Consider the following 72,089-nt stretch of genomic DNA (forward strand, 5'->3'; position numbering starts at 1 on the left):
AATATCTATTTGGTGTTTGCGCCCTAGGAATAAAACATATGAGACCAACCATTGTAGACGTTGTATCTTTCGATAAAGAGGTACTCATGTTAATTATCGGTGGTATTAGGCCTCAAACTGCTTTCTCGTTCGTTTCAGCTGTGATCATCATGGCTCCTAATGAAGCCCTTGGCCTTGCCGGAGGTGTCGGAGGCACCGGCGGTATTGGTCATGTGGCCTAGAAGTGAAGTATCGATGATCCTCATTCCAACCTTTGCTCTGTTCTTCTCGGATAGACCGGCGTGAATGCAATAAAGAGCTAAGGGCAAAAACATTGTAAGTGTTTTTATATTTGGAGCTGGTCAGATTCGGCAGAAGCTATCACGCACTTTGTTCTGTGGGCAATCACAACCCGATTATCACATGGTCATTGTGCGCGTTTCTGGAACTCAATTTGTGAATACTAAACTAGCCAGAAATCTGACAAAGGACGAGGAAGATTAGAATTCTTTCCACTCACTCCTCTTTCCCATTTCCCTGTTATTAGAACTTTTAATTAAAATTGCAGCTGTTTCCCCCTTTGATTCCTTGTCTTCACAGCTTCTAGGCTTAACCTTGTGGTAAGTCATGGTTAAAGAATGGGAGAGGCGGCCAATCTGAAAAAGTTTCGCCAGTGCTCCCACCGCTTCGTCACTGTTGTTGAGTTGCGGGCGCTTTGCGAAACCTTCCAGCGATGGTGTCCAGGCACATGGCACCGCGGCCGTTGCGAGCATTGCAGCCTGTACTTTTACCACTCGGGCATATTAGAAGGGGCGTCACGTAGTAGTATCACATGCTAGATAGGTGATAAATGACGCTCTTTAGTTTCTATTGCCTAATACATAGAGCTTGGAAGGATTTGCTCTTGCAGCGTGTCTGCAAACCGGTTGCTCGTGCCTTAGTGCTTGTGGGCTTAGTGTAGTTGATTTGTTTACCTGGATGGAGAGTAGGGGCAAAGTTATACGTAAAATTTAAGAGGGCCGATGGTATAAATGAACAATTTTTATACCTTCATGACTAAGCACCTCTTTGATGTCAATGATAAACAATCCTCTACGGTGTACCAGAAACTTCAGTATTAATGTCTGTTAACCATAATAGTATTATTATTCATAATATTAGTAATATTATTAGTAAGAATTTCATTATTGTTACGTCTTTATTGAAGTTGCTGTTTCCGTTCCAGAAAGAGCGATCGAAAGTGCTAGAAAATATAAAGTACACTGTAATTGCAACGCTGAATGTTATTGACTACGGTTGCATTCATGCTCAGAAGGTTTCCTTTCAAGCAGGGGTCTTATGACTAGCTAGCTAGAAAATATTTCAGGATTATATAACAAACATGGATATGAAATGGAAGGACTTTGCGGCATATTGATGGCTGTTGTTTATATGCGGCAACAAGCAAGGAAAATTCTCTTCTACATTAACCGTGTTAGCCACACATGTATCAAAAACTCCAAGGGGGCGATCATATATGTATAGCTAACTTCATCAACGATCAACTGCCCGTAAGAATGCGCAGGTATGGAAAAACGAAATCGAAAAGCGGAGCACAAGACCAAACTAGAAGAAATGACACAAGTAAGCGGTCAAAACTTGCATTTTGCTTCCGCAGCAAAAGCCATAGCAGCATTTATGTTCATTTACTTTCGCGCGCTTAGTCGCAGCTTCCTTATATCCACACGAGCGTTTTTATTTCATATTGTAACGCTGAACAGTTATTCACTTTAGAGCTTATTCTAAGTACTCTCGCAAGATAGAAACCATGTCGTCAATAAAATGGTTGGGTTCCTATTTTTCAGAACGTTCTTTTTCAGCGCAGTAGGACGCTTAAATATAATGAGGCAAAGCTCACCGTCCACGGATCAATTAGCTATCCCTTCCTGCTTAAAGTATCTTAATTTCTTTGTTAATAAGCTCAATACTATGCACAATACTACTTATGAGCAAAATGTTTTTTCTGCTGTAAACCAGAAAGCAGGAATTTTCACGCTTGGGAATAATGGACGTTCGTCCATCACAATTGGAGACCTGTGGCGGAACAGTGGTAAGATCGCCCACCCATTTCTTCCTTTTTTAATTCCAAGCTTTACACAGCCCAGTACAGTCATTTTCATGCACACCTGTAAACGTAAGAAAGTTTTCCGAAATATACCGACCTTTACGAGTGCAGCGAAAGCCTGCCAAACGCTTATCTGGGCCTTTAAGGCAACCTCCTCACATGGAGAGATTGTCTTACGCAACGCTTTCTTAAAAAAAGGAAAACGTAGTCCACGTAGTCTAAACACTTTTTCTCGCGCGAGATTTCCTTACAAAAGAAAAACATTGCCTCTCAACACAAGAACGAGTGATTTATTTTCTGCTTGATGCTATGCAAGCATATGGCGATACTTTACAAGGCGCACCCACAACGTAATTTTCGTGCGACACGGGTACAAAAAAGCCATTCATTCATCATTGCCTTTAGCTCCCTCATGACATTTTTTTTCGGCGGAACTGCCACACGTGCACATTTCATGACATTTTCTGGGGCGATGCTGATAGCAGTTTCGCGAGTGATCAATTTTAAGGTACTAAATAAGAAATATCTATTTACAAGTTCACCTTGTGCCTTCAATAACAGTGAATCCTAAAAGCAAGCTGGCTACAGTGCTGTGATTTTTATTTTGTTGCCCTCTTTGAGAACGCTGGAACCGACCGTAGAAACTTCGGCTATTCCAAGTCAAATGCAAAGCCCAAATGACATTAGGGCGAATGGTATTGTGTTTATCTGTGTGGCATTACGCAAAAAGCATTAAAATTTGAGGTATAAACAAAGTAAAGACATTTTCTGTGGCCGTGTGACATAGGTATATGTTACAATTTGCTTTTAGGGGAGGCATGACCAGTAAAAATAAAATATTGTATTGCAGGATAGGCTGGTGCGAAGAGTGTTTGTGGTGGTGCGAATTATCCTGGATTTTTTATTAATTCACTGTATCACAGCATTCTTTTTCGCGTATGGGTGTAATGCCATCCTGCTGCCTGTGACTGTAACCAGGCTGTCATTTCTACCTGAACCGCGGCATCAATGACAAAATGTTTCATTTCTAGAAACAATTTCAGGGTGGCTGGAGACGTAGCAGGGCAATGCTTTGTCAACACTGCTGTGTTTCTCGAAGAAGTGCAATCCTTATTTAAATAAATGGGGGCACCTTCGCGTGACATTACCGCATAATACATATCTTGTTTTATTTACAAAGATAACAAAGACAATCCTCGTCTAAATGCACTAGAGAAAACGTCGGTCTTGCCTTCCCAGTACTCTACCAGGTTTTTTTAGCTCCAGGTCTCTTCGTTGCGGTTCAGTGAAGTCCTCTGTGCTCATTGTTCCTAGGAAGGCGTCGTCTTCCGCGTCATTTTGCGACGGTTGGTCATTGGGGTTGAGTCATAGGTAGTTGGTATCAATGCTTCAATTCCCGATTTATAGACGACGGTGATGTCAAATTTCTTAAGCCTCAGACTGCACCGTGCAAGGCATGATGGGTCCTTAATATTGGCCAGCCAACGCAAGGCATGGTGGCCGCTTGCGACTTTGAAGAGCCTGCCGCATAGGTAAGGGCGGAATTTTTTTAGTAGCCCAGACAATAGCAAGCTATACTTTTTCCATTGTAGAATATTCGGATTACCCTTTGGACAGCTACCGGCTAGCGTAATAATGACCGCTTAAACTCCACCTTTCCTTTTGACTAGGACGGCGCCAAGACCTAGGTTACTTGCGGCAGTGTGGATTTTGGTGTTGGTGTCTTCGCCGGAGTAGGCTAGCACGGGTGGTGACTACAGGTGCCGTTTAAGGCCTTCGAAGGATTCGGCTTGCGGCACTTGCCCCCTAATATCGACGTCTGATTTCGTGATAAAGGTCCTGGTGAAGCGCGGAAAGTTCTTGATGAAGCGCCTGTAATAATTGCACAAGCCAACAAATGGGCGCATTCCCTTCTTGTCAGTGGGCTGCGAAAAGTTAGCGATGGCTGATGGCTACTGCTGATTACGGCAGACTCCAGATTCGCTAATGACGTGGCCCAAAAAGAGGACCTTATTGCAATAAAGTCGCACTTTTCTGGCTTCAAAGGAATCCCTGATGTCATTATGGCCTCTATTATATCCCAAGCCACCTAAGAGGATCGCTGAAATTCCTCGAACTAGACGATACATGTCTGCCACTTCAACCCTGCTAACACCATGTCCATCACACGCCGGAACCTTGGAGGCGCTCAGCGCGGTCCGAGTGGCATGACTTTGAACTCACACAGGCCGTCCCGCATGATGAAAGCGGTCATTTTGGGATCGTTCTCGTCGACTTTTACTTGCCAGTCTTGAGATCCACCGACGAAAAGATTTTCGCGTTCCATAGCCGGTCCAATGCCTCGTTTATCTGTAGGAAGGGGTATACATCCTGCTTCGGCATCTTCTTCACTCAACGACAACCGACGCAGGAACGTAGGGTTATGTCCTTTCTCTCCAACAAAACTACGAGATGCCCACGGGCTTCTGCACGGCTGGATGACGTCGTCGTGCAGCATTTTATAAAATTATTGCCTTGTAGTTTCATGTTCTCGCGTCAAAACTTAGTGAGGGCTCTGACGGAGTGGTCGAGCGCACTCTTCGGTTATTTGCGTTGCTTTGTACTTGGTGTGGTGTTTTTTTTTATCCCCGATGACGTTGAAAAGCAGTCTTATTATCGTCGGGAAAATGTTTGAGCTGTTGCTGCTTACTCATAGGGAGACCTGCATTTGTTATGAAGTCTGTTTCTGGAAATATGGCCGCTGACAAAGGTGTGGCAGAGTCTGAGAGGACAAACGCATTGCTAGTTTCCATTATTTTCTTGATGTATGCGATCTTCATCTCCTTGTAAATGTGTTCGAACTCCTGGCTGAAATTTGTTAGCACCAATTCCGTTTTTTCTCCGTGATGTCGAGAAATTTCTCCTGTGACGCAACTTTGACGGTCCAGCAGTGGAGGATCTCTAGCAGTAGCCAATCTCTTGCATAGAACTTCCTATGTTTAGATGTTCATAAAGTAACTCCTTGTCGTTCTTTGAATGAAAAAGCATGTCTTTTATTTTGGAAGTATCAATACTTAGTCCATTTAATTATCTCCACTTCCTTATTTACTCTAGCGTAGCATTACAAATGATATATAAGTATCCTGTCTTAATTATTCAGTTAAAAAAGTAACTATGGTTCCCTGTGCGGAAGTTCACAGTATCGTTCGCCCAAATTCGGACAGCCAAGAAGCAATTGAAAAAGTAAAGAGTCATCAAATGATTCATTTCTTATTGCCATGGCGTTTAGGCCATTTCAGGGAAATATCTCTATAATATTGAACCAGACTGCTTGGGAAACTTACGCCTATCGTTTTTCATGTGATGTTCTGTAAATCAACGAGATGCTTCCACCAGCTCATACTAGCTACATCCACGGGTAATGTATTTTTTTTATTAATTATCAAATGTTCACGCCATTATACGAATATATAGATCCACACTGAAATAAGCTTTTTCCTTGCACCTCCTACACCATGCAAAATTATATTACCCTAACGATAAATTTCCATTACTTTTTTTTTCTTTTGTTCCCTGCCTCTCAGTGATCATCCAGTTTTTATCTAGCATTTTCAAAAATTCTTGAAAATTGCCTGTGGCAGCTAGCACAATTCTAGTCCATGAGCAAGTCTACTCGAAGAGCCGGACATTACTTGCACAATCGAGAAATTAACGGAAATTCACTACTTACATTTTACATAATTGCATTAAGACCCACATTCGAGTTTACGTATTTTAGGGGACGCGACTGCAAGGCATATACACAAAAAACGAATTGTGTGGATGACACCATTTACGAGATATTCGCCGTCAAACTTGCCGTAAAATGCGTTGTAGCCCTACTTACTTTAAAAAAAAACGCCTTTTGATGCATTAGTGCACAAAAGTAACCGAAACGCCAATGCATGTCTCCGCAAACTTCTGAATTTACTATTTTGAAGTTGGTGTCTTTCGGGAAAGTAGTTCCCAGTGGATCCGCCTTGCGAACTTCACGGATTCAATTTGTAAATTCCAATAGTCTAGAAAACATGGTAATGTATGAGCAACGCAATTATGTTTACACAGATGGCATGTCCAAACAATTTGCTCCTTTACGGCTTTCATGGGGTCATGTGCCAGAGACAGTAAGTATATGGTCCACCACCCTGCACGTAGAGCATCGTCTCTTGAACATGGCTATCCACGAGTGCAATCTTCGCAGCCGTATCTCCTGCGAAAAATGTGATACGGTGTTAGTGTTCTTGCAGTCCCCTTAGCAGTTCCTGTAATTTAGGTGTAGTGAAGCATGTTAGAACTACACTCTAATTGTTTTTTTTTTATTTTTGCGACATGTGAGTTTAGGTAGACTAGTTCGTTTGTTAATATGGCTGTAAGCATAGACGCAGAAAACTACAGTCAAGGAAAACTAGGGAAAGCAGCTGTAGGCCAAATTTTAACTAAATATATATAATGCCAGCCTTTAACCTTCACTGCATGCTTGCGCCAGCAATGCAGGCCTGTAGCAGCATTGTAATCAAGAATAAATAAAACCTTTCCATGCAAGACACTGCACTATACGATGTTACAAGAGAACGCAAACGCGTACATTGGAAACACAAGAAATAAATTGCTCAATGCACAGAAGAAGAAACACAAATACAAAATAACCGCGGTAGTACTAAAAACAAGAAACGAAAATCTAATAAACATATACTAATTACAATCACTTGGCGGAGCTAAGCCCATTTGTATACCATAGAAGGATAGCATGCACACTATTTTTTAACATTATTCGAAGATTTCCGCATAAATGGTGACGAATAAGTACATCGTCATGCGAAAACTGCGGTGAATAGGCATATTAAGTTTGTAATGCTACACTAGTATTCTTATGCAGAAGCGGTTTAGAACATTACTTTAAAACCACGTAAACACATAAACAACATTCTGCCATGGAGACCATAGCCTGATATTGTTTGAATACTCAAAGGACGACTCCAACAGTATTGTTCAATCTTGCCGACTCTCTCTTTCAACTCGTTTTAAATGCATTCCTACATGCATGATGAAAAATAAAGAGATTCCTTGAAATACCAGGACTAAGTAGTGCCTGCCGACTGCGACATCGACAGGGCTGTGGCGCGATATGGTGCCGAGAAATTATACGAGTACGCCGATGCTTCGAGATCTGGTTGTGGGACAGATCTTTCGCCGCGCAATCGTGAGGCGAAACAATGCGGAAGCTCATTGCGATAGTAGGCGGATCGTAGGCAATATCATTCTCATCGACGGGCTGGCACCACTTTATATGCAGCGGGACATATGCAAAACATGGCGCTGATGACGTATATCCCGTTACAACAATCGCTTCTTGAGCTTGCACCGCACAAATGTTTGGCCACAGAAATTTCCTTTTATTACTCCGCCATTGCCAACGCTAAATGTGCGAGCTCGACATCACGTGCTGGAAATTCTTGCAGGTAAAGAAGGCTGAGAGGACGCGTTGCCTGGCAGCATATCATTGCAGATAAATCCATTCATCAAAGGAGCGTACGAAAACATATTTGCAAGGAGAACGCGTTTACTTCAGCGCTTTTGAAAACGTTTTCCCAGTACTCCGTAACGAAACTGAACTTTACCAGCGATAAACTATGCGAATACAGCTGATGTTAATGTCGTGACGCTTAAGCGAATTGAAGTGCATTATAAAAAAAGTTGAGGTGTGACTTTCCAGTAAAACTTCTACAAGCAGTGGTACTCTGCGATTCGCGAAGCAGTAAGAAAATTTTACCTCCGCATTCATTATTCACTGTGAAAAAATTTTGAAATGCTAAAAGCCTAATGGCTGTGAACGAGAAAAGACATGAAGGCAGTTGTGTATTTACTGGCGGAAAGGCATCTGGCAGATTCGTTTGTTCATTTCTCAGGTGATAGGGAACATTTTAGAAACTGTCCTTGTAACTGCTGCCGCTAAATTTCTTTATCACTAAACCTGCAGCTAAAAAGATTATCTATAAGAACATATCTTGCATTACATTGCGACGAGGATGCGTTAGTAAATACTATTATGAATTAAAACACCATTTTGAAAATTTAATCTAATACGACCTTAAAGTGCAATTTCAAGGTTTAGGGCAAGTTGGTTATGTCCAGTAGCATATTAATCCTGAAATAAAAGGCATATCTCTTCATATTCGATTGCTAACGCGCCGGTCTCCCCTAGCAGCAAATCCTTAGATCTCCACCACCGCCTGAGTTTTAATAATGATTTTATTGCTTAAAAAATACCACATCATGGAAAAATTATCTACGTTTCTAATCGGCCGTCAGATAGCAAATCCTAAAAATCACAACACGACATCACTATGGCAGTCGCAGCGCTAGCACATAAGCATGGCACTTTATAGCCAATTAATGTGAGCGATGAATTTATCAAGCTGTCTTTTCCTCAAAATGTCAGCTTCGTGGCCCCAATAAAAACGTCCTCAAAATACAATGTGTATGGTCAAAATGAAGCAAGGTGTGTGATTCAACAAAATCCTCACCGAAATATTCTCTAAGGGCATATTCTCCGGCGCTTCGAGGCCCGACTGCAAAGAAAATAGGCGTAGTATTATGACGGACTTGTGAAGTATGCCATTAGAATGCGCTAGAATTAAAAGGTAAGTTATGCAATTCACACCTTTTGCGCTGAATGGTTTAGAATAACTACATCGTGGGAATTTCTGCAAACTACATTGGCTTTTACAACGGTAAGCCCTGAGTGAGCTCCAGATATTGGCAATGTAGTGTTGCTGTATACTGGAAAACATTGAGGTTCATTTCTTACAATTATTTGGCAGTGTTACACAAACAATTAGGATTCTTGCCTCCCTGGTAAACTACAGGTAGCTGCCAAGCACCATTCGCTCTCAATCTTGGTAATTTTAAATCCAGCACTAAGAACCTCACCCGCGCTCTCGCTCTCGGAAACCTGTTTTATCCACCCGTTACATGTTGGGTCAAGCTCTCACCTACGTTGTAAGTTCGCCTCGGTAATCGCTTTACAGAAATTAATTTATAAAAATACAATAAATTTAAAAAAAGGAAAACGTTGGCGGTAGTGCGTTTTGAAACTACAACCCCAAGCTCAACGGCCCAGTACCTTAACCACTGGGCTTAACCAGTGCCTCCTAGATGGCAGGCCTGAGCGCTCTGCATTATGACATCGTGTTACATGGGCTCAAATTCCTAGTGGCAAGCCCGGCGTGACGAAAGCGGAGCCATCAAAAACACTGCGGCTTATTGGGGAATGTCCCAGTTAGGCTCTATGGCAAACGAACGAGGTAGCACGATGTCTCAGATCGCACCGCCTTGCGCTATACTGGAGACGTTGGCCAAGCATCTCAATGCGTTCACTTGCCCGCGAGGAGTTCATAACTCAAAGAACTGCTCAGCGGCATTATATTGGACATTGATGCTTTTGAAGGCACAACTCATGAGATGTGCTTAGGTGTCCTCGGATTTTTCAGGCCATTGTACTACGTCGCAGGTGGATTGCACCGGGAGCCGGGCTTCGTGGTGCTGCGCGTGTAATCAGGCAAATTAAACAAAAGATTTGACGCCAGCTCTTTTGGTTTGCGGTGCCATTGTGAAAGGTGAAAACAGAGCTAAACTAATATTACGATCCAAGAGAGCGCTCGGATGTAGCGATGAGCAGTAAGGTCCAGCTAAGAAGTAAATAATGTCCATATGCTATTTAGTGGCTGGCTTGCGTTGTTTTTTCATGCAAATTATGTCCGCCTGCGCGGGCAGTTATACTGCAGTGCCGTGATTCGAGTAAACATTGTGGGCCTTGTTTTTATTTTTCGAAGTAAAAAAAAGAAAGACAGAGTATATCAAGCAAGGTCAGACTCACTCGTGTCAGCAATATTGGGCGTATCATAAACAACCGTCCACATGCCGTACGAGAAATCTGGGGCCAGCAGATTCTTGATTACTGCAGCATATCTGTTGAGAAGCATAGGTTATTAAACTGTGCACTTAACCCTCCATTCTGGACAATGTAACGTAATGGAGTTATAGAAACAGGCACCAGATGACACCACTGTCTTCTCCAGTATTACTTAATTCTTACAAACACTGAAGTCTGCTTACGAGTACATGTGACAATGCGAAAGCACTATAGCGCTTGTCAACTTCAGAATCTTATTGACGCGCTAATTTTATACAGGCATGACGTAGCACCACCCCCACACCATTAGCTACACCATCACACGTCCAATGACCCAAGCACTATGCAGCCACCACACTGAGCCAGATGGCTGCGAGGTCGTGTGTGCGATGACGCACGCATCAGGCACACCTTTACTCTAAACGATAGATCAACTTGACGTCGCGGACGCGTGCTCTTCTCGCACCATGAAGGCCGGGGTTTCATTCCCACCAACCGCAAGCACCAAATTTGTGCTCACAGCAAATAATTTACTTCGTTTACTTAACCTCACCTGAAAAAATTCGCCTCAATGCGAGCGTTTTCTCGAAGGTGCTCCCGTTTGACGCCGTCTGTCGTTTTTGAGACCATGTTCCGACGCCGACGACCTCACGCCGACAGCTTTTTGCGTAATTCAGCATTTATTACTTGCGCATTCAGATAATTGAATACTACAAAATATTTCTCCTACCTCCAGAGAGAAACTCCAAAGGCAATTATTTTCAAGCAGCATTCTGACTGATAATGTAAACTTCAACAGAGTTGCATTCGCGCTTGCGTAAAACGTTTGCACAAGTGAAGAATATGCGGATTCCACAGTCGAGCAGGGATCACATTGAGCGAAATTTCTAAAGGTTTATTTTTATGTAAAAGATATTTCGTCTTAGGGATATTTCGCAAGTAGACGCCACACGACCCAGTTGGACATATTTTAACTTAACTTTATCTCGCTTAACTTAACTCGCTCCACATAAACCAGTGACGCTCGATCATGCACTTGCCACGCATGACATCAAGGAAAGACAGCGATGGTATGAAGGTCAACGTATGATTAAGACGCAACGAAAATAATAGAACGGTGACGGCGGCATGGCGACAACAATGGCATGACCACACTAGAATCAATACGGGAGAATGACGACGATGGAATAACCCGACAAAGACAACTATGGAAGGATGACGATGACATGGCGATGACAGAATGACGATGAAGTTGGTGTAACAACATTGGCATCACGACCACAGGATGAGGATGGTATAATAGCGATGATGGTGGGACACTGACGGCGTGAAGACAACGAGATGTGGTTGCTAGAATTATACCAATGGTATGACGACGACGGAATGACAGGGACAGCGTGACAAAATGTATTATGGAGCCGAAATGGGACAAATGGTTCGACATTAATGTGATAACACCGCTAAAATAATTACAAGGAGATCACGACCACAGCGTGACAACAATGGTGTGACAATGCTGGAATGAAAATAACTATATGATGGGTATGCCCTGACAACAATACGAGTAGCTACCCCGAAGTTACATTGCAAAGACTACGGTAGCATGGCGACGATTGCATATCGATAATCACACTGGCATTACGACGATTAAAATGCGCCGACGATGACTACGGCATGATGACCATGACCACGTTGGACGGACGACGTAGGTAAGACGATGGCAGCATTGCGAAAAAGAGATCTTTATAGATCTTTACGACGACGAGAGCATGAGGACAATAATATGAATATTCCAAAAGAGTTTCGATGGTATAACATCGATGGCATGATGACAACGGTATGGCGGTGCTGGAAAGACGATGAACATGCAAGGATGATGGCGTGTCAACAATGGCATGAGATAATTGAACGAGAAAGGTGGAATGACGTGGAGAAAACGAAGGTGAAGGCCTGACGATAAAGATGAAACAACAATGGGGTTTGGCTAGAATAGCAGCATGGGCTTGTTGGTTTTTCCATCATGGTGTTAACATCACAAAACATAGACGAGACACGAGACGAGACGATGACACCACAAGCGCTTACTTTCAGCAACGTTAATTTGAAAGAAACACATCTTCTTATACCATTGCCCACACGTGTCGCAATCACCTGATGGCACATCGTGTGAAATACGCACTTTTCTTTTTTTTGCACTAAAGATAGTAGTTGTACTTGCAAAAGTTCATGTTCTTTTTTGTCAGTAACAAGGATGGCATGTTGACGCATTGGTCACGAAGTCTAGTAATCTCGGCTCCCTCAATTACCTCCCGGAATACAGACGCTCTGAAGTGCTTAACAAACACAATGACCAGCTGGTCCGTGAGATAATTGAGGCAGTCGAGATTACCAGGCTTTGTGACCAATGCGTTGAGCACGCCGTCCTTCTTACTGACAAAAAAGAACTTGAGCTTTTTCATGTACAACCACTATCTTTAGGACAAAAAAAGAAAAAGTGTCTGTTTTACGTGATGTGGGACCACGTGACTGCGACACATGCGGGCAATGGTATAAGAAGCTGTGTTTGTTTCAAATAAACGTTGTTGAAAGTCAGCGCTTAAGGTGTCGTCTTCTCGTCTCTTGGGACTTGTCTACGCTTTGCGCTGTTAAGACCAGTAACAATAGGATGGGACCTGTGGAGGGACTAGAATCACTACAATTGCATGCCAATATTAAGATGGCCACGAGGGACTAATTACGATTGAATAACGGCGACTACTTGTTGGTGTTCCAGCTTGCATCAGCGCCTATGTGCACGCCTGTTGCCGCGCGCCGCCTCGATTCGCACTATATGCCGTGTTTCTCTCGTACCGACATGTCATCGACGACAACGGTGACAACGGTGACAACGGCATAACGGTGATTCTCTGGCGATGACGCAATAACAAAAATAGTATGATGGCGAAGGAAGGACGACTATCAAATCGCAATGATGACGTGACAGTGTAGGAGCGCCCGTCCGCATTTATTCGCACCCCCTGCCGCCGCTGGCTGCCTTGATTCTACTGCATATTGCATTTATTGGCACTATATTCGGTTTAGGCCAATTCTCCGAGACAGCAGGCAAGAGTCAGCATTGACAGCTTTGGTACAACAAGAACTGCGTGATCAGGATATTATTTTTGGTACGACTCATGTGGTCGGTTACAGCTATTCGGCATGACAGCGGCCAGCAGCAGCAGCAACAGTAATATCGTAGGAAACGGTAAAAGCTCCGCCTAAAAGATAAGGCCTCTATCCTATACATTTTACATAAGCAAATGCTACCTTCTATGCCAATTCTTCTTTTCTTAATGCGTAACTTTCTTTTTAGCATAGCACCTTTGACCGAACGTACAGGGTTTAGGATTAGTTGAAGAAAGTAAACTTCGAGCTGTGCAACCTATGCCATTGCGGGTAATCTCTCAAGCCACCTCCACTCCCTTACCGCAATTAGGCTTCTCGGCGCACAGTAGCAAACGTTTCAGAAACGTTGTGCTCCTATTTTCCTAGCAAAATGAAGCAGAAACAAACTCACAACGTTAGAATAGAGCCGACACGGTGTTTCAAAAACATAGCATCGAAAATTTCTAAATGATTTCAAGGTGCCAAATATTAATTTTTCCTTGATACACCCACATTACATTAGGCACCTAGACCATAATAATTTGAGGCAATATTTAGATGCCTAAATAGTGAAATTACTGTATTCACATTTTCAAGTAAAGCGCCCAGGAGAATAATCCTAATTCTGATAACGGGCTTGAAATTTTGACTTATGATCCATCGTCTTTTTTTGTAGTGCATTTTATGTATTTTTCTTTTGTGAGATTATCAGCATAGTTATGACTGCAGGATCCCTTCCTGAGTTTCATACAAGCGTGATAGGCTGGCAAAAAGAAATATGCGATAACGCTGTAACACTACTTTTTGTGGTCTCTAAAGGATCGCTCAAGCACTTTCCCGAAGAATCATAGAATGGCCTCGCTATTTCTTAAACGAAGTCGTCTCAGATTTGTCATTCCTAAAAACTTTTCCAAGCCTTCAACTGTAAATGGAGTTATCGCACCAATGTCTAGCTTTCTCTCTTTTCTTGCGCATCTGCTAGCGCTGAATGATGTTCAGCGGAGAAGCCAAAAAGGCAAAGCGCAGGCCAATACTTGAATGTCGCGCTGGTGAAAGGTCTCATCGTGATACCCTCTGGCTCCGCGGCTGAATACGCTATGCAGCACGCCACTGCCATCTGGGAGGACACGCGCAGCTATCACAGATATGTGCAGTGCAAATATGACATGGCTCTGCGGTGTTTTGAGATCACAGAGCTTTATATTATTCTTTTATTTAACTCATAATTGGAAATTATGCATTACTGAGAATGCACGCGTGATCGCAGTATCAGCCAACACCGTTTGTGGGTCTAGCTGCTTTAGCTGACGCTGCATAATGGCTTCGCAGAAGCGAGAGCAAGATACTTTTTGCTGTACTTGGCACAACAGTGTAAAACCCCGAAGCACGCAGTGCAGTGTTATTTGACTCACGTCTTCATAGCAGCCTTTATGACAGATAGGCTACGTTTCTTACTACGTTTCTCACACCGCTATTGCAAGAATAACGATTTCCATAACGTTCAAGGCTTGCATCTGACCGGCTGTTAGCACGCCTTCAATAAAACGTTCGAACACTAGATACTTCATAGGAACTGGTAACTACAACGTGACAAAAAACGTTGGCATTTCAACAATGTATATTTATAGCTTCTGTTGTGTTTGAAAGAATCCCTTCGTGTATTCGTAACCTCCTCCAAAACGAATAACTTGAAGATGCTGCAAAATATTTTTACTGTTGTCGCAAAGTTTTTTAGTTTGTAGGAGTGTAATAAAAGTATTTTTTTACCTGGCACGGTTCTCGACTCTCATGGCTGTAAATCCAGATCTATCCCAAACAATGTCCACAGTTCCAGCGCACTCCCTGCAACAAAAAATTCAGACATAGAACGTTGAACAAAAAAACAGAAGCTTGAGAGCCTGCTTTTATAGAAGAATGTTCATGAGACAGTTATTGCTAGCTTTATTATTTGAATTTACGTAGGGAATATTTACCCGCAGTTTAATTATTTAAATTGTAATAGCGCGTATGTACGTAAGAAGCACAAGCGAAGGAGAGTTGGAAGAGAAAGAGGAAGAGGGGGACTGTAGCTGGTCTGGCAACGTTGTCCCATCCAGTGCTTTTGCGCCGAGCCATCTGAATAAACGCCTCAGGCCTTCTAACATTTCCGGTGGTAGTCATGTTTATCATGTCTGCCAAAAGAACCTTTTCTCTTTAAGTCGTCGCCTTGCCGGTCGTTTGCCATCGCCACCCGACAATCCCACTGAGACAGGTGTTTCGACGTCCTCACGTCTTGGCCTTTACCATCGCATAGCGAGCCACGCTCTTGCAGAGGGAAAGCTGGAGAAGTCGTCAATGAATCGCTGACACATTACGAAAGCGTGAACAAGAGCAACAAACGGGACTCGAAGTCACAATTTACAAATGTGTTCTCGCTAACTGACACCGCGTCTTCCTGGTACCAGCATCATAAGGACACCCTCACAAACTGGAATGTTTCGTTGAAGAAATGACACCACTGCCAAGAAAAAAGCGTTCCCAGCTGACTGTCGCCCCAAAGGCTCAACTTGCTGGTGAGACTTACACCACGTATGTTGAAGAGATCGTTAGCTTGTGTAAACAGGTAAACGAACATATGTCCAAAAAAGACAAAGTTGGTCATCGAATCAAGGGGATCCGAGAGAGTTTCTACAGTATCCTTATCGGCAAGGATAATTTGAACGCGTTTTCTGGCGTGATACGACATTGCCGCACCTTTGAAACTTAGAAGATGCGTCGAATAACGACAATGTTCCACCGGTTCACCAACGTAATTACGGTTGCAACCGAAGACGGGATTTCGTTGTCGGACCTGATCTCAAGGATACGCCATGTCGCTCGTGAAGGGAAACTCTGACGCGAAGTTCCGCAAGTTCCTGCCCATCATCAGACGCTGCGTTCTCACGGACGGCTCCTACCTGGCAGTCGGTGAACTCCACGAACGACCTCAATTAAGCGGTAACTCCACGTGCAATGAAATCAACGTCGCCTCCGCCTGGCTACCATCCCACTCTCGTCACACCCGTCAATATCGACAACCCACAAGTGTTTTAGAGACAGAGACTGGTGACAGTTATTCTCCGTATTCCCATGTGCCTGCCTATTTTGAAGATCCATGCGTGAATCGACCTCCACGTTTCTGTGTGTTATTGCTGCGGTCCAACCGGCTACATCGCACGGCTCTTCGGACCCCGACAGTGACCTCGGTACGAGCAGCCGCTGTGCGCCCTCAGCGCTATGACGGACTCCCCAGTACTCCGTTGCCGACCTGCGCAACATCAGGCAGTGGTTTCTGGCAATGAAGCTTCGTGAATTTCTAACCGGCATCTGACTGGAGCTTGACACCACCACTGGCGCCTTGGACGCGCTGTTCGCAATCACCACTGTGGCGCTCGCCACCGCTCCCCTGGAAAACTAGCCAGGTTGCTGAAAATTCGCTGTAGAGAGATATACCTCCTTCCACTTTTATTTCAGGAACAAGGTGCACATACCTTTAAGTGAGCTGCCGGCAATGTCATTGTTGGAAGTGGGTACAAGTATTTCAGTAATGCGTCTTGTCTTTAAAAGAGAGCTACCCTACAAGGCGATGTTTAGGTTGGATCAAGCAAGAATGTTCTTTCAAGTGGGGGGCGAAACCTTGTGTCCTGTTGGTGTGTGAACTCGCGACGTATCCTTAGGTGATCGACATTTTACTACCGAATTTGTAATTATATCCCGGTGAACGCATGATGTAGTTTTAGGCCTTGACTTTTTGAAGCATTATGCCGCTACTGTGGAACTGGGGAGTTTTTAGAGCACGGCAACATTCCATTTGGACTTCAGGACAGCAGCCTCTGCCACGAAAGTGCGTTTTCCTTCTCTGGAGATACCACAGTGCCAGCCTTGTTAGTTGTCTCTGTTCCAGTGGCTTGCGTCAGCACTACACACGCTATGTTTGAAGCCACTGTACAGCCCATTCTTTCAGATTGCTCAAAAAAGAACATTGTGATCCCCCACATCCTAGTGCAAGTGGATCATGGAAATGCTGGTTTGGACTGCGAATTACTCAGTTGAGCCTGCGATACTTCTTGACGCCTTGAAAAACTCGCCGCCTTCGAAAAAAATGCGCATTTGACAGTGGCTCCACTGAGGGATGTAGATTCGCCAGGCGAAGTGAGAAAGCTTGGATGAACAGACTCCTGTATTCTTCGCATGCTCAACAAGTGACTCAATGCCAGTGAGCACCATTCCTTGACCAATGTCAAGACAACTGCGCGTTTTCGACTTTTCACAGTATGCCAAAGCTTCCTTGACCTCCGCACCTCGTACGCGTAAGAGGAGCAAGACATGTACGGCACATCCAATAAGACAAACGTCTTACCGAGTCTCCCCAGCAGAATGCAAGATAACATAAGCGATCATAACATAAGCGAGTGACCATGTTCACGAAATGTTTTAAAAATGAATGTCGTTTCAGGAGTCGTGGCGGCCTTGGCCAGCTCCAGCGACACTCGTTAAATGGAAAGAGGGAACATGGCGATTCTTCGTGGCTTATCGACGCCGAAATACAGTCACTAAAAAGGACGTCTATCTTCACGACGATATTGACGACGTTCCATTCAGCCTAATACTTTGGTTCAGTTGACTTGCGCTCAGGCTATTAGTAGATACCTATGGACCGGCGGACGGAAAGAAAATGACATTTGTGACACAGGCTGGGCCATAATAGTTCAATGGAATGCCTTTCGGGCTTTGCAACGCACCCGCAACTTTTGAGCGCATTAGGGATACAATTGTGCGTAGCCTAAAGTGGCAGATTTTAGCAGACGTTGCACTTTTTTCATCGCACTCTAAGTTAACACCATAAACGCATCGATACTGTTCTCGGCTGTATAGAGAAATCTGGGCTCATTCTGAACTCAAGGAAGGGTCATTTCGGTGAGCGACAAGCATTGGTGTTACGTTATCTTTCGGATAAACACGGCATCCGATCTGATCAACAGAACACTTAAGTCGTAGAAGAGTTTCAAGATCTATGGTCTGTGAGGAGCTCCGCACTTTTTTGGGACTGTGGTTTACTTTTTCGCCGCTTTATTCGTCGGTTTGCTGATGTTGCCTTAAGATTGACATGTATTCTACGAAACGATGCACACTTCGATGGAACTGCCAAGTGTGATGACTCTTTTGGAGAGCGTAAGCTCGTTTTGACGTGACAACCTATTCTCCGACATTTTGAGCCTTCCGCACCAACCGAAATTAATACAGCTTCTAGCGATCTGGCATTGCTGCTGTTTTCTGCCAACGCTTCTATGCCATAGAACACGTCATTTCTTACGCCAGCCGCTCTCTAAGCAAGCCAGAGCGTAATTACACCATGATCGAACAGGAATTTGTTATCGTAATCTTCGCAGTCCAGAGGCTTCGTTTATACTTGCAAGGACGGCCCTTCACAGTCGTCACGGCCCACCAATCGTTCTGTTGGCTCGTGAATTCGCGTGATCCATCTGGTCGACTTGCGCACTGGGTCCTTAGACTTGAAAGGTATGAGTTCACTGTATAGCATAAGACCAGCCGGCGTGACGCTACGCTTACTGCCTTTCAAGGATGCCACTTAGTTCCACCGACTGCGACACTCACAACGTCAACCATTACTTTGCTTCCCTGGCATCTGCCTTTCCCAACAGCAATGTATTCAAGACTGAACAGATGAACGACCCGAGTTTACTGCCGGGCTTTTCCACCACGCGAAATTCTACACTAGCACATCATTTTTGTGTTCGGGATGGCTTACTATGCAAGGGGAACAACTCTACACGTGGTGCACCTGCTGTTAGTGGTTACGGAGAGCCGCCGATAATCTATTTTGCTTATCACGCACGATCACAATTTAGGTGCACGTTAAAGAACCACAAATGGTCCAAATTTCCGGAGTTCTCCACTACGGCGTGCCTCATAATCAAAAAATGGGTTTGGCACGTTAAACCCCATATTTTATTTCATTTACTTAGCATGCACAATGCCGACCACCTCAGGCCACTTGAGATCGGTGCAGATTCGGTACATGGATAAACAACGCTTTTATTAGCCTAAAATGCGTCATACTACCGAACAATACGTTGCCAGGTACACGACGTGTCAACATCATAAATGCGCGAGCAAGGCGCCCGCCGGTCAGCTTCAGTTTCTGCTGCCTCCAAGCTCCCCTTTTGAGCAGGTTGGCATTGATCTACTGGGCCCTTTTCCCCTATCCTCCTTGCGCCACGGCTGTATAGCCGTGTGCGTCGACTAACATAACCGTTACGGTGAGACGGTAGCCATACCCTCCGCCACTTCTGGAGCGGTCCCTCTTGCTCCACTCCATCATCCTTCGGCAAGGACCGCGTCCAGTGATAATCAGCCAGCGTGGCCGCAAGTTCACCGTGGATGTTGTTGAACAACTACAAGGCTTGTGTACTTCTACCCTCCGTGATTCAATGTGATGCCATCCCCAAGCCAATGGCCAATGTAGGCAAGCGTTCGGGAGTTCCACCCGAACGCTTGCCTACATGATTGCAAAGTATGTCACGTCAGATCAAAGGAATTGGTACGACATTTCGTCATTTATGACGTACGCTTTTAACACTGCGAGACACGAGACGACTTCCTACAGCCGTTTTTTCTTCTGTATGCATGTCCGCCTCGTGGAACTCTAGTCACTATCATCCCGTTGTCGACTTCTGAAACCAATTGTATAGCTAAGACACTCTGTCGGGCCGAAGAGGCTTGTAGGCTTGGTCGTCTACTGCCGTATCTTACCTTTGATGTAACCTTCTCAGGTTACATCAAAGGTAAGATATGGCAGCCACCGCCGGCCCATTACCTATAGCGCTGGCAACATAAATCTAGTTGGGGAGCCCAGTACAAAAGCGCGGTCTGTGCACAAAGCTTTTGTCACACTATGATGCCCCCATTGTGATACTCGACCGTATCAGCGAGGCGAACTATAACATAGCGCGCCTCATCATCAAAGGCCGACGTTCTTCCCGGATTCAAGTCAAGCATGCCGCCAGGCTCAAGCCATGCACCAAGTGCAAAGAAGCCCGACTCTTCATCTGCGCTAGGATCAGTGTAACGGCGCGTTAGTACGGAACGGAGGGAGAGGTGGAAGAGAAAGAAGAGGAAGACTGTTTTTCGGTGTTGCGGCCTCTTCCTATCCAGTGCTTTCGCATCGAGCCTTCTGAATGAATGTCTCACGCTTTGTAACAATATTATTTCCCAAACGATCATCTTACACTAACTGTTATTTCTATGGCGTTTTCTTTTATTTTTCTGGATGTTTGCGAGACCTGTATGGGGGCATAAGGTTACATTGGTGTAAGTAGATATCGGGATTGGCAATTTTCAGCTACAGTAATAGCTTTAGTATTGATTCGGCGTCAGAAATAAGGGGACTTTCGCCACTCTTCAAAATCTTCTTCTATGTATTAATTGTGAAAAAAATGTTGATCCATGTTGCAGCAGAATATGTGCATTCATGTGGCTGTTAAATAAGCAACTGATGAGGAAGCTGTGAAGGTGTTTTGACTGACGGTACCTTTCTGCCAAATGTTGCGATTTGTGCGCACCTATGTGTGTAAAACCTATTGTACGGATTTCCCAAGGCAAAGCTGATTCTCAACTTCTTAGTTTGTGCAGATAAGGACCTTCGGTCCAATTTTTCTATTGTACCGGTACTCTGTGAAACTCGTCGAATCATTATCCAGCCCAACATTGGTACCTTTAAAGAGACTTCTTTTGTCTCCCCTGCAAAGTGTGAACTATCGTGGGCAGGAGCCTAATGTAACTGGCTCAGTAGTTGGCCACAAATCTCAGGCCGCCAAACAAAATAATATGCAAACCATAGTTCCCGCAAGTAAGAGTACTGTTCTTTAGGTTCATCGAACTTGAAAACACAGGACCACAGAGCTGTCAGCTCTGAAGTGCAATAAATTTTCGACTATGTGATGAAAATTTTCTATATCATCATGGACGTATCTTTCTATAAACTGGCTCTCCAAGATGCCGATGCCGACAATGGGCACGTCAAATGTAGAACGTCACTCGGTTAAGTCTTGGATCAGGAGTAATCGAAATACCTAGAAGGAAATAAATATAAATGATGTATTTGTGGCACCTAAATGATACGTATACATCATCCCGGTGTGAAAAACACAGATCTATAAAAGGCAATAAAACTTTTTGATAAAAATACACTTTCCAAACAGAAAGGAACTAGTTGATTTATTAAACTCCCAAATTGTACAGCGCAAAAGTACGGGAAGTTCCTTCGACCTCCCCCCCCACTTCCCCGCGGTTTACGTGCCATCAATGACGAGGGTATTTTGGTGCAGACGGTTTCATAAACGTTGAGTAAGCGGAACAAGATTACTGTTCTGCCAATGAAATAAGTGTTTGCAGAACATTTACCATATTTTTTCCGCATGCGCCAAATTAGACAATTTATTGAGAAGCGATAAAACCCCCAAGCCTGCAGATGCACTACATCTGCAGGTTTGGAGTGACGCCTGACACCCGCGAATGACGCCGAGAGCAAGTCGGGCAATACTACTCCAGGTAAAACCAAATTAGGGAGGCCCACTAAGCTTGAACAAAAACCCTCTCGCACCAGAAAAGGAATTGGCCTCCTTGGTGCAGTGTTCGGCCACAACCTTCCTGATGATATGACAATTACACCAATGACCTTCAGTCCCCAGCAGCTACGGAGCACCTGACCAAAGCGGCAGTCAGACCTGTAACGCAGCAGGGGGTGCTTAGAATCTCTGGGTCCGGACAGGCCGCCATTGTAAACTTACCCTGTCAACTTGTAACGCCCGAACTCTGTCGAGTAAGGCTAGCCTAGCAGGACTCTTTCAGGAACTATCAGACGTTCTGGCCTTAGTAAGATTAGAAGAACTGGTGAGTTTTATGCATTGGTAAATAACAGTCATGTCCTCTGCTATGGAGGTCTCCCTGATCAGAAGCAATACGGGGTGGGATTCCGAATTCCTAAGAACATAGCGGGCAACATTTACCAATTTTACAGCATTATTCAAAGGGTAGCAGAAGTCGTAATCAAATTTAGTAGCAGGTATAGATTAAAAGTAGTACAACCCTACGCTCCAACATTCAGTCACGACAATGAGGAAGTAGATCCGCTTTATGAAGATGTTCAATTATGGATGAGAAAAGTGCAAACTCGGTATTCAGTAGTAATACGTGACTTCAATGCAAAAGTGTGGGAAAACAGCCGGGTGAACAGGAGTTTGGCAACTGCGGCGTCGATTCTAGAAACGCTAGGGGAGAGGTGCTGGTAGAATTCGCAGAATGGAATAAGCTTAAAAATAATGAACGCCTTTTTTCAGGAAACCTATCTACAGAAAATGGACCTGGAAAAGCCCAAATAATAAAACAAGAAATGAAATTCATTTCATACTTTTTGCTGATCTCAGCATAGTGCAAGATGTAGAAGCGATAGGTAGGGTAAAGTGCAGTGATTATAGGTTAGTGAGGGCTGTAGGATTCGCCTCAACTTGAACAGAGAAAATGCAAAATTGGTCAGGAAGATAGAGGTCAAATTAAAGACGGTAAGGATAAAAATCAGGCAAATTCAGGCTAGTACTGGGAAAGAAATGTACAGCCTTAGAACAGAGACGAAGATGACATAGAGGCAATGAATGAAGCTGTAGCAAGGCTCGCTTCAGAGGCAGCAAGTGAAGTGGGAGGTAAGGCACCAAGGCAACCAGTAGGCAACGTCTCCCAAGTAACAGAGGACCCAATAAATAAACAACAAAGAATGAATATATCCAACTGAAGCGATAAGATAGAATTCAGATAACTGTCACAACTGGTCTACAAGGCGAAAATAGGTGATATTAGAAATTAAAACGCTGAAGAAGCCGTAAAAAATGGACACCGCCTGAAATGAATGAGAAGGAAACTTGGCATAGGACAAACCCAGATGTCTGCACTCAAAGATGAGAAGGGTAATATCATGAGCAATTTCGGAGGTATAATAAAAGCAGCGGAAGAATTCTATACTGACCTGTACAGTACCCAGAAGACTCCGGAGTACTCCATTCAAAACAATAATGAACAGGATACAGAAACTCCTCCTATATTTATGGATGAGGTCAGAAAAGCCTTGCAAGAGAAGAAACAGGGAAAAGCGGCAGGAGAAGACCGATAACATTCGATTCAATCAAACGTGGAGAAGACATAATGCTAGAAAAACTGGCCGCTATTTATACAAAGTGTCTAGCGACTGCAAGGGTCCCAGATGACTGGATGAATGCAAATCTTAATCTAATCCACAAAAAGGGAGACGTTAAAGAACTGAAAACTTATAGGCTCATGAGCTTACTCCTAGTAATACATAATATATTTACCAAAATAAGTTCCAATAGAATAAGGGCAACACTGGACTTCAGTCAACCAAGAGAACAGGCTTGCTTCATGAAGGCATACTCTACAATGGATCACATCCATGCCATTATTCAGGTAATCAACAAATCCGCAGCGTAGAAGAAACCTCTCTATATGGCTTTCATAGATTACGAAATGGCATTTGATTTAGTAGAGTTACCTGCAGTCATAGAGTCATTACGTAATCAAAGAGTGCATACCGCTTCCATAAATACCTCGGCATATATCTAGAGACTCCACCGCCACCTTAGTTCTACACAAAGAATGTAGGAAGATATTATGAAGAATGGGTCAGACAAGGAGACACACTCTCTCCAATGTTATTCACCGCGTGCGTGGATGAAGTATTCAAGGTATTAAACAGGTAAGGTGTAGAAGTAGAGATTGACGGTGAATATTTCACCAACCTTCGGTTTGGCGATAACAGCGTCCTATTCATCAACACTGCAGACGAGTTACGACAAATGATTGAGGACCTTAACATGGAAAGTGTAAGAGTGGGGTTGAACATTATTATGTAGAAGACAAAGGTAAGGATGAACAACCGGGTAAGGGAACAAGAGTTCAGAATCGCAAGTCAGCCTCTAAAGTCTGTGAAGGAGTACGTTAAGCTAGGTCAACTAATCACAGGAGACCCTAAACACGAGAAGAAAATTGACAGAAGAATAAAAATGGGTTGGATCGAATACAGCACACATCGTGAGCTACAGACTGGAAGCTTACCGTTATAATTGAAAATGAAGTTATACAAAGAGTGCATTTTATCTGTGCTGACATAAGGGGAAGAGACTTGGAGACTGACAAAGAAGCTTGAGAACAAGTTAAGGACCCCGCAAAGAGCGATGGAATGAAGAATGCTAGGCATAACTTTAAGAGACAGAATGAGAGCGGTTTGGATCAGAGAGCAAACGGGTATAGACGATATTGTAATTGACATATAAAACAAATAAATGGCGCTGGAAAGCTACTCGAATGCTCAGATTAGATAACCATTCGACCATTAGGGTGATAGAACGGGTACCAAAAGAAGGGAAGCGTAGTAGAGGACGGCAGAGGACTAGGTGGTGCGACGAAATTAGCAAATTTGAGGGTGCTAGTTGGATTGGTTGACTCAGGACAGGGGTAATTGGAGATCGCAGTGTGAGGCCTTCGTCCTGCAGTGGACATAAAATAGGCGCTGATGATGACGAAAACCCTTTTCATGAAAGCTTTTCTAAGAAAGTTCAGAAAAAATTCTGAGCTATGTTGAAAGGTAACATAGCCGGAGCATTGTGACTGTCGAGCATAGTTTCTCATTTTTTAGAAAAATATTGAATGACCGGAAAGGTACTACTTTCTTGTTGTAATAATTGTTCTTTACAACAGTTTATGTATGGGAAGTCGTGCATGATCGCTCTGTGGTAACAAGTGGTCACTCTGAGCATCCATAGAAGGGGTCTATCGCTGTCGCCATTAATTCGTGTTTGTTACTAGTATGAGTATAGGATGCCGTTTTTTACGCGGATATTTAACCATCGTTAGGGTATTACACCTTTCTTGGGTCTTTCAGCACTTAAATATTTGACTGTGCAGAAGAAAGTCAAAATCACCTGCGCTGCTTTGTCACTTAGTTGGAGAGCAGCAATGATTAGTCATATGGCCATAAACATATTCCCATTTGCTGCTCCTTACAGTCTCTTATGTCAACTCCTAACAAAATTCTTCCAGACAAATTTACATTTTGTTAATCGCGCAATTACTTTTTTGCCTCAGGAATGAGAAAACAAGAGAATGTTGGCGCCTAGTGCTTTCATCGTCGACGTTTAAAAAGTGTAACGACGTTCTACATAATTTGAAATAATGTTATTTCATACACCACATTAAATTTCTCAAGGCGCCTGCTTATGATTAGATTAATATATAGCCGCACTTCTCCATCTGAATTGACAAAAGCTATTCAAAACGTTTTCTGTCAACCCCGACATAATGTTGTGTGCTGAAGACCGACAGACACAGAAAATGTCATCCCATGCCTGCCAACGCTAATAATTTTCAATGTTACAGAATGCACAAGCCTAAGAAAGAATACCACTAACTTTTGGTTAAAGTAATACCAGTGACATTAGGCCGCGTGACTTCAGACTAGTAGGTGTTAGGAAAAGCTAAACCGTCTTCAACAGTGATAGGAATTCTGATAAAATGAAGGTTGAATATCGTCACACTGTCTTTTATCTCCAACAGTTTGTCTAGGAAAAGACATACAGAAAGCAACGCAAACGATTGACTACAGGGCGCAGAACAGCTTTTAGTTATCTAAAATACACTTGTTCATTTTATTGCTTGAAAACGTAAGTTACCGACATTTATTCCATCCCTTTTGTCCGCAAATTCAATGTGACCCTGCCTAAACTGTCATTTCGATGACAATATGGTTTGAAGTGTACCTGTGCTTTTCCTGCGAAGATAAATACGGAAAGGTATTTACTTTCGTCTCTCGATAAACTTCGAACATATTTTTTTCATTAAACTAAAGGAACAAATCGTAAGGGCGATATGTTTTTGTATTTCATAAAGAGCATAAATTATTAACGTTTCCGACGTATTCAAAAGAAGCTATTAATAAGAAATTCAAGCTGTTCTTACTTGTGAAAGTTGAATATGTTGCAGATAAACACTTGCAGCCGATGGTCAGTTGTCTACGCATGAAAGGAAGGAAAGAAACGTTTAGAAAGTTACGTCATTCCACAGCATAATACTGACATGGCTATTAAAATTACCCTGAATAGGTCCCTAACAAACAAATTCACCAATATTGCTTTTATTTCCACGGAAACAGTACCTCTCACATCAGGCCACGTGTACTCTGGATCATTACCAAAAAAGCAATTTCAACGTTTCTTTATTTATTCAATTAATTTATTTTGGTTTATAGATTATTATTCAATTGATTATTCGATTTATTCAATTTTTCAATTGAAAAGACTGCTGAGTGAGTTTTACGATAAGGCTGTACGACATGAATATTCAAGTTTTATTGCTGAAACGACATGCTTATGCGTAAACTCGTAGCATACCGCACTTGGCCTTTCGTTCGCAATTAGGGGCTTATTTCTTTGACAGACAGTACTTCGCATTAACAAGTCCATTTAGGTTCCAACTTTCCTTTATGGCATTTATGATGTCTGTACCATACGTCATTCACAAAAGGCGAACTGCCTCATCGTGCCATTTTGGTTCTACATTGGCAATAGTTATGATGTTCCGCTATTGAATGTCCGCACGTTCTAATATTGCATAATCAACTGTCACCTTCTGATTCATTACTCTTCCCTTCCTTTTCCTTAAAGCCCCGTGAGGGAAATTATCAAACGAAGATGTAAGCATGCAGGCAATGTTGCCGCCTCCTCTCAGACAATGGCTCCGCCGAGGTAGCATTCCTGCTGCTTTTATATATTGAGACCTAAAACTGCAACCGTGACAGTTTTGTGACTCAATTTATTGTGCTTTACTTAAACTTTAAATGTTTGCAATTTGCTCGTCAGAAGAGTGCGCGGGAGAAATAGGAAAGTCAAGAAGGTTAACGAAATACAAGATTCTGGTTCGCTATCTAAAGTAGGTATTTGGGAACGTTTGGTTTGAAAAAGCGAAGGAAGAATAAAAAGAAATTAACTACTCAAGGCGCTTAGTCTATCAATTGAAGAACAATAAACACAATAATTATTTCATCCTCGTCCGATGGAATGTTCTCACGCCGGTGTATTATGATTACCTCTGCCGACAAAGGTCCGTCATCAAACTTGCTGAGCACATTGGTAATCCTTGAGACCTTTCTAATAGCCTGTCCAAACACTAAGTCAAACAATTCCATTCAACCTTTCCACATAACTTATCTACTAAAATCAGTTACGTTTATTTACCATGGAACTTTGTGATTGGTCTAACAATGAGGTGCAAAGAAGTTACGAAGTGATGACCTATCAATTGACGCTCGACGTTAACCAACAATCGCCCAGCATGTGAAGAAGCCATTTAACCGACACATGTGGTGTATCGTCTAGCGTGCTATGGCACATATCGTGCTAATTCACCACGACGTAGAACATAGCTTCGCGAAGCTTCATGCAATTGTCAAATGGCGCTAGGCAAAGAGTGGAGTGAACCGTCTCTGAGAGCGTTGCGTATCAGTCTACTATTTCACGAAATTATTAAAAAAAACAACTGGAGATAAAACTGTCCTGTATGTACAGTGTGCCCCTCCCCCCCTCTCTCTCCGTTTTCTTTAGAGGAGAGGTTGTGGGGTTAGGAACTGACGACTTCGAGGCGACAGCCAGCGGCTGAGTAAGTGCCTCTGAGCAGCAACTTCAGCATGTAGTGAGCGGGAGCGAGGAGACCAACAGTCAGGTCCAGGCTTCCGATGACGGCCGTGACGAAAGCTAGTTCGGCAATACTATCGGCAGTGGCAGCAGCGGGAAATGTGGCAGTAGCGGAAATGTAGTCATGCCCAGTGCTTGGGCCATGGCTGATACAAAGCGGCCTTGGTTTGGGTCGCCGTCCGGGAGCAGTCCTATATGCTTGAGTAGTTTACCGCACTCGGACGGATAAGTATTTTCATCAAATACGGGCCGTATACCACGAGATGTCGAACATAACCCCCGTGGGAAGGAGGCGCAGGTCGCTTTGGGCAGGCACGGCGCTCCAATTCAGGATGCCGCTGTCGCTGTCTTGAACTCTATCCAAGCGCACTCACGTCCTTTCACAGTGCGGAGGATTTTCAAAACTAGATCATCGATGTCCTGTGAGATTTCAAGTGCAAAGTTGCAAACAATCACCATCCCTAGATTTTAGACCTTTTGAGGCAGTTATTGCGGGAGTATTCGGACAAGCATGCGTTCGCGGCAAGACAGTGTTGCAGCACTGACGAGCTTCGAGGCCAGCTGGCACTGGTACGTGAAGCACCCGGCGCCGTGCACTGCTCGGGTGCTGCTCATTCAGTAGCGCCTGTGGCGTGCTAGGCTACTGAGGCCCGCGTGGGCACGCCTCCGGGCGCTGTGTTGGTGCCTGGTGTCGGAGCTTCCGACGCTCCGCCGGCCTTGGTGCCTGCCTTCAATGAAGACGCCCGCAATACCCCGATTATGCAAGACCATGCCATCTTCAGTTTCCTAACGCCAATAGTACCGACGATAACAACTGCCATCGGCCTTAATGAAATGAAGGGCCTTATAACGTAAAACTATTCCAACATAATTTTATTTCAATCTCCTGACGTCAAATTTGCGTAACCATCGACGCAAGCACCGGGTGGTCACTTACAGGGTTGTCAGAACACACCAATCAAACACTCTCCTCGTTCGTAGGAGGTCACTTTTGTTTGCTTGAAAAATGAATAACATTGCCTACACTGAGCGGCTCCCTCAAGCAGAGAGTGATTTGATAGGGCAGAGCCAGTCCACTGAAAATCAATAACACGATGAAGAGGGTGGTGCCCTGGCGTCTACGATTGGTCTGCTTTCCCTTACTTTGCTTGCGGCGGCTGGTCGAAATTCGCGGTGGCATGCAACGGATGCTTGAGAACGACGCTAAAACGGATCCTCAGCGAAGATGAGTTAGCCGAATACGGTCATAAACGTGCCGAAAGTGCTGAAAAACGTTACACGGCCGCACAAGATGTTTTATTATACGCATATAAATCCATGCTCTCCAGCAGGTGCGAGTAGCCAGCGCCTGAGCGATCGGCGTCGGCGGCAGCCATCTTTTATTGCTTTCCGAATGGGGCAGCCTGCTGCTATTCAGAAGAAAATTCAGTTTTGTTCGGCACATTAATGTATCTTTAATGCGTACACATCACTTTGACGAGGTGAGTTTTCGCGGTTTTACTTTGTCGCGTGACAGGCAGGTGAAGTGGGTGCAGCCCGAAATTTTGACCAATAGCCGGGGGCTAATGGCGAATAGGCGTCAAATCAGAAATAACTGTTTTCCTTTTTGCGTTCAAATCATGCATAATGAGTGTATACCCATCATATCAGATGGGGAGGTATCGCGGTTATCGTGACGTCGCGTGACAGACAGGTGAAGGGGGGCTGGCCCAAATTTGACCTATCGCGGAGGGCTGATAGCAGCAATGGAATATAAACATTTGGAATAGTTTTACGTTATAGATCCCCAAACGTCGATCTTGTAACAGAACAGGGGCCCTATAACGTAAAACTATTCCAATATGTTTCTATTCCAATATCCTGACGTCAAATTTACGTAACCACCGACGCAAGCACCAGGCGGTCACCCGCAGGGTTGTTTGTACAGACCAATCAAACACTCTCCTCGTTCATAGGAGGTCACGTTTGTTTTCTTGGAAAACGAATAACATTGCCTACACTGAGCGGCATGTCGTATCTAATTGGCTGACAAGAGGCGAGGAGAACGCTCAAGTGGAGAGGGATCCGCTGGGGCAGAGCCAGTGCACTGAAAATCGATAACCGATGAAGAGGGTGGTGCCGGCGCCTACGATTGGTCGGCTTTCCCTTACTTAGCTTGTGGTGGCTGGTCGAAACTCGCGGTGGCATGCAACGGAAGCTTAAGAATGACGCTAAAGCAGACCCTCAGCAAAGAAGAGTTGGCAGAATGAGGCGGTAAACGTGCCTAAAGTGCTCGAAAACGTTACACGGCTACGCAAGAAGCTTTATTATGCGCAAATACACCCATGCTCTCCGGCAGGTGCGAGTAGCCAGCGTCTCAGCGATCGGCGGCAGCCATCTTCTATTCCTTTCGGAAAGGGGCAGTCTGCGGCTGTTCCGCAAAAAATTCAGCTTTGTTCGGCATATTAATGCATCTTTATCGCGTAAACGTCACTTTGACGCAGTGAGTTTGTGCGGTTTTGTGACGTCGCGTGACAGGCAGGTGCAGTGGGTGCAGCCCGAAGACTTTTTACCAATAGCCGAGGGCTAGTGGCGAAAAAGTGTCGAATCAGAAATAACTGTTTTTCTTTTTTCTGTCAAATCATGCATAATCAGTGTGTACACATCATATAAGATGGGGAGCTATCACGGTTTTCGTGACGTCGCGTGACAGACAGGTGAAGTGGGGGTGGTCGAAAAAGTTTTTGACCAATCGTGGAGGGCTGATAGCGGAATTGGAATAGAAAAGTTTGGAATAGTTTTACGTTATAGCGCCCCAGCTGGCTGGGGCGCTATCTTGGCTCACAAGAAGCCACAGTTACCAAGCAACCATGGACTTGTTAAAGGCGGCACTCGAACGCAACCTGGGGACAAACACGTCCATGTCCATCGATGTAGCTAAGAATGCCACACACAAAACATGCGAGCGTTGACTCCGTCGTCTCTGCTCTAATTTATAAGCACATATAAATGCGCACAACTCTGTCTTAGCACTCGACCCCTCACTGTGTGCCACTCGCGTGTCTTTCGAAGAAGGTTCCGGTAACATCTCGGGAAATATTGTAAGTAAACCCTACAGCATACCGCGCGTTCATAAAGAGCGGACGCATTATGGAAGACTGAACATCAGCCGCTGCAATTGATTACTTGCACGTGCATACGTGCACATTCCGTGCTTCGTACGCACGTCACAGCCGCGTCGGTCCGGTGCGACAACAGGCCGATAAGACCGTCTGCAGACGTGGCACGGGCCAACATCTGGGTGCGGGCTGGATTGCCCCCACGGGCCATCCAGCGGTCTGCTCTAACGAATGTCGTAAAGCGGGCAGACCATGCTCGCATCCAAAGGACGAGAAACTCTGCTCTATCCTGGTTAGTAGAATTGCCCACATGAGGGCAAGAATGGACTACGGATAACTGGTAAAACATTGTTTGTAGGGCATCGTGTGGCGGTCTCGGCACGTCTGCGACTATCGGCTGAGATCGCGTACACGCGTGTCATGCCAGTCTAGCGATATCGAACGCGTGCTCCTGATACCGCGAGCTTCCTTCTATCCCACTCCAGCCATTCTGCCAATTTAATTTGCTGTCCCCATGAGGGGAGGACGCTAGGGGGCGCGATGTAGAGATGTCGCGTTCACATTGAGCTCAAACGTAAATGTTCATATCTTCGGGAGTTTGAATCCTACATTGCGAATTCAAGAACGACAAGAAGCGCGAACACCCGGGAATCACGGGAACAACCACCATCAGCACGGTAACACCACTTGCCTAATCTCTGCAGAGTTTCAATTTGGTTAAACAGGCAGGAGAGGAGGACGGAGAAAAGATGGACGCCGGCGCTTTCTCCGATAAAGAAGAAACCGAAGAGGGCTAGTGCCACTCCATAGGCGGCAGATACGCGCCGGAGGAGAAGGTAGAAGAAATATTATCGAGAGAAAGGGCACGAAAACCATTAAACCAGAAGAAAAACAAGGCCATGGGAGACCGGATGGCAGACAAGCTTCAAGTTTGCCTGCCATCGGGCACAGAGAAGATTATCCTCGGACCAGCAGGAGGAACCGACAGCATGAAAAAGAAGCTGGGTGTTCTCGCCGGAAACGCCATGCTTAAGGCGGCGGGCCATCCCCATAGCAGAAGACGACATTGTCTTCAACAAAACAACGAATAACAACCGAGCAATCCTTATATAAACCCAGAATAAAGAAAGGGCAGAAGCTTTCGCCTAGATCAAAAACATCCGAGCCGGAGAAGAAGACATCGAAATGACTGACCACCTGTCGATTCCCGAAGGGGACAAAGGCGTCATCTACGGGTTTAACATAGAGCTGACGGAAGAAAAAACACAATACGTTGGACAGCCCGCGGAACCATATACATACGGCAGTAAGGACATGAAGGACATGCGCATGAAGGACATGCGAATCGGTCATCGTTAACTTCAATGAGCTGGAAGTACCGAAGGCCGCAAAATTTTTCAGTCAATGGATTCCATGATCCTATAAAAGAAGAAGTACAACGGGACCTACGGATGCGGCAATATTCAACTCACGCAAGGCGTCGGCCCAGACCCAATAAGCACCCGCTGCAGACGCTGTGGGCTGAGAAATCATCCGGAGGATCACGCCTGTGAGCCGAAGTGTCTCCTTCGCGGGAAGGAGCATTGGTTAGGCGACCCGACATGCAGGAAGCCCCACTGGGTTACAGCTAGCTCCACTGGGTTACAGGTAGCTCCACTGTGTTAAACAACGCGACTAGGCCTGGAGTGAGGCCAGGGCCGATCAAAACAAGGGAGGAGTGACCGCGGGTAGAAGCAGGCCGACAACACGGGTCACGCTACGGCCTACGGACAAAAGGCAACGATCCAAGTCCAGGGACAGAAGAGCATCCAGGCCGCCACCCAAGGACAACCAGACCTACTGGCCGGGCCTTCAGAAACCAGGGGACACGAGGACCCACTCTGGTATGCCTGTCAGTTTCGCTAACGAGGTCTCCCAAGGTAAGATGCCAGAATTAGAGGCACAGGCCAATTTACTTAAGAAAGACATGGAAAAGGAGAGATGAGGAAAATCTCCAACTAAAAGACAAAATCACAACAACAACTGAAGCAGTAAATCAACTCGAAGAGCAAGTTGGGCACCTAACCAACCCAACCGTGCGATCTACACAGGCGGCATCAACAAGGCCGCTTACCTCAGTCCATGGAATAGCCCTCACCTCCTGCCCCCTCCCCCCCACACGCAGGATGAGGGCAGCATGGTGGTAGATACGGTAGGCACCGCGAACAGGAAGGTAGAGGAGCACGAAACGGCTCCACCCGAAGAAGAAAAAAGATGAACAGAAAGATTAACGAGGACAAACTAGAGGCACGCCTCAAGGAACACGAATACAGCATGCTAACCAAACTAAAGCGCTATCATATACAAGAAAGTCCACGCTACATCAAACCATAGAACGGTCTTCTGACCGGCTAGGAGGCGAAGAATGAGCTCATCCCGATCCGGAGCCTTCCTTGATCCCGGAAGCCCTGTTCTCTCCCTCATCATGGCCAGGACAGGAATTATAATTTGGCAGTGGAACTGCATGATGTTCCAGAAGAAAAAGGCGTTGCTGCAACAGCACATTCTAAATCAAGGAGAGCCTCCGCTTGCCGTGGCGTTACAAGAAACAGGAAAACCCCCAGTTAAAGTTTCAGTGTACCGAACATTCGACAGTGGGAGGGGGGATAAATATAGAGTAGCCATCTAGAGTTGGAAATGTTCTAGTTCTCGAAGTTTCTTAGAGTACAGAAAAATTCCGCGATAAAGACGAGCTCATGTGACAATTACATGACCTTTACGCCGTTCAAATACTATGTTTTCGCCCTTTCGTTACGTGAAGGCTCTTTCCGGTACCGGTTGGTCTAAAACCTATGCGAGAAGAAAGTACTGCTATCGGACTTCTGTAAACGAGCCCAACCTCAACCAAGTATACGCCTTTGAATATTCCATTCATCCTATTACCCAGGCGACTAAGTCTCACATGGTATTTTGCAAATGCGAACTAATCTAACGTATTTAGTGAAAGCGCAGGGCCGGAAAAATCTGCATTTTGCGACGCAGTGCTGCACTTGCACAGTGCGCTCGTGGCTGAGGACCGAAGCGATTTCGCAGGCGCATGGCCTCTACCATCTCCTTCGAGTGAGTCGAGTCCGGCCATGGCAGGCGTTCCGCTTGTCAGTTGAATAGGGCGCAAGTCGTTTCTCTTAGACTGTTGAAGACCGCCAAATATCCGTGTCCGGTCGTTCCGTACGATCTTTACACCGGCGTATATCGCGACGACGCCTGCCCGTCCTGCGGGCAGACTTCCATTCTAGCACACATGCTCTGGGAGTTCGAGGTACCCCAAGTTCAGCAAGGAGGAGTGGGACTTGCTTCTGTGTAGCCCCGCTCTAGACAAGCAAATCCTGGCTGTGCGATGTGCCCGCGACCGGGGCAATCGGCTAGAGCTACCGGTCCCGACTTGAGACTAGCCGGGTGCGCGACGAGTTCGCGTCCTTGCCAGACCTCCAATAAAGTTCACTCACTCACGTGTGAGCGTCGCCCTTCTGGCTGATACGCGCACGGAATGCCTTTTGAACATTCATCATCATCATCATCAGCCTGGTTACGCCCACTGCAGGGCAAAGGCCTCTCCCATATTTCTCCAACAGCCCCGGTCATGTACTAATTGTGGCCATGCCGTCCCTGCAAACTTCTTAATCTCATCCGCCCACCTAACTTTCTGCCGCCCCCTGCTACGCTTCCCTTCCCTTGGAATCCAGTCCGTAACCCTTAATGGCCATCGGTTATCTTCCCTCCTCATTACATGTCCTGCCCATGCCCATTTCTTTTTCTTGATTTCAACTAAGATGTCATTAACTCGCGTTTGTTCCCTCACCCAATCTGCTCTTTTCTTATCCCTTAACGTTACACCTATCATTCTTCTTTCCATAGCTCGTTGCGTCGTCCTCAATTTGAGTAGAACCCTTTTCGTAAGCCTCTATATTTCTACCCCGTAGGTGAGTACTGGTTAGACACAGCTATTACACACTCTTCTCTTGAGGGATAATGGCAACCTGCTGTTCATGATCTGAGAATGCCTGCCAAACGCAGCCCAGCCCATTCTTATTCTTCTGATTATTTCCGTCTCATGATCCGGATCCGCAGTCACTACCTGCCCTAAGTAGATGTATTCCCTTGCGACTTCCAGTGCCTCGCTGCCTATTGTAAATTGCTGTTCTCTTCCGAGACTGTTAAACATTACTTTAGTTTTCTGCAGATTAATTTTAGACCCACTCTTCTGCTTTGCCTCTCCAGGTCAGTGAGCATGCATTGCAGTTGGTCCCCTGAGTTACTAAGTAAGGCAATATCATCAGCGAATCGCAAGTTACTAAGGTAATCTCCATTAACTTTTATCCCCATTTCTTCCCAATCCAGGTCTCTGAATACCTCCTGTAAACATGCTGTGAATAGCATTGGAGAGATCGTATCTCCCTGCCTGACGCCTTTCTTTATTGGGATTTTGTTGCTTTCTTTATCGAGGACTATGGTGGCTGTGGATCCGCTATAGATATCTTTCAGTATTTTTACATACGGCTCGTCTACACTCTGATTCCGTAATGCCTCCATGACTGCTGAGGTTTCGACAGAATCAAAAGCTTTCTCGTAATCAATGGAAGCTATATATAAGGGTTGGTTATATTCCGCACATTTCTCTAGCACCTGATTGCTAGTGTGCATATGATCTATTGTTGAGTAGCCTTTACGGAATCCTGCCTGGTCCTTTGCTTGGCAGAAGTCTAAGGTGTTCCTGATTCTATTTGCGATTACCTTAGTAAATAGTTTGTAGGCAACGGACAGTAAGCTGATCGGTCTATAATTTTCCAAGTCTTTGGCATCCCCTTTCCTATGGATTAGGATTATGTTAGCGTTTTTCCAAGATTGCGGTAAGCTCGACGTCATGATGCATTGCGTATACAGGGTGGTCAGTTTCTCTAGAACAATCTGCCCACCCTCCTTCAACAAATATGCTGTTGCCTGATCTTCCCCAGCTGCCTTCCCCCTTTGCATATCTCCCAAGGCTTTCTTTACTTCTTCCGGCGTTACCTGTGGGATTTCGAGTTCCTCTAGACTATTTTCTCTTCCATTATCGGTGTGGGTGCCATTGGTACTGTATAAATCTCTATAAAACTCCTCAGCCACTGGAACTATCTCATCCATATTAGTAATGATATTGCCGGTTTTGTCTCTTAACGCATACATCTGATTCTTGCCAATTCCTAGTTTCTTCTTCACTGTTTTTAGGCTTCCTCCATTCCTGAGAGCATGTTCAATTCTATCCATATTATACTTCCTTATGTCTGCTATCTTACGCTTGTTGATTAACTTCGAAAGTTCTGCCAGTTCTATTCTAGCTGTAGGGTTAGAGGCTTTCATACATTGGCGTTTCTTGATCAGATCTTTCGTCTCCTGCGATAGTTTACTGGTATCCTGCCTAACGGAGTTACCACCGACCTCCATTGCACACTCCTTAATGATGCCCACACGACTGTCATTCATTGCTTCAACACTAAGGTCCTCTTCCTGAGTTAAAGCCGAATACCTGTTCTGTAGCTTGATCTGGAATTCCTCTATTTTCCCTCTTACCACTAACTCATTGATCGGCTTCTTATGTATCAGTTTCTTCCATTCCCTTCTCAGGTCTAGGCTAATTCGAGTTCTTACCATCCTGTGGTCACTGCAGCGCACCTCGCCGAGCACGTCCACATCTTGTATGATGCCAGGGTTAGCGCAGAGTATGAAGTCTATTTCATTTCTAGTCTCGCCGTTCGGGCTCCTCCACGTCCACTTTCGGCTATCCCGCTTGCGGAAGAAGGTATTCGTTATCCTCATATTATTCTGTTCAGCAAACTCTACTAATAACTCTCCCCTGATATTCCTAGTGCCTATGCCATATTCCCCCACTGCCTTGTCTCCAGCCTGCTTCTTGCCTACCTTGGCATTAAAGTCGCCCATTAGTATGGTGTATTTAGTTTTCACTCTACCCATCGCCGATTCCACGTCTTCATAGAATCTTTCGTCTTCCTGGTCATCATGACTGGATGTAGGGGCGTTGACCTGTACAATCTTCATTTTGTACCTCTTATTAAGTTTCACAACAAGACCTGCCACCCTCTCGTTAATGCTATAGAATTCTTGTATGTTACCAGCTATATTCTTATTAATCAGGAATCCGACGCCTAGTTCTCTTCTCTCCGCTAAGCCTCGGTAGCACAGGACGTGCCCGCTTTTTAGCACTGTATATGCCTCTTTTGGCCTCCTAACTTCACTGAGCCCTATTATATCCCATTTACTGCCCTCTAATTCCTCCAATAGCACTGCTAGACTCGCCTCACTAGATAACGTTCTAGCGTTAAACGTTGCCAGGTTCATATTCCAATGGCGGCCTGTCCGGAACCAGGGATTTTTAGCACCCCCTGCTGCGTCGCAGGTCTGACCGCTGCCGTGGTCAGTTGCTTCGCAGCTGCTGGGGACTGAGGGCCGGGGTTTGATTGTGTTGTTCATATAGGAGGTTGTGGCCAAGTACTGCACCAGGGTGGCCAATCCTGCTCTGGTGAGGGAGTACGTTACACTAGTGCCATAGAACATTAGTGCCATAGAAATTTGGCGCGACGCCAATGTCATGTGGCACTTACGGCTGCACCTCCCGTAACCATCCCACCAGAACAGTGCGGTTTTTTATTCAATTTCCGTCGCTAAAACGTGATCCACAGCAACCTGAACTCTGGATTAGGGCTGAGAAGTGGCAAGATGCTCAAACACGTCTACGACAGCCGTCAGCAGATTCTCGACCGTGCGAGAACCACTTTGGGACAGGTATGTATTGGCATATGTAGTATACCTCTCTGTTTATGTCGTTGCTGTCCTTGTCGTTGCCTGTGCATGTATGTAGGCCTAGCACTATGGCACACCATAAAGCAAGACATGCAGTGGTGAAACGTAATATTTGCCCTGAGAACTACACCTCACGCCCTATCCGAGTCATGGGTTTTTTTAGCTTGCTCATATTGTATTATTAGTTCTTCATTTTACGCCACGGGTGCAGTGGTGTCAGGCCAAGGAGGCGCTTGTAAAGCCTTGCCGAAGCGCATTTTCCAGCCGTTCTTCACGCCGAAGAAACCTCCGGGTACAAATAATTCACCAGCGGGCTCCATGGATAGCTGACGATGCCAAATATGACGGCGTGTACACGTTGTTTCGTCTGGTCTCACACGCTGCTTGCTTAGTCGCAAGTCTTGCGAGGGCTTGCTATCGGCGGCGCACAGTGGCGCCTGCCAAATTGTTTTACCTGACCACCGCACGATTGCGCCACAATAACAGCAAAAGGGGGATTAAGAAACATTTAAACACGTTTCATAAAGAACAGATGAGTGCTGCAGTTGTGCCGGAAAGGCAAAGCATTGATTTCGATTGCAAATTATTCCACAGCTATCGGACTTAAGGACAGTTGTTTTATCGCCTAGCAAACTTACTATCTAAATCGCTTACTATCTAAATCACAGGCATGGTGCCACGTGCGCACAAGAAAACATGAACACATCTCACTCGATGACCTCACATACTCGTTGTCAAAATTCTGGGCTTAGAACGCGTGGCAGCAGCAGCGATCGAATTCACCTTCACGTTGTCTGTCGCTTCAACGTGAAAAAAGCGTCGTGAACAGAGCGCACATGAAGATATCAGCACTCGGCGCACTCTGTCCCCATCGCAGATCACTTTAAAGACAGGACGCGTGCGGACGCGCCATAAGCAGCAGCCGCCGCAGTAGAACGCCTCCCCCTCCCTCACCTCCCCTCGGTGCCTTGCGACGATGCCTCCGACGTCGGCGGAAATGCGCCGGCTGTGTCCATATAATTGGTATCACAATACAAATATGCATTTTGTGAGCACACTGAATCCTAGGAAAGCAGACATTGCTTAACTATGCACGAAACGCTATAAGCGCCTTACAGCCAATGTCGACGGCTCATAGTTACCTTTTGTATATGGTACGATATAGCAGGCTATATTCGAGGCAAATTTTTCACCCTATTTGCCAACTCATTACCTATTTATCTCTCACGTCACTTTAAAGAAATGGTTCTCGTCGGTAAATTGAAAACGTTCTCCCTAAACTGGCAGGTAAGTCACTAAATTTAGCAACAAAAGTGTGTAAGTGTCAGCACTGCTTGCTGCTTCCGTCGCGTACACATTACTTGACTATCATAATTAGATTTCATTTAGTGCTATACTGACGAATCTACCATACCAACTTAATGAACAAAACATAAACGTACATGGCGCAGGAAAACGACAAATTAAAAGGAAAAAAAGCAAGTGGTGTTGCCTTACAAGCATGGATTGTCACATAGAATAAAATATACAGGCCAAAGCCATGACGTCAAACTACTGTTCTCCACTCCGCAAAAACAAAAAGGCACATGCAAGAGGGTGAACGCAGTATCCAAATAAAAAAAATAAGTGCTACATTCTGTCAGACTAAGCAACTGAGAAAGTACGTGGAATGCGCTAGTTCCGTGGTTTATCAAATCCCACTGGATTGCGGGCAAGTGCACGTTCGGCAAACCAGACGATGTCTAAATGACAGAATATGGCGGCACAAATTTACGTGTCTGCTCCTGTGAGCGCCTACAACCTTGGCTGTGCACTGCAAACAGTGCAAATGCTCTCCGCTTATAGGAAGCACCAAAAGCATTGGCGCATTAAAAAATCAAAAACAAAACAGAGCGAGGAATTTAGAAGCACTTGCGATAGCAAAAGAAAAAGGGAAGTGCGTAAGCACTCCGTCCGTGTTGCTCATCGATGCAGAGGTAGAGTTTGCCAGGGCGAACGGGTGCAAGTGAACGATGTTTTTCCGCCCACCGCATCATCACACGTCGTCACCTTCTCATATGTTTTTATATCCCCCCATCACCTTGTAAATATGAATATTCTTTAAGAATATTAAACAAGATGGTAGTCTGCGCCACGTATGTCCACCTTTTGTTCTTTATGCTCGTCCATTGTTCCCGTCAGCGTAACACTAAGCGTCATACAAGCATGAAAGTCCAGCAACTAGCACCGTTAATTCCTTTACTAAATGTTATTTAACGTTGTCTCCACAAGGCCCAGACAAACACTAAAGTTCCTTCCAATTACAGAGAGGGACCTATATCTTCCGAAAGTTATGCTTTTCGTTGGTCTAGCAGTAATTACTAAAAATTTGACCATTATACAATAATATAGCCCATTTCTGAGCGACAGAAATGTAGGCAAGGAAATGACTAACAGTTTTTAACAATTTATTCGGCACTATTGCAGATGCTCCGAAAAAAATGATTTAAAAAACATTTTGATTCCAAAAAGCCATGTCCACTAAGGTGAACACAAGACCTTGTGGGCTGCCTCACAGCCATTTTCTTTTTTTCAACGGCCACCTCAGCTAACGTATGGCGGTCTGTTTTGAAAGCAGCGTACACTATTATAAGGTACAGAATGCTAAATCGCGCGATCGTAATCGTTCTTAACTTTTCGTGGAGTAGCACCTGGCTTGAGGGAAAGTGTCCACAATTGTGGACACTGGCAGCCAAAACCAAGATTTGCGAAAACGCTTGCAGCAATATTCCTTTTTTTAACGTTTATCTGAGCCAAGATGTGGCGTTTCCCTTTGGAAGCTCAGTAAACTGTTGCACGGCCTAAAAAAGGCGCGTGATTTCAACGCCACACTAGTTTTCCCTGAGGTGCACTTGCCATTATAACAGTAACTCCAAATGTGGAAACTGTTAGCGAAGACCATAGAACGTGAGCAAGATGTACGTAATGTTTCGCCGTCGCTAATCATACTTACAGCTAAAAACATGTACAACATTGCTCGCTTCCGTCTCCAGAAGTCCCAGTTGTTTCATCTATGATACTCTACCCATTAGTTGATCCACTAAGCGATGCTTCTTTACTATTTCACAAGTAAAAGGCAGCACCATTGACCTTTCCACAAAGAGACTCAAGCAATGCTCAAAAATGGAATTGTTCACTTCTTTCGATCCCACATGTAATAACTGTTCAATACCTATACTCCCAGATGCTGAAGTAAAAATCTATATATTGTCCATGTGAATTATTGAGCAGTCGATTGCTATAGATAAATGTTCTGGGAAACATGACATTGCTGCTTAACACCATCAACCACGGTGCCGCTAGCTTGCTGTGCTACCTCTTAAGTATTTTGCAGGCATTCTCCCATAATTTGTTATCGCAAATACCTTTGCTTGTAGGAGAACATTTATATGAAGCTCAGTGTTCTTCCTCAAATAATAAGAGTCATGAGCAATATGAATCATAAATACGAATGTCCTATGCAATTCTTTCTACTTAAAGGTACTGTAAGGTTTACCTATTACTTTTTGTTATCTATCTAGGTTACCGCATTGACGATGTTTTCCAATGTACACTGGCCCACATGGAATGTAGAGGTGGTCTTGGGCCGCAAACTGTGCCCTTCATTTCACTACTTGCTACATCAACTGATCATTCTTTGCGACTTTTGAAATTCAATTTCTGAAGCTTAGCCGACGTAAAACTTTACCTACCCTGAGTATTTTACATTTAGTGATGGGACAACTGGCCTCTTCCACTTGCAGAAAGTTCTCGGCGAAGAAGCTGCGTACGCATTCCTCCACAAACTCCACGCCAATCACGGTGTGTCCGAGGTCATAAAACCTGCATGTAAAACAAGACAAAGTGACAAACAAAGCAAACAAAACTAAAAGGTAAAGTGACGTTCGAAGTACCACCACTCAATTTTAAGCAAACATCTGCATCTTTAGCTGTTGTGACAGCCATTTAGTAAAAGCGTTTGCTAGTTTCTTAGCATCAAAGAGTTACTCTAACACATTATTACTCACCGAGAAAGACTGTCTCGAAATTATGACTTTTAGGCAATATGGACAACCGAGAATAAAGGAAGCCAAAGCCTTGACCTCAGAAATCGGGACATTTTATATTTCTGATGTTAGCAGCTGCTTGGCAGTGTTTTTGACCGTTCCAGTTGAAAGCATGACTACATTCATCATGGCCGTCGTAAAGAAAAAAATGTTCATGGATGTATCTCCCTGACTATCAAACCAAACGAAATTTGCGTGTATTCTAAGAAACAGCGGTTGAAACAAATCAGCCTCTCTTCGTAACCGCTCAAGATATTGAGTCATGCGTTTAGATGATATTTGAGTAAGATATTGTCAATATATAAAAAAATTGCAATGTTTATGGAGGAATTTATCTTTTTCATACAGCCAATCAGTGTTTTCGGAGACTAATGTTCATCATGATGCTTACTCACCACTTCAGTTCATGTGCTTTTCCACAGAGGGGTATGAACACGCGAGCACGTGATTTTCCCGCAAGAATAACATCTTTGTTGTCTGCCAAAAGTCTGAAAGTAAAGAATGTATTAACCTTCACAGGATCACAAAAATTATCAGGGAGCATTTTACTTCGCGTCTATCCTGGACCAAATAAAGTTGTTTCACTCACTCACTCACTACGCACTTGAACTTATATTATTCGTGTCGAAGGTCAAATGACATCATGCGCAGGTGAGTACATTATCAATTTTTTAACGAACAACAACTTAACTGTCAGGTAGTGCCGGCGACAACGGTAAGGATGATGTTGACAATTGGAACAAATACACCATGTTCGCCAGCGATTTCGGAGATAATAAAAGCTTAAATTAGGTGAAGTTTAAATAAAATATTTTATTACTATAATGCAAAATTTGCTCCTGCTGTCGAAACTAATGTTTCATTAGCAAGCATCAATAACGCATACAACCAGTGACCTCCCATCGCATTTTATGCGGCCAATATTTTCTAGCGTGTAGCTCTGGGGCGCGATCAGAGACATTTGTTCGATACACGTTCTGCTCGGCTGCAGCAACGTCACAGAGTGGCAGCGTGCAAAATTTCTGAAAATGGGGCGGAGAGAGCAGCCAGTCGGCAAGCGGTGAACTCGCCGGAAGTTTACTTCCCTCGTTTGTCGTCTCTTTGCAGGCAGTATACTACAAAACGAAACGCTTCTCCTCTTCAAATGAATGAAATCTTTATCTAAAAATGCATTTGTTTTTCTCAAGCTCAGATGCTAGTATAGCAGGCAACGAACTAGCAGACTCACTGGCGAAATCGGCCCATAAAGATGCAGAAATTCCACTCCTCCCTTTATCACCAATGGACATAAAACGGATATTGAGAGTACTAAAGAAAGAGTTGTGTATGTCAACATGATTGAAATAAAACATTAAGGAATCAATCCTTTACGAAGTGGACCCTCAACTGAAATACCAGCGGAATGTGCAACTTTCTAAAAGTACCGAGACACTAATTCATCGACTGCGCCTTGGGACAGCATGCACCAAAAATTTCCTTTGTCGTATTAAACAGGCTCCTCTCCCGGCTTGCTCCTGTGGCCACGACGATGAGGATGTTCGCCATCTACTCCTCGAATGCCCCATATACCATATGCAAAGACGGCAGCTAGAACAGGAGCTACACTCCTATGATCCTCACCGGCCTTTCTCACTCGCAAATTTGCTGGGCCCATGGCCATCTAAAATAGCATAGCGAATAGCATGAAACACGAACATTTTCATGAAGAAACAGGCATCCTTAACAAATGCTAGGTATTGCACTGAATACTCACACTATTTTTATAGAACGTTCTTCTGTTATTTGTAATTATTAGTGCTTGTACATTACGTGTTATACTTTTTGTTTTGTGTCATGCGTGAATTATTTTACCACTCTGTAGTTCCTCATCTGTTTATATGCTCATCGAAGTCTACATCGCGGCCGTTTGTGCGTCTTTGTCATTTTGTTTGCGAAATCATTGTGGTGCAACTGGTATTTGACTTTTATACTGTTGCGTTCATGGGCGTATAAGACTGTGCTTTGAATTTCTGACCGTATGAAGGAATTTTCTTTCATTTTTTACATTGTTGTTTTTTTAAAGAGAAAAGGAGTAGCCGCCACCATTATAAGACGACTACGTCTCTTTCTTTTATTTTCATTTCAATAAAAAAAGAACCTTCGTGCGTCGCAATTTTCAACTTGGACAGGCCTGTTTTACGATATTGTATGCTCGACATGAACAGTCTAGTCTCCAATTTTCTCGAGAATACCAACTGGTGCAATATATACAGGGTGTTTAAGCGCACAGTTTTAATTATTTTAATGGTTGCCTGTGAGAGATAGCATAAATTTAGTTCATGAGCTAGTCTACTCAAAATTAACAAATATGTCTAAGCATGTTTTCCTCTCACCAATGCATAGCATGTGCTATTTTCAACCAGTTTAACAAAATTGAAATACAGCCATTGTCCCTACTTCACTGCCTGTGTGTTTTCTTATCTTCCTCAAGGTTATGCGCTTTCTAAGCATTGTAAACCACGTATTTGAAACAGGGTGCGTTCACTCCAAGTCATCAGAGGCGGCTACAACGAATAAATAAATGTGACGCTATAAGAATGCTTATTTTCCCGGTGGTGACAATAAAAGCTGCAAATAAAGTTTTTTAAGTATGTTTTGGTAATGTGAAAAAATAAAGGCACCTAGTTCAATATATCGTCGTGGAATTGCGGATTTTTTTCAGTTGTGGAATGCGGATGGTACTAAAGCTACGAGGGCGGTGAGTTAATTCAAGCGTCAATCGTTTACCATGCATCGAAAACAGCTCAACTGTACCTACTGTAATATTGTCATAATTTACAAGCAGCAGCAACTGATAAAAAGGGCCAGGACACTTTAATTGCAGGCCAATTGAAAAAGAATCCTGCAGGGACTTCTCTTCTGCAATGCGCGAGATCTACGTGCCGCGTATTGGACGACGCGACGACGTGGGGATCACTGCGCACGTTCACGGCGCCTTGCTTCTCTAACGATTTTTTCCAGAGAGACAGCTTCTTTCTACGCGTGATTTAGGCGCCTGAAACACCCTGGTCTCCCGGCTCGCAGCTTCTGTTCCTCGGCTGGCGGCACAGCTTCATCTGCAAGGACCTTGTCACGTTCCTGGATGACACGGGGCTATCGCGTAACTTTTGAACACGCTGCCTGGCTATCGCTGACAGTGAAGGGCTCTGGAGCCACCTCAATCTTCTCTTTCTGCTTTATGCCCCCCCCTCCTCCTTCACCAAGGTGCTGAGTCGTGCTCCGTAAAGGGCTGCAGAACATAACGCATCTTCCTCTTCAGAATCACACTCTCTCGCGCACGCCATGCACACGCCTGCGGGTAACCCGCATTCACGAAGTGAAACGCCACTGCAACTCTTCATTTTGATTGGCATGATCAGGGTATATAACTCACTTTTCGCTGACCTGTATGAGGATCTTTGTACCCAACAGTTTTTCCGCGAACATGGGTCTGTAGGAACGTGGCATTAGGAATTTGCTGCGGTTCACTGAACATCTATGATCCGAACTAGAACCGCGGGAATGTGGCCCTAGGTCGTTGCCGCTCATAAATGATCCTCACGCAAAGCAGCGCGGCGGGATATGTTCCACTTGGTCGGTGCCAGTGAACCTAAAATCAAGTTAGGTCAATGAGTATGTGCAACCAGGTATGTGGCATTATTCAATTAATCTATTTCAGGCCAATTTGGGCAAATGAGCTTCTGCCGCTGCGTATGTGGCACACTGAAACTTCTGTTACTGGGTGTCTCTCAGTGTTTATGTGCCGTTCTTCGTTGAACCACTTGCACTCTAATTTGAGTTGCTGAGTATGTACAACTAGGTATGTTCCGCCCTTCAAAAAAACTACTCAATGTCAGTTTGAGCCATTGGATATGTCCAGCTGAATATCTACAACTCTTCAGTTAAGCTATGGGATACCACTTGGGTCACTGCGTGTGTTCCAATGGGCATGCACCCCTCTTCGACAAACGTCTTCTACGATGACTTGGGTCTCCAGATAAGCCTAGCTGCAGTTGCCCTGCACTCATAACAACAAATTCCTTTGACGCAAACCTAGGTCTCCGGGCATGAGACACTGGGCGCACACCAAAGAAAACATACATAGAACAGAATTGTTTTACAGTGCTGGGCAGATATATATATATATATATATATATATATATATATATATATATATATATATATATATATATATATATATGTATATTGCCACACGCTTCAATGGTGCTAGTTGGCTCAGCGTGTACGGTAGGGAGTACGAGAGAGCAGCCGACTCTACACATGCCGCGTAAATTACGCGTTTCGTCAATTGCAGCAAGGCGTGTCGATGAAATTCGTCAGTGCTGATCGCACTTCGGTAGACATTTATTAGGAGATGATTTCCGCCAGGTTTAGTTTTCCAGAAAAGAATGTAGAAGAGTAAATAATTATATTATACTGGTGGAAATGCTACTGGTTATATATATATATATATATATATATATATATATGTGCGCAGCCAAATCAAAATATATATTTTCTCTCTCTATTGACGTCTTTTCATATAGTGAGGGCACATTACTAGCTGACAGCAAGCATGTCGAGTAACACATTGGTGATTTCATTAGCAACTCAATCGCGCCTATAATTTTCTTACTTTCAACAACAAAAATGGCCTTGTTTCGATGAAGCTCCTATAAACCTGGTGTCCCACGTAACTTGATCCAACTTTTAGAATATTCGAATAACAGCTATACTACGTTCCATACATAGCAGTCAACGCTGCAGAGGCTAGAGAGCCTTCTTGCAGTGTCCTCGTAAAGACTTGGATATATTTCGATGTTTTTTTACCGCAATTGTGCGCAACTGTTTTTTTACGTAGGCTCAGTATTGAATGAAACAAGCTTTATTCCTTAGAAACGAGCCCACTGTGGTGCACGGCTGCTAATGCGTTGCTTTAGGTTATTTTTTGTTTTCGTTGTTCTTTTCGGGTATTATATCTGCAACCCATCGCAAGGAGACTAACGTGCAGGCTCGCATTAGTGGACGTTGTTGGCGCGATGCGAAACATAGACGGAACGCGTGGAGTACTGTCTTTTCTATACCTAACTTGCGTAGCTTCCACTGCGTTGACTGCTATGTATGGAACGGAGTATAGGTGGACAGAACCAAGATAATGTTGTTTGGTGTAAGTTGGAGGTGTTAAGATTATTTTTTGCATTACGCCTAATTGCATAATTAGTTTTCATTATTTAACCAACTTCTCCAACATTAAAATGAGATTGAAAGCGTCAGTGAGAAAATTATAAAGCCACAGAAAAGACTACTGTTGCAGTTTTCTGTCGCTCAATACCTGCAACATAAAAGTATTTTCGCAAACTTAAAAAAAAAGCCTTTGAATACGCGCAAACTGCCTCGCATGGCCAGTGGTGCGAGAATTCTATGAGTTTCTAATTATCTTGTACAGTCCTTGGGCTAGCTCCTGTAGCGGCAACTTTTATGGCTTAATACTCACAATGCTTTGATCATTCATTACTACAGTGCCTTCTCAACTGTACTGGTTAAAGAGTTTGGCAGAATCACTCACTTCATTACCCCTTGCAGCTGCCATACTGATAGGCCTTCCTTCCACAAACGGCTCCAATATTCTTCGCTGTCTCGTTGCAGTGCGCAGCTCATGGTGCTAGTTGCTAGTCTGGCGTAAAAACTGGAGCAGCAGGCACCTGAACACGTAGCATGCACTGAAGTGACTTATTTCAGTGTCACAGAGGCGACCGTGAACTTCCACCAAAAGCTTGACAGGAAGCTCAATCGTGAATTAACAAACAAGAAACACGGCAAGAGTGTTTGCCCTGCCACTTCCTGTCATATAAAAGTGTAGTAATTTAAAGAATTTGTTTCAAAAAAATTTCAAGAATAGTTCAAAAATAAACGGTGTTTTCAGATCTCTCTATGGCACGGTGATGCACGTTGTCCAGGCCGATATAAGCACGTGGGCAGAGAGATTTCGACTCTCAGATGTCCCCATTCTAAGTAGGCTCCATTTGTTTAACTGAAATCTATAGCTTTAATTATGAAACCTTCTTTCGAAGCTGTTCGGCCAAATGATTTTGCGAGGTTATCTTTAAGGTGGTTTAACATATTATGTTTGTGAATGCATTTGACAGGAAATCCTGTGGCATCACGCATAGTTTTGTTTATCATGTGGGTTAATATGGCCAGTGCAATGAGTTTCGAGAAATTATGAATTCTCAGCTGTAATACCTGTTTCTATCATTATGCGGAAACAGCTGCCCTGGTCTAAATATCACCAGCCTGGATTTTCTAACGAATTTCAAGTATGTTTGTTATACCAGTTTCAAAATTCGTTGCTAGTGTAAACAAATACTTATGTAGGAGATGACGAAGTCGCAAGGTTGAACCGCATCACGGGTTTAATGCTCCGAGAGTTGTTTTAAAGGTACCACCGTGAAAGTAACCAACTCTGAGGCCAAAGTAGGCAACTCTGAGGCCAAAACTTCCATTGAACTGAGGTAGCAATCCAAATGACACAGTGGCACCTTAAATATTTGAGCACCTTTTAACGTGATTAGCATTCTTGGGCTTTCTCACGCATTGTTTTCTGCCACAATCTCGGCAGAAAAGAACCGTTTGACCTAACCTCTTCCAAAGAAATGAAAGCCTTTAATTTATCCCTTGAACGAAGCATCGAACCCACGTAACACGAGTTCACTAATTGCAGCAGCGCTACGCAATTGCGAGGTGCGCCAAGAAGCTGCGTATGTGCCATCCTTTCAGACAGACTTGAGTCACTGGGTACGTCCAACTAGGTGTGCGACCAGTGACAGAACAATTCTCACCGGTGCACAATGCATCTCAAAGGGCGAGCACGTAGTTCTCGGCAGTGATCGCTAGGAGGCGCAGCGTGTGCAGAGGGATGCACACGCTGCGCCCAGCTGCAGTACGCGCCTCCTACATGACACGTATTGCAGCGTTCCCACGCACCTTGGCACCATGCACTTCGGAGGAGAGGTGCGGGCTTCGAAGTGGCAGCGCTAGATGGCGCAGCGTGTACATAGCGAAGCAGGTAAAAGAAGCCTGCTCTACAAGACTCACTTCCACGGTGGCCATACATTGTGTTACTACATTTGTTGAATGCTAACTGCGTAAGCCCCGACAGACTTGCTCCCTCCTCTCCACCCCGTTGACAGGTGGGTTCCGCCGGAATTCTTGCGCGCTCTTGAATTGCACATCCGCACTGTACACCTTGCAGTTGTTCAACGTGTAAGCTACAGTGTAAACTCCATGGCATCATCGCTGCGATTTCATTGTAAGCAATCACACTGTCGATGTTTCCACGTTGTTTTCCTTCAACAGCCTAAATCTTGACGAATCCTCTATTGTGACTATATACTATGCTTGAAACTGATCAGCTTCATTGTCATTTACGGCTCTTTGTGCGACCGACACTCTTAACGCGACCATTAGAATAAAAAATGCGCACCTATACTCCACCATCTTTTCAAGAGCAAATTCGATGTTATGCACAAATCAGCCTGGTAGAGTAATGCATTTTTTTTGCCTTCCAAAATACATAGACAAGATACATTGATCACGCTGGTATAACGACAACTAAAAGACGACATGAGGAAAATTATGTAATGCCCCAGTGTGCATTCTTTAAGGGAGTGAAGAAAGATCGAACGAACGAACGAAATAAAGAAAGTAAGGAAGAAAGAAAGAAAGAAAGAAAAAAGAAAGAAAAAATAATGGCATGACGACGAGTGTATGACGACAACCGCATGCCGAAGGTCCACTGATCATGATGTTAAGACTGTATGACAGTCGTAGTAAGATATCATAATTCATGCATGACAAGTGTTTAACGACGACGGCGTGACACGGATGGTAGGACGAGTCAAATCGCAAAGCTGCAATCACAATGATGCAATGACAACAATGCCAGCGCCACCAAGACCAAATACGTAGTTGCCCAAACTATTAGAAAACTTGTGACTCAGTCTGCGCAGGATGCTGGGTGGTGACGGCATGGACAGTGTAAGATGGCGAAGCTGTAATGACGGTGATGGGGTGAACACGACGGCACGACGAAAATAGTATGCCAACGTATGCCCATCGGCGATTGTTTGGTGACAAAAATTCCGTTATAATGACTAAGAAGGGATTGTGCCGATGAAATGACGGTAGTGGCTTGATGATGATGGGACTACGTTTATGAAGCGATGATGCCGGTGTAAGGACAGCTTAACGATGCCGGCATGATGATGATGTTGTGACGAAAGCTTTATGACGACTACAACGTGATGACAACGGCTTGGCAAGAGCTTCATGATGAAGTTGAAGAAGCTGGAAGACACTCTAACAAACGCGAAAGAGTATGAAGGTGAAAGCTTGAGCGCTCACGAGGCATTTGTGGGAGGTGACGCGAAAAGGTAGCCGCCTCAGCCACGGTTTATTTAGAACAGCCAGCCATCGTGGCGCGTGATCTCGAGAGCTGCAGCTACCGCGGCCTCTCAGGTCAAGCGCGCCTTCACGTGTTCGAATCTCGCGCTACATACGCGTGAGCATTCTTCTTCACCTGCTTTGGAGGCAATTGTCACGCCGCTACACGGCACCACTCCAAGTGCGAAGTGCGATGGAAATATTCTTGCACATTTGAACGAATCAGACTAAACAACCTGGTTTATTACGGTTGAACTTGTGCCCGGAAACTCAAGGCTTGAACACTTTCGCACAGTTTGCAAACAGTTACCTGGAGCCTATTCTACGGTCAACCAGTTCTCTATTCCGAAGACATTCCGAAGCACATATTCCGAAGCAGATCATATGGCCGACGCAGCTGCCTGCCCAGCCGGCCCCAGCGAGTCACACTCGTTGCCCACGGGGACTACAACCACCACCATGGCCACAGGAAGTGCAAACGGTGAAGCCGGCACACCCAGCGGTATTTCACATCAAGCGTTCGTGGACGCACCGCTCTCCGAGGACTCCGACTCCATGGACGAGACCCCAGAACCCGACGCCGCTAACTATGAATCCTTCATCGAACACGGACCCCACCCGTCGGCCGAAGACCCAGGGCCGAGCGACCCAGCATGGGAATACGCCATCAGCAAAACCCCGGCGAAGATGCTCCGTAGAGCGGCCCGCAAACAAGAGAACATCACAGACACCAACCAACCCGTGAGTGGCCAGACTCTTTTCGACAACCCCTCGGAGCAAACCCGTAAACAATGCCCGGCTCGCCGGCCAAGACTCCCTCCTTTGCCTAAAGGAGACATCAAAATCGTTATTCGTCCCACAAGAGGAATAAACCTAAGAGAGTTTCCCAACCACGTCATCGCAGCAGCCGTCACCCACTCCTGCCCACAACCAAACCTCATTGAAGGAAAATACATCATAAGGCCACACCTGCGCTCTAACATTATCGTGGTCAGTACTCAATATGAAGACGTGGCAGCGACACTCCGTCAGTTTACCCACCTAACGCTCGGTAAGAAAATTTATCCATTGCGGGCCTACGTTCCGTTCTCTCCCCAACTGCTACGTGCGGTCATACATGGGCTGGACCCTCGCAACACACGCGAAACGCTGATGCAAGGCCTTTGGACCCGAGATACAAGAATCAAGATCCTTGACGCCAGGATTCTGGGGTCCTCAACGACTGGCCTCCTCACGATGGACGGCCCGAACCTGCCGAAGCTCGTGTACCACGGCGGTTGCGAGTATCCCTGCTACCAGTACAGGCATGCACGACAGTTCTGCCAATACTGCATGCAGGAAGGGCACAGACCGGACGTCTGCCCAAATCCAAATTTGTCAATATGCCGAGGTTGCGGAATGCCGAGCCCCCCGGAAGACCACACGTGCCAGCTCAAGTGTGGATTCTGCGGAGGCCCGCACGTCACCAGCAGCAGGGAATGCCATCAACGCCTCAAGCCGGCCCGTTCAAACAAGCCACAAGAACAGCAAAAGAGACACGTCTCCCGCAAGGACGCGTCACAAACGAAAAACAGACAACGGTGGTTCAGCTCCGAGGACCAAGACGGGTCCGCTCAACATCGCAACGTCGCCTACACCCGAAGCGCCAGCAGAACGCGGGCCGCAAGCACACAACGCAACGAGAGCGCAACGAGGAGTCACGCGCCGAACCAGTCCAAGGCCACGGCCAACGCCGGATCGCGGGAGCAGCAACCCCCGCAGCGTCCGATTACACCGCCGCGGCTGACGCAGCAACATGACACGCAGCTGGCGTCGAAGCAGAAGCAAGCCCCCCCAGGTGCCGGGAGGCGCCAACCACTCAACGTCGAGCCACAGGTCGCCGCAGCAGGGGCCACGGCCAATGGAGCAAGAACAGGACGAACGGGTGAGCAGGTCAGAGAGGCTTAAGCAACATACCCCACTAGCTGACCCCAGAGTTCCACAACTCCAAGCCATGATTGCCAAACAAAACAAACAGCTTGCAGAACAAAGAGCTACAATAGCACGAATGCAAGCACAGCTCGAACAATTCACGCAAAGCCGCAGCACGAACACCCAAAGCGAACAAATCCCAGTGCCACAAGCACCACAGCCAACACAACGGAACGATAACTTTGAGACTACAATCACACCTGAAGTCATTCAACTTCTTCACCATAAGATTGAACACGCAGTGCAGATTCACAAAGTCCAGATCGTAGCAGAAATGCATCAGGCCATCCGGGAATCAGAAGAACGGATGATGTAACACATGAAACAACTCATACAGGAGCTCCACTCCCACCGACACCGTAAAAGATGCGCCAACACGGAAGCAGGATCGTCCAAAATGAGGCATCGCACAGACTCTCTCGGTAGCGAGACCAGCTACGCGAGCACCTCTACATTTGCTTAATATGGCGAGACACCCCCGTACAGCCGTAAACTAAAACCTCGAAATCTGGCAATGGAACTGTAGGGGATACAAACGAAAACAATGCCTACTCAAACAGTTCATAGCCAATACACTAATCAAACCGGACGTAATATGCCTGCAAGGGATAGGCGCCGAGAAGACCCCATCCCTATCAGGATATTACACAATCTGTCAACCTCGCATGCCTACGGTGGCCATCCTCGTAGCAAAGAACATTACAGCCATCGAACATACCCTTCCGGACCCGGACATCGAGCACATCGTTGTTGAGATTGTTCCGAACAAAAGGGGCCGGAAGAGTACATTCATAACGAACATCTATAAACAGCCCAAACCCATGAGGCTAGATTTCACCAACATCATCACAGAAGCCTACAACCTCGCAGAACCAAACCAAATGGTCATTGTAGGCGACTTTAACTCCCCCCACACAGAATGGGGGTACCGTTCAAATTCGCACAGAGGAGATTCCATCCTTAATGCACTCACTCTGCTGGACATGCAACTCCTCACCAATCCGCTATACCCAACAAGGGAGCGAAACAGCGTCACCCGCGACACATGCCCCGACCTCACCATAGTCAAAAATGTCAAAGAAGCTACGTGGTCCAACCTGGGGGAGACCCTTGGGAGCGACCATTGCATCATAAGCACCTGTATCTCAACTACAAAAATCAGAAGAAATCTTGGCATAGCAAGAATCACTGATTGGACCCAATTCCGTGCAATCACCACACGAAGCACACGAAGAGACCACGGAGACTATACAACGTACTCCAGAAACTCCAGAAGTCGACACACACCTCATTCAGCTATGGCAGCAACGTCGCCGGTTAATACGAAGGTGGAAACGTCAAAAACTAAACAGGCAACTACGCCTACGAATCGCAAACATCACGGAAGAGGCGCAAAACTACGCCACTGAATTGGCCCACCAAAATTAGCACCAGTTCTGTGAATCTCTCAAAGGGTCATTAGGAACCTCAAAAACATGGACCGTCTTAAGGAACCTAATTGATCCCGCAAAATCGAAATCTGAAGCAAACAGAACTCTCAAACGCATCGCTCACACCTTCCCAGGCGACGATGGAGCTTTATTAAAAGCACTACAAGACAAATACATTGGTGCAACTGGGACGACTATTCCACCATGCACACAGCGATACGCAGGACGCGCCAACAAAGAGCTGGACGCCCCCATAACCTAATCCGAAGTATACGCAGCCGCACGAGCCTGCACCAAGAACACCGCAGCCGGCGCTGACAAAATTAATAACGCCATGATTCGCAACCTCAGCCAGGAGCAAATCGAAAAGCTAACCCAATATATCAACGACTCTCTGTGGCAAAAGAACATCTTACCACCAGAGTGGAAGCATGCCGAGATCATAGTCATACCCAAACCAGGGAAGCGACCAACAATCGATGCCCTGCGACCCATCTCATTAACATCATGTATGGGCAAACTCTATGAAACAGTAATACAGAAACGCCTCCAAACTTACATTGAAGACAACAACCTCTTTCACCCATCCATGATCGGCTTCAGATCGGGGTTATCCACACAGGACGCCTTCCTATTCATCCGAGAGGAGGTCTTGACCAACATACCAAGAGGCGGGGAACATCTAGTCATGGCACTCGACCTCAAAGGCGCCTTTGATAACGTATCGCACCAAGCCGTACTCGAGGAGCTATCTAAAATCAGCTGCGGCGAGCGCATATATGAATACGTCCGAACGTTCCTGTCAAACCGAACGGCCACCATAGGCATGGGAGAAACACGATCAGACCCACAGGCTATGCCTAACAAAGGCGCACAGCAGGGGTCAATTATATCACCCCTCCTATTTAACATCGCCATGACCAGAGTCGCTAGGGCATTACAGGCCATACCCAACATAGGGTTCACCTTATATGCCGACGACATCATGGTGTGGACAAGGACAGGCTCCCTCGCGGAGCAGGAGCACTATCTCCAACAAGCCGCCACTTGTGTTGAAACAACAGCACACCAGTGTGGCTTGAAATGCTCTCCGGAGAAATCCCAAGTAATTCGTATCAAGGGGTACAATTACAAGACCCAAGACCCCATCCACATTAAACTTCAAGGACAACTCATCCAAGAAGTATCACTCATCCGAATACTCGGCATTTGGCTACAATCTGACCGCAAGGTCACACACGCCATCAAACTACTCAAAATATCGGCCACACAAGTATCGCGCATGATACGGCGCGTGGCAAGAACCCGTAAAGGCATGAAGGAACAAGACACCATGAAATCGGTTCAAGCGCTTATCATCAGCCGACTGTCCTACGGCCTTCCATATCTTCCACTCCTTAAAGCAGTACGAACCACAATTGATGCCATTATTAGGACAGCTGTTAAAACTGCGCTAGGCCTCCCACCATATACCGCCAACCACAAGCTTGAAGCTCTGGGAGCGCATAACACTTTCGACGAAACCCAAGAAGCAGTTCTCCTATCTCAGCGGGAACGCCTACTCAAGACGGAAACGGGTAGACTAATACTTCAGCGAGTCGGCTACCCAGCGGACTTACGCGTCATACACTCTACCACTAACATTCCAACAGAAGACGGAGCACGTAGCTCCCATCCCAAAGAACATGTCGTCCCACTCCTGCGAAGGCAGAAGAACAGCAAGAGTGAACTACATAAGACGGACAATGGGAAGAAGCGGCAGGGCCGTCTACGTAGATGGAGCCTTGTACGGACCTCTCAATGGACATGCAGCGGTAGCAACTGTGGTGGGATCCAATCATCAAGAAATCACAAGTCTAACCATATGAAACTGCTCCGTCCTGGAAGCAGAAGTGGCTGCGATAGCACTCGCCATACAACACGGGAATGCTATCAACCAATCCCTTCATATTATCACCGACTCGCAGGCGGCTTGTCGGCTCCTCCTAGCATGAAGAATCCATTAAAGACTGCTCCACCTTGTTCAAAGCAGGCCAGGATCAAAGACTCACGTTAAACACCAGATCACTTGGACCCCCGCACACTCTGGTTTGGAAGGGAACGAGATAGCTGATGGTCTAGCTCGAGGTTACACTAGCCGAGCGGATCAAAATACAATCTCCCCCAACCACTCACTACTGCAACCAATGTCAACATTTTATAATATTAGGCTCCATCATCAACGCCTCATGCGCCAGTTCCTACCATCCCCACATAGACAACTTACTGCGCAGGAAGCCCGCGACTGGAGACAACTCCAGACGGACACTTTCCCCAACCTGTATAAATGTCACATTCTGTTTCCAGAACGCTACAGACCTACCTGCCCATGGTGCGATGGTCACCCCACCACCTTCCATGTTACGTGGTTGTGCACGGGGGATAAACCCATACACTTACGAACACTTCAACCGAAGGAGCAGTGGGAGGCCTCTCTGTCCAGCTCGGACGTGACCAGTTCTCTATTCCGAAGACATTTTCAGGGGTTCTGATGACCAGGAGCCGCCCCGTAACTTCCCACTGCACGGGACACTCGGGCACTGTCTCGTTACGTGCATGAAATACACGTGTTATCTCGCCATGCGCGAGATGTCTAGACACAAGGTGAATTGTCTTTTGCGTTGATGACGTCGTTTTTCCTTGTTATTAACGCGCCCACTGCTGTGCAACTTGCAAGCAGAGTTCAGGCGTGATAGCCACTCCCTGGCGCGGCTGAGAGTTCAGGCCGGTAAAGAGAACAACACTGAAGATGGTGTCGTTGAAGAGCGTGCAACGGTGGCAACGGTGGTGAACTGCTAGTCCCACTGTATCATGTTGCCCTTGCCGATTGATGCTACATCATCAGTTCAGTTCTGGGTATGGTTGTGTAGGGCGGCGCAAGACCTTGGTCTCGACATGGCATGGCCAGTCCAGCCACTGCACGTTTGTGGCGTAATATGCCAGCGCTTTCGTTTGAGGGGCTGGGGAAAGCAGCTGCTGTCGTCGTTGGTAGTGTCGTGTTCAGCGAACCCGACAGAGGTTTGCCAGGTAGCTCCGGTAGCGAGGGTTTTGGGCAAGACGTCGCCACAGCAATGCCTAGTGCATATTTATCAAATGCCGGAAGCTCTCGCAGATGCCTGGGCCTGGTACAAGTAGGAGATCCGAAAGAAGACTGTCGGGGTGCCACCGTCTTGCGTGCACATTGTTCACGTATTCGTCAATCAGGTTTACAGTGTAGAAATAATTCAAGAGCTGAAGGAACTGGACAGCAAAGCTGCTCCTGCAAAATAACCGTAAAGCAGGAATCCGTGGAATATGTGAGCGCAGAGCATCGGAAGGCTTGCCGGCTGCTACTTGCGGTGAAAGCTTGAATGCCGATAGCATCAGGGTTCGGGTGGTCTCTGATGACATCACAAAGGTTGTGCTTCTGGCGTCACCATGCCTACAGCAGAGAAATTTGCACCTAGTTTTGCCGGTGGGAGATCCTCTGAACCGGCGATGAGTGAGGTGCGCTCAAATGATATTGTCATTGCGTGCGGCAGTTGGTCGAAGTTGATGTGGACTTGGAGAAATTATATATTTAGATTATGTGCAGGAGTAAAACGAAGCAAAATTGCAGTAAAGAGTCATTGATGGCCGGCAGCGAAGCGGACGCCGCGGCCCGTCGCAGGAATCGGTAATCGGAATTATCAATATTTCTCTTTCTTATAACCCCTTCAGTCCGTCTAGGTCGCGTCATTTCCAAACATTCGTGGAGCCCCTACAAATGCCGTCATTTTCATCCAACCATAGAGCCTAACATGCATAAGGCCTAACATACCGCCCCATGCAGGTGTCATCATGTTGATCCTATCGTCGGGCCCGCTTGAAGTTGCTTCATGTTCGGCCAATGGGGACACTCCCTAGGCTCTATTCACCGATGGTTGCATCCGTCCAGCGTTGCCCCCTCGCCTGGTAGGCAATCATTCAGTTCACATACTAGTTCTACAAGCAGTTCTTTCCGTCAGGAACGTCAGGAACCTCGAACCACGCCGACTTGAAGTTGCGATTTCGATCAGCGTCATGCAGAAAGGAGCCAAAAGCTACACGCGCGGCACAAGGATGGGAAAGTCAACCTGTTTGACGTGTCCCCTAACATGGCCTTCGTGCACCTACGCCCCACTGCCATGTCATGGCGAGCGGTTGTGCTGAAAGAACTTGTTCGACGATAGGTAACGGCTCGTATCTTAACGACCCGAACGGAAATCGGACAGCTTGGGATAACGCTCAAGAAAGGAGAGAGGAAGGTTGTACAGTAGCCAATAGCGCTTGCGTTCAGCCCAGTGAAATAATTGGAAATAGTTGTCGCGCAGCTGCTTATGAGGTGGGGAGGAGGCTCACGAACCGACTACAGGTTTGATGGTGTGGCCGGCGCGTGCTGACGACCGGCATGGGTGGACGCAGGCGATGTGAAATGACAAGACACGGAATGACGCGACAGTTCAAATAGCGAAAGCTGTTGTGACTGAGCGCTCGGGGTGCCGTTGTGAGCAAGTACGGCTGTCGGCAAGACCTCGTATAAGTCGGGGCCAGGGAGTGGCGGCCGGAGCCTGGAGCCCAGCCAGAGCCTGGAACATTGTATATACTGAAGTGGTTGTCCAGCTGGATGAACCAGAGGCCCGGCATGTCGATGTAGAATTTCCGGGCAACCTACAACTGCAGCACGTCTGCTGGACCGCTTAAAGCCACGCCACTTCCGCCTTGGTAGAGTCGGTGCATTGACGCTCCCATGGCTGGACTCGGTAGACCAGGTCACCAATTTGTGCGAGGGCGGCGCAAAGAGGTAGTCACTGTTGCCAGAGTTTATTCATACCGTCCTGGACGGGATGAGGCGCGTATGACGCTCCGTCACCATCGGTTACACTCTCCAACGGCTTCGGGAACTCATGCCCACTTTGGCGGCCCAACACATCCCACCTGCACGCAAAAAACACCAGAAGATGCGGAGAATCGTCGTGGTGCCTTGGACACCAAGTTCTACGACGAACAATTCGTAAAACGCCACTTTTCAAGCCATTTCTCGCAACACCATGCCGCTCACGGTATAGGCCTAACACGAGCACGGCGTAGCAATGCCTAATGCCACTAGCCGCCGCCTACACCGGTCTCCCGCTGAGACAAGCCTGTAGTACGCGGTAGAAAGTACGTCAATAACCGAATCGGAAGTATCGGACCGCACAAGGCATGCCTCCGACTTTGACATACAACAAAAAGTTTGACTCAAAGCCCCGGCGACGCCAAGCAATGCTGAAGACCCCACTAGAGGGCAAAAGGGAATCGCTCTCTAACACAGGAGCGCCAAGACGTACCTGTTCGAAGGCCTCGCCCACCATTTCAAAAGAAACGAACTACCATCCCCAGACAACTACAAAATGAAATGAAAATTCTAGTACAAGCGCAAGCCCCAGAAAATGAAATGAAAATCCTAGTACAGCAGCAAGCCTCTATCAATCTTGTCAGCTTTGTAGCAGCCAGCCTCCAATCAGCTACATGCATGGCGGTGGACAAAGAAGGCCAAGAAACAATCCTGGAGAACCACTATTAGAATCACTCGCACAAAAACACCTTCTAAATAAGAACGCCCAACAAGCAGGGCACCAACGCATACCTTAATAAAAAACGTCTCAAAGTAAGAGGCCACTCCTACGAAATCAACACACATGCCCCATCACCGGGCCAATTCATACGAGGCATCATTTTAAACGTTTCCAGCTCTGAAACAGATGCTCAAGCATTGCAAAGTCTTTGTTCACGCAATCCAGAACTCAACGTAGTAGGAGGATGAAGAATAGACAAAACCAAACACATGGTAGCCACCATTGTTGGAAGAATCCTACCAAGATGGATACGATGCGTCTTCACTTTTTGTATATTCCCATTCTACGATAGGGTAGAAACATGCTATAACTACCGCATAACGGGACATTGCACTGATGAATGCCCCAAGGAACGCCAACAAATCAGTCGCTGCTGCGACGGAAACCACCTACTACCAGCCGAAAGCGAATCACCAAAGTGCACTCCCAGGTGCGTAATCTGCAATGGTTACCACAACACAGGACGCATGACTGCAAATTCCGCTTCGCCAGAACACAACCAAGCTAGACACGTGAACCATCAACTAAACGGAGCTATAAACCTCCTCGACGCTTAGCTCCAGAACTATCACGAGGGCCTACCAGACTCGATCACCTTCAACAAGAGCCAGACCTACCTCCTTCGTACCAGTGGGTCAAAACAGACCAAGACAATCTAGTCGGTCTAGACTCTGCTCTACGCAGACAATTATCAAGAACACCACTCCAGACGAACGAAAGGGCTTGATTAGCCGAAGTAAGAAAACCAGTGAGCCCACGAAGAACATCGGCTCGCGAATGGGCACATCCGACCCTCCAGACCACCTCATAAGAGAGACAGCCGCTGTATTTACAAAGCTCCAGTGCCACCTAGAGTTGGCTAACATTCACATCAAACAATTAGAGTGGAAACAGGAGCACCAAGAAAATGGACTATACGCGAAAATGCTCATGGTAAGTGTAGTTGCCAGCAGAACCAACACGCAACTCATCCTCACCCAAACCTCACAGAACATGGAGGTCGACACAAACAGTAGACTCATGAGAAAAGTCGAAATCACAATGGATCACCTGCAAAATGAAACCAGTAACAAGGCAAAGACTGTACTAACCGATAGCAGAATCAGCAGCCTCGCGACACAACATGGCAAACTAGAACAGGCCACCCTACAATTGCAACAGGCCACCACACAAAGCAATTATGCAAACACACATCAAGGACTTCAGGAAGTTTCAAGGAGAAATGGGGGACGCTTGGAAATCCTGCAAAACTTCATCGTTAGTGAAGCCAGAACAGCGCCTTCTACCAGAAAACAACAGCAACTAGAGCAGAAGAAACCACTAGATTAACGAACATTACCGTACACAAGGGACTACACATCTGGCAATGGAACTGCAGGGATTACCGCACTAAAGTGGTGCACCTGCACTTACACATACTAAACCTACAGGACAAACTTGACATCATCGCCCTGCAAGAAAACAGCACCTCAGCAAAATTATCTGGCTACACTTCCTCCAATGAAAAATGAAAGACGGACCGAAAAAGCCTAGCCGCTGCAACACTCAAACAACGGAGCCTCAGGGCCATCCGACATGAAATAGTAGAAACGTTAGTAAATCACACAGTAGTAGAAATTGTAACACGCAAAAGAAGTGAGGAGGTGACAGTAACCTCTATATTTTAAACGTCTACAGTCCCGTCAGCAACAGTGAATCAGAGATACGGGCCTTACCACAGAAAATGGCGTATTTAACTAATGGTGCACAAATCCTCATAGTAGGAGATTTCAGCGCAAAGCACACGGCTTGGGGATACCCTGAGCCCGAACGTAAACGTACGAAACTACAGGGAAGCATGCAAGGCCTAGGCCTCACGATCCTAAACGACCCGTAAATGCCCACAACGATGGAAAACAGCGTTGATACACCACACCTGACCTTACCTTAAGCATGTTGATCAAGATTGCGATGCGGCACAACACTGCCCAAATGGCAGGCAGTGACCACTACACACTCTCTCGAAGTGTACCATGGCAGCATGCAAATATCACGCAGTCAAAGTGCAAACACCAAATTAGTACTTATTCGGGCAACTTAGAGAAAGCACTGCTTCGACTTCTATTGAAATTTTGCAAGAATGAACACAAAGACTGAAAGAGGGCGTCGTCAAGACGACTCAACAAACGGAAACACCCTCCGAGACCATAACAACAGACACAAGACTTTTCCACATGTGGGAAGCGAGAGACAATCTCACACACAGATGGCAAACACAAAGACATAACCAAACACTAAAGCTCAGAATAGCACGCCTGGATAGAGAAAGCGAGGTGCATGCCGTCGCGCCAGAAACACAGCAGTAGGGCCAAATTTGTGGCAGTCTCAGCGGACAACTTGGAGTAAAAAAGCATGGCGCTTGCTGCGACACCGATTTTAATGCTCATAAACAAAATCCCCCACGCACACGGCTCAAACATATCCACCAATACGTAGCGGGGACTCGGAACACGCTACGCTAACACGTAGACTGATTCATGCCTTTATTATGGGCCTCCTTAGAAACGTTCTGCCGTACCTAAATCTACAAAAGAGCGGAAAAGAAAAACTGGATTGCCTATTTCACCGAGCGTACAAAATAGTCCTCGGGCTACCACACAACACCTCCACCAAGAAACTCATCCAACTCGGCCTACCCAACACAATAGATGAGCTTCTTCAAGCATGCATAACGGCTCTAATCCACCGACAAAACATTTGCAAATAAGGGCGATGGATATTGGCAAAAATGGGAATCCATGTCAGCATGACGCAGAGAGATCCCCAAGAATACCGCATAAAATAAGGAAAATGACCTTCAAATCACTACCCAAGAACATTCTCTGGCCACCACGAATGAAAAAGCAGAACAAAAGCAAACGCCCTTCACAGATCTTACGGGGAAAGCCCATCGGTATCTATACAGACGCCGCACAATACCCTGACGCACGGGTAGCATAGGTCATGTGCACCACAATAGGCCCAACCTAGGTCAACAGTGAGAATGTCACCGTGGCCGAGATGATACGAACCAAACGCACAGAATTGACAGAGGAGTCAGGTATAGTTCTAGCCATTGTCTCAACAAGCTCTATAATCATATTAACTGACTCCAAAGAGGCCATAAGCAACTTTGTAAAAGGCCGAATAGTGTCACAAGCAGTGCGAATACTCCAAATACAGCACTAATACATGGACGGAAGCACAATTGAATTCGTTTGGGTTTCGGAACTCACCGTGAACCCCAGACACGAAGCGATACATCAACATGATCTAGAATTCGAAAGCCAAGCATTGGGCCCCTCAGACCTGAACAACACAGCAGAGGCCTATACACCATTCCACGATATCACGCAATATTATTGCTTAAACCGACAAACGAAACTCCTACCACACGAGTCACTCACCAAACACCAAGAAATTACGTGGCGACGACTACAGACCATCTCACCGCCATCATCAGCCTATTCTATGTTGACTGCAGGACGAAGGTTTCTACCTGTATTCTCCAATTACCAATACTCTGCGCCAGTCGATTCCATGCCTGCGATTCCTGCGAATTTCCCAAATTCATCGCCCCACCTAGTCTTCTGCCGTCCTCGACTGCGCTTCCTTTCTCTAAGCACCCATTTTGTAACCCTAATGGCCCACCAGTTACCTAACCTATGCATTATATGACCTGCCAAGCTGCACTTTTTTTCACATAATGTCAACTAGAGTATCGCCTACCCAATTTCCTCTCTTATCCACACCGCTCTCTTCCTGACTCTTAGCGTTACGTCTAACATTTTCCTTTCCCTCGGTCTTTACGTGCTCCGTAACTCGTTCTCAAGATTCTTTGTCAGTCTCCACTTGCTGCTCCATATATCAACAGCGGTAAAATGCACTGACTGTACACCTTTCTTTGCAATGACAATAGTAAGCAGCCACTCAGGAGCTGACAGTGTCTGCGTTATGCGCTACAACCCATTTTTATTCAGTAAATTTCCTTCTCATAATCAGGGTTCCCTGTGATCGAATAACTGGCCTAAGCAAACATCCTTCTTCACAGATTCTATAGGCATACTGGCGATCCTGAACTCTTGTTCCTTTCCTTCGGTTAAAACGTTCGACTAACCCGTTAGCCTGTGGATAATACACTGATGAGACACAATGTTTAATGCCTATTTTTCGAAAAAGTTCTCTAATAGCTCGGACTTGAACCGTGGTCCATTTTCAGTCACGTGGTGTTCCAGGTAGCCGTCTCGTCTAAAAACTGTTATTAAAAATTCTATTGTGACTCGAGATGTAACGACGTTTAAAAAGCAAACACCGGGCCATTTTGTGTACTAGTCCATCAACTTGATGATAAACTTCAGACTCCTGGTTTCAGGCATGTTCAGTGGCCCAACAATGTCCATAGCGAACTTTTTCCAGGGCTCTCTTGGAAAGACAACAGGATTCAGTGGAGCAACTAAAGCTTTTGCCGGCTTATCTGCAGACTTACACAAATAGCAGCTTCGTACTGCCTCTGCCACGTGGATGTCCATATTCGTCCCGCAGGACTTGTCTCACAATCTTTTTTTCGTTCTTGTGATGCCAGGGTGCGCTTCATGGGCCAAAAAGAACCAGATCAGCCGTCAGCCCTTCTGACAGCACAACTAGTCTGTCTTCCCTCAAAAACATGCCGTCAACAACAGACAGTTGTTCTTGTAACTGATAAAATCGCATCAACCTCTGCGGCAGAATTATTTTACCTGTCCATACTGTTTTGATGTAGTTGGCCACCAACTGTAGCCTCTCATCTACGGCTACGGCTGTTGCTGCTTGAACCTGGTCCTTGGAAATGCAAAGGAAACAAATGAAATCACTTCCTCTTCTATATCAGGTGAAGTGGCTGATGCGGCAGATAACCTAGACAATGTGTTTGCCACGACATTCTCACATCATTTTCGATAGACGATACCGAAGTTGTAGTATAGTAGCCTAGCTGACCATATTGCAATACGCAGTGGCTTCCTCTCGTTGCCTCTTGGTGAAAGCTTGGTCACCATTGTTTGGTCTGTCCTTAGAAAAAATCGTCTTCCCCACATGTACACATGCCAGTGTTCGCAGGCAAACAAGAACGCCAGTGCCTCTTTTTCCATGGCAGAGTACTTCCTTTCTGCAGCTGTAAGCGACCTCGAGGCAAAAGCAATCGTCTACTGCTCTCCTCAAGCTGGCTGCTGTAAGACAGTGCCGAGGCATGTGTCAGCAGCATCTGTTGCTACCAGCACTGGAATCTGCAGGTCAAACAGATGGATTACTTCAGATGACAAAAAAGAGCGCTTCACCTGCTCAAAGCTCCTTTTTGCATCATCATTCCAGTTGAATGTTTGCCCTTCACATAGCAATTTCCTGAGGGGTTCCATCACGTCATCCTAACGTGGCGCCAAAACGAGTATAACAACCTGCGAGTCCCAAGAATGAGTGAAGTGCTGTCACATCCTTTGGCACCAGTGCGCATTCAATAGCTTTCACCTTCGAATGATTTGAAGTAAGGCCCTCCTTGCTCACTGCATGGCCTAGGAAAGTAAACTCATCGACGCCAAACACTCACTTGTCATTTAGCTTCAGCCCAGCATAGAGATTCACTGCAGAACCCTTTCTAAATTCTCGTCATGCTCACTCACCATGTTTTCCCACACAGTGATGTCGTCAATGTAGCAAACAACTTTTCTGCATTCCTGCAGAATAGCACACATCATCTTATGGAAGGCTGCTGGCGCTGAGGCAAGTCCAAAACAAACCCGCTTAAACCTGAAGAGACCGGCCTGTGTGATGAACGTCGTGAACTGACAGGTTTCAGTTTTCAGCTCCAGCTGATGGTACGGCGCTTTCAAATCCAGCTTTGTAAATATTGTTGCCCCTGCCAAATGGTTCAAAAGTTCTGCGTATGGGAGTGGAAAAATATCTACAATAATTGTTGCGTTCACCTCTCCTAAATCAACGCATAGGCGCACTGTACTATCTCTTTTTTGCACAACCACGATGGGAGATACCCACTCAGCAGCGTTCACCCATTCAATGATGATGGACTGTTCTAATTGCTTCAACTCCTCCGACACCCTGCTTTGTAACGCAAACTGCGACCTACGTAGCTTTGCAACGACAGGTTTTCTCGACGGGTGAATCCTGATTATTTGTACAAAGCCTGTCACCAGGCCTACTCCTCCGGAGAAGATATGCGCAAACTTCTCGCGTAGTCGGACTGGCAGCAGCGTCGGTGATTGCCTATTGATCTCAAGGCAGCCGAGTGTGTCGCCTTGAATTTGAAGTTAAAGGTTCCGTGTGGCATCAAGTCCGAAAAACAATGGTCCGCGTTCTAACACATAAAACAGAACCAACGTGCATGTCTGCTTGTAGACTGCATCGGCGAGGAAGCAACCTCTCAATAGAATTTACATGCGTGATTAGCCCAATAGCGTTACATCAGCAACGGTGAGTGAACAACCGGCGAAATGCTTCCGAAAAAGTTCGTCGTTGAGAAGCGAGACAGTTGAGCCGATGCCAAGGAGGAAACGCACGCTTACGTGGTGAACGCTGACGTCCACGTCGATTCACTTTCCTGGTGTGTCCTCGGTGCCCAGGGTCACACGGTGACTGGATTCGTCGCTTCGGACAATTCTTTCCGTCATCATCCCGACGATTGCACTTGCTTTTCGGCTGGCACACTGAAGCGAAACGACCTGTTTTCTCGCATTTTCGGCACGTTGCGTTCTTGGCAGGGAAGTCCGGCGCATTGGCGCGATGCGCATTGGAGCCACAGCGACAGCACGCACCGGAAGCCTTAACGGCAGTCGCACTTGCTAGAGACATGGTGCACCGCTCTATCAGCCCTGGACTCTGTCAGTTCGCCTTGCGCCTGCTCTATGTGCCTGCCTATTTCAGCCGTCCGACTGAGCGTGAAACCAGAGCCTTTTATCAAAAGGCGCTCACGTATCTGCTGGGATGCTGCGTCTTCCAAAAGTTGGTCCGCCTTTTCGGTTCCGTCGCCGGAGTTTCAGCTTGCGGTGAGCTCACTTAAGGCAACGAAGTAATTCTCGATGGGCTCCCCTGGCAGTTGTCTATGCTTCCCAAAATGGTGCCACTCCTTCATTTCGTTCACCATTTTGGCGAAACGCTTGTCTAGCACTGCCAGTGCCAATTCGAAAACGTCTGTGCTGTGTTTTACATCCATGCTGTTGTCTGTGTCATCTGACAACAGACGATAGCATACCCGCTGTTACCCGCCGTGGTTGCTCAGTGGCTATGGTGTTGGGCTGCTGAGCGCGAGGTCGCGGGATCAAATCCCGGCCACGGCGGCCGCATTTCGATGGGGGCGAAATGCGAAAACACTCGTGTGCTTAGATTTAGGTGCACGTTTAAGAACCCCAGGTGGTCAAAATTTCCGGAGTCCTCCACTACGGCGTGCCTCATAATCAGAAAGTGGTTTTGGCACGTAAAACCCCAAATATTAATATTATACCCGCTGTTCCTACAGGCCAAGTGCGTTGAGCAGTATCGCTTTCCAGCGTTTCGTCGGAAGCTTTTCTCCGTCGAGGGCTTGCAAGTATTTGAGAGACTCTTGCTTCCATTGCTTCGACGCAAGTATTTGACAAACGCTCGCTTCAATTGCTTCCATGGCACGCTTGCAGGGCCTGGCGTAGCAAGAAACGGTGGAGGTGGGTTGCAGTTGAACATTGTAGCTGATGACCGTCTTAGTTAACCTTCCTCGGAACGCGCTGCTCAGTGGGACATGGCGCACGTGCCAAGGCTCGTAGCGTCCGGGAACAATCTGGTGTCCGCGGCTGCAAAACGCTGCCTAGGAATCTTGAAGGCGCCGTAGTATGTACGGAACGGATCCCATCCTCGCCGCCATTTCATGTTGTACCCCGAAGGCGGCGCCGTGTGGAAGGGGGCGCGAGAGAAGATACGGTGGCTGAACTGCTCCTCCGAACGAGCACGAGGAACTGCTCCTTTAATAATGCAACACACACACACACACACACACATATATATATATATATATATATATATATATATATATATATATATATATATATATATATATATATATATATATATATATTCTCGACACGCATGGTGGCTGCACGGCCGCCATTGTCCGCCATGTTGACTCGGACTGGCTGTTGAGAGCTCACGTGCCTTGAAATTTGTGCCGGGAAGCGTTTTGCGAAATGCAATTTTGCGTTTTCATAAAGATGACGCGTAGCTGCAAATATTATGGTCTAATTATTTTTGTCCTTGCCAGCTATATTGCGACGTTAGCGCTTCGAAAAGAAATTGAGCGGTAGCGCACAGAAGCCAGTGCAATGCATCTGCAATTTCGCGAATATGTGGTGGCGATCAAGGATAACCGCCATGCCAGCTTGCCGATTGGCTGAAGGAATCTCCCATGAGGAGCGTCACAGGAAGGACTGTTTCGTAAACGGCATTTTGACGATGCGTGACGTGGCGCTGGGCCGCCATTGCTGAGATTTCCCGCCATAATTTGTGGTTTGACAGGCAGCACGAATTATGCTAATGAGCAGCCATATGCAATGGCAGCCGAGAGGAATGCATATCGCCACATTTGCCCCGTCGTTTGGCACCAGAAAAATCTTGTGTTCATAACGCCTGCCCATAGTATTTGCATCGCTCTCGCGTGGTGTTGGCATTTGTGTTTGGGGCCATCATTTTTTTAAGTGAACGCGTTTATACGAAATAATATTGACTGAACATAGCAAACTTTCGGCAATGTTATCCACTTTTCACTGCTGCATTTGCATTGTAATCGAGATTAATGCCTTTTTGCACCATCAAATTTATGGCAACAGCGTCTTTCGAATTTATAAAAAGAAGTGTACGCAAGCCGGCGCCTTGAATTTTCCTCCCGCGGTGCAAGTAACCAGCGAAGTGAACAAGAGTTAGCAGCATCCGCGCTTGCGTCGCGCTAGTGGATATCTCTGGCGCGCGCAACGCTATCGGTGATATTCAGCCATTTCTCAGCCAGCCTAGTCGGGCGGAGTCACTTGCGCTTCATGAGATAGCGAGAACGTGGCCTAGAATGCGCGCGTATCACCACTGGTAGGTCGCGTATGTTGTCTCAAGGCAGAAAACGAGCCCGTTGGCGCCAATGCACGATGACTCATTCCATTCCCCGGGGACACACATCTTACCTAATGAAGCATACGACGGCTTGTACGCAGCAGACGATGGAAGCGAGAAGCGTTTTCAACGCAATAAACATGCGCTTTGAGCTAGCTGCTTTATTTTTACAGCGTAGGAAAACTGTTTTGCTTTACCGAGAACCTTACGTTCTGCGCCTTCATTTCTGTTTCTTAGGCAAAACATCAAGTTGACGTCACGTTACGAAAGCGAAATGGGGCCATTTTTTTCGCGTCGCGTCTACGTATCGGCATCAAAAAATGGCGGAATGTCTAGAATAGCGTACCAAGACCGCAGAGCAGTCACTAGGGTTGCAACCCAAAACAAGATTGAACTGGTTCTAGCTTACTGAACACAACAACGTGAAGTTAGCAAATGTCTTTTTCAAGCCACGCAGCCTACATTTGTATCGTCGTTGTCACCGGTAGTAGACGGTGACGCTGCGGTGGGGGTGTTTCTTATCAGTGACGCAGTGTAGCACGCAGCCGTGCCTCGCCGGGGTGTATGATGCGGAGGCAGCGCTGTAATGTTGCAGAGAGCGCGTTGCGATAAGTGCTTCAGCTATCCGGGATAAGGAGGCTGCCATCTCAAAGGCTTCCTACTGTTCAGATTCCATGCAACCCCGAGAAGGCGAATGCTAGTTTCGGTTTCAAGGAACATGCGCACTCAAAGCAGTTGTCGGATATCCTAACTTATTTTTTTTATTTCTCTTTTTGTGAATTTTAAATCTGTCGAAGCGCGGGAAGTGGTTGTCTTCAAGCGTCCGTGGAGCTTACCTCTGCTTACCCTTGCCACTCGCTCAGCTGTGTCAAAAGTAGAATCGCGCTCTGTCATCTGCTTCGGTTGTCGTCCCAAGTACGAAGATGGGTAAGATAGGGCAGAGTAGCTCGAAGAAGCGTGCAACGAACGGAAGACATCAACCGAGCATTCGACGACGTTAGCTAAAGCGGGGCAGCGCATCTGTAGCGCGGCTCCGTGGTGTTCTAAACCCGAGGATTCCAGTTGTGCGAAGTTTTTCAGGGTCCTAATGGCAACTGGTAAGCAGAAATACTTCACTATATTTTTTGAGCAAGTATTCATTCTGTACGAACAAACCAGTTCTGTGCAAGCGTCAGTCGGCTGACATAGAAGCAGCGTCGCTTGACCCATTCGCATGACGGAAGCCCACCTGTAGGCTGTCAGTGAAATACTCGCGCTTAAGGGCTTGAGTGCGTGTTTTGTTGGGTAATATATTTTGGGCACTCTTTGTCAAAGCATACGGCAAAGGGTAAAGTATAAAAAAGGCCATGATGTTTTAATAAATTTCAAGAGCAATGACAGCAAAGGAAAGCACGCAAGTAATACTTGCTCCGTTTCGACGCACCATATCCTGCTGAAGAAGGTTGATGATCTCTACTTTATCTGAGTTTCGGAGCGCAGATGGTACCATGCGCTCCATTACCTCGATTAAGGCACAACTTCGGAGTGTGGAAGTTTTCGAGCACTTGTATTATAGACGAGGCGAAGTGATATTCGTTTTTCCAGCAAAAATGTATTTAATGATACCAGTAATACAAGTATATAGTAGTAAATGTTATTTAAGTACTAACTAGTAATCCCCCTTGTGATGAGTGCTGTTAAGTTTCTTTTTTATTAATTGTTGGTGCCTTGCGTTCATCTTCTGTCAAAATAGCTTCCTAATACTCGCCGTGCTTTTCTCTATATAGGAATATGACGCAAAATACGACGGCAAGCAGATTATAGGCGCTTGTAAGCGCTATAATAATATGCTCCCTGATTTGGCATGTAGTTGAAATAACCAGTCCAAATGTACCAACTTCCTGTTCATGCAGATGCACTTAGCCACTTTAAAATTCTGTGAGACCTTACTTCACATACTGTGAATGATATACATATATTTTACCCTGCCTCCTTTTTGTAAGCGACAAAAGGCGTCGCAGTCATAACATACGTGATAGTCAAGATCCGTGTGACCAGTCCGTGATGGTTAATTTTCGTATTGGTTTGAATATTTTGGAATCTGTGTTCGCGCATTATGTGCAAATTTCAGTTCGGAATAAAAATTGTTTTTGCAGATTGAAGCTTTCGCACTGCGGGGAGGTCAGCTGTTTCCATTATGGTATGTGTGAATAAAAAACAAAACCGTTCAACTTTTACTTGTGTTGAGTTTTGTCTAACTGAGATTTTCGGCCAACTTTAGTTGATGCACTTCACAACACGCGAACAAAATTAACAATTTATGGTGCCAGGAAGTTAGTTTCTTTATACTAGCCGCAACGATATCGGTGGACTAGCTGAACAGAAGCCCTAACCCTAACCAAAAATTAGGAATGGGAAAGCGACTACATTGACGAAATGACGAAATGTAATATATTATCTACGAATACTGGTACTTAACGACGGTTTGCTATGTAAATATTTTTCATTATAATTGCTAGGTACTAGTGTGTACGAACGCTGTCTCAGTGCTTTAAAATATGAATAGAAGCTTCCAATGCAAACGCGGCAGAAAGAAAAGCGCTTCGTAAACACGGCACACTTCAGCGGGTTCTGCACTGTGATTGGGCCAATGTAGCCACGCGCCCACCGAACATGCAAGAGAGCAAGAACACAGCGCACTCGTATGCGAAGCGGGAAAGGAAGGCTTCGCTGCAAGTGTACACCTTCTGGGAGCGCCCCATCTTCCTCTACCCCCCCACCTCATCAATGACGTCCGAGAGGCAACGTTTTGCTTGTGAATTATTTCCAGCGAGTTGGATATCGGGCAACTGCCAGTGGTGGAAGCGGTGCTGCCGCAACGTATCGGCATAGGACCAAGTGTCCCAAGGTAGTTATAGGGACTTACCCCCGCTGTTCCACGTCTCAATATGCAGGCACCGTCCGCGGATTAAATCCAAAAGTTCTACTGCAACCATTGCCGCAAGTTAAATGGCACTGAGCCGCCTACCAGATTTTGACACTTTTTATGTTTTTTTCCTCTCCATTTTTAGTGCTGCTGTGTCGGGCACTTGTGTTTCTTAACCCTGTGTGCTGCTTTCTAATGTACGTACACGGCGCTATTGCTGCGACGTCACTGTCAGCAGTCACGTTGTCAATGCTTTTGGCATTCTTTTCTACTCGTTGTCTGAACAGTCGACTTATCCTCTATGTGTACATATGTTATATGTGAGGCTCATTGTCATCGTCATCCTGGTGTCGGGCTGCTAAGCACGATGTCTCGGAATAGATACCGGGCAACGGCGGCCACATTTCGATGGTGGCGAAATGCGGAAACTCCCATGTACTTAAATTTAGGTGCAAGGTAAAGAACACCAGGCGGTCCAAATTTTCGGAGTCCCTCGCTACAGCGCGCCGCATGATTAAATCGTTGTTTTTGCACGTAAAACTCCATAAGGCCTCTGTTGTGACGATGAAGCTGTTTTCAT

At 45.8% G+C, this 72,089-nt stretch overlaps 1 protein-coding gene across 1 annotated transcript; it reads right to left on the reverse strand.

Annotated features, from left to right (window-relative positions):
- Positions 1–5,521: 5,521 nt before the first annotated feature.
- Positions 5,522–42,630, reverse strand: LOC142584251 (thiopurine S-methyltransferase-like). The gene is made up of 7 exons (XM_075694397.1): positions 42,359–42,630; positions 41,610–41,739; positions 26,217–26,269; positions 14,925–14,999; positions 9,978–10,069; positions 8,626–8,670; positions 5,522–6,311 (listed from the first exon to the last, which is right to left on the reverse strand). Exons 1-7 carry the CDS (start codon positions 42,505–42,507, stop codon positions 6,202–6,204), a joined length of 654 nt encoding a protein of 217 aa, XP_075550512.1. The 5' UTR covers positions 42,508–42,630; the 3' UTR covers positions 5,522–6,201.
- Between the last annotated feature and the right edge of the window lie 29,459 nt (positions 42,631–72,089).

The sequence above is a fragment of the Dermacentor variabilis genome, chromosome 6, assembly GCF_050947875.1.
Source record: "Dermacentor variabilis isolate Ectoservices chromosome 6, ASM5094787v1, whole genome shotgun sequence".
In the NCBI taxonomy this organism is placed as follows: Eukaryota; Metazoa; Arthropoda; class Arachnida; order Ixodida; family Ixodidae; genus Dermacentor; species Dermacentor variabilis.

What these genes read in the sequence shown, in the direction of transcription:
- LOC142584251 (XM_075694397.1), bottom strand. Translation starts at nt 42,507, where the DNA reads ATGCTCCCTGATAATTTTTGTGATCCTGTGAAGGTTAATACATTCTTT. An exon ending in AAAGCACATGAACTGAAGTG is followed by an intron (nt 41,740 to 42,358) that starts GTGAGTAAGCAT and finishes TTTTACATGCAG; the next exon opens with GTTTTATGACCTCGGACACA. An exon ending in TGCCCTTAGAGAATATTTCG is followed by an intron (nt 6,312 to 8,625) that starts GTGAGGATTTTG and finishes CATTTTTCGCAG; the next exon opens with GAGATACGGCTGCGAAGATT.